General features: G+C 46.3%; 2 protein-coding genes and 2 non-coding genes across 4 annotated transcripts; 2 read left to right on the top strand and 2 right to left on the bottom strand.

Moving 5' to 3' along the window:
• Positions 1-30512: 30512 nt before the first annotated feature.
• Positions 30513-30594, bottom strand: TRNAS-AGA (transfer RNA serine (anticodon AGA)). Its single transcript has one exon. It is a non-coding gene; the product is annotated as a tRNA-Ser (tRNA).
• Positions 30595-32099: 1505 nt separating this feature from the next.
• LOC123068688 (LRR receptor-like serine/threonine-protein kinase RPK2) lies at positions 32100-35860 on the top strand. Its single transcript, XM_044491308.1, has 2 exons — positions 32100-35183; positions 35638-35860. Exon 1 carries the CDS (start codon positions 32211-32213, stop codon positions 35115-35117), a length of 2907 nt encoding a protein of 968 aa, XP_044347243.1. The 5' UTR covers positions 32100-32210; the 3' UTR covers positions 35118-35183; positions 35638-35860.
• A 31-nt stretch (positions 35861-35891) lies between these two features.
• LOC123068689 (protein NRT1/ PTR FAMILY 6.1) lies at positions 35892-38153 on the bottom strand. The gene has a single exon (XM_044491309.1). The coding sequence runs from the start codon at positions 37952-37954 to the stop codon at positions 36002-36004; it is 1953 nt and encodes a 650-aa protein (XP_044347244.1). The 5' UTR covers positions 37955-38153; the 3' UTR covers positions 35892-36001.
• Positions 38154-48649: 10496 nt separating this feature from the next.
• Positions 48650-48731, top strand: TRNAS-AGA (transfer RNA serine (anticodon AGA)). The gene has a single exon. It is a non-coding gene; the product is annotated as a tRNA-Ser (tRNA).
• The last annotated feature ends 23358 nt before the right edge of the window (positions 48732-72089 follow it).

The raw sequence follows: 72089 nt of genomic DNA, 5'->3' as shown, positions 1-72089 counted from the left end.
GGGCCGGCGAGGGCAGGCCGCGCGCCCCCTCCCCCTAGTCCGAATAGGACAAGAAAGGGGGGGCGGCGCCCCCCTTTCCTCTTTCCCCTCCCCCCTTTCCTTCTCCACCAAGGCAAGAAGGGGGAGTCCTACTCCCGGTGAGAGTAGGACTCCTCCAGGCGCACCCCTAGGGGCCGGCCGCACCTCCCCTCCCTCCTTTTATACGGGGGCGGGGGGCACCCCATAGACACACAAGTTGATCTACGGATCGTTCCTTAGCCGTGTGCGGTGCCCCCCTCCACCATATTCCACCTCGATCATATCGTCGCGGAGTTTAGGCGAAGCCCTGTGCCGGTAGAACATCATCATCGTCACCACGCCGTCGTGCTGACAGAACTCATCTCCGGAGCTCGGCTGGATCGGAGGCCGGAGATCGTCATCGAGCTGAACGTGTGCTGAACTCGGAGGCCCCGTACGTTCGGTGCTTGGATCGGTTGGATCGTGAAGACGTACGACTACATCAACCGCATTGTGCTAACGCTTCCGCTTACGGTCTACGAGGGTACGTGGACGAACACTCTCCCCTCTCGTTGCTATACCATCACCATGATCTTGCGTGTGCGTAGGAAATTTTTTGAAATTACTACGTTCCCCAACAGTGGCATCCGAGCCTAGGTTTTATGCGTTGATGTTATATGCACGAGTAGAAAACAAGTGAGTTGTGGGCGATACAAGTCATACTGCTTACCAGCATGTCATACTTTGGTTCGGCGGTATTGTGAGATGAAGCGGCCCGGACCGACATTACGCGTACGCTTACGCGAGACTGGTTTCACCGTTACGAGCACTCGTGCTTAAAGGTGGCTGGCGGGTGTCTATCTCTCTCACTTTAGCTGAATCGAGTGTGGCTACACCCGGTCCTTGAGAAGGTTAAAACAGCACTAACTTGATGAACTATCGTTGTGGTTTTGATGCGTAGGTAAGAACGGTTCTTGCTCAGCCCGTAGCAGCCACGTAAAACTTGCAACAACAAAGTAGAGGATGTCTAACTTGTTTTTGCAGGGCATGTTGTGATGTGATATGGTCAAGACGTGATGCTATATTTTATTGTATGAGATGATCATGTTTTGTAACCAAGTTATCGGCAATTGGAAGGAGCCATATGGTTGTCGCTTTATTGTATGAAATGCAAACGCCCTGTAATTGCTTTACTTTATCACTAAGCACTAGCGATAGTCGTAGAAGAAATAGATGGCGTAACGACAACGATGCTACGATGGAGATCAAGGTGTCGCGCCGGTGACGATGGTGATCACCACGGTGCTTCGGAGATGAAGATCACAAGCACAAGATGATGATGGCCATATCATATCACTTATATTGATTGCATGTGATGTTTATCCTTTATGCATCTTATCTTGCTTTGATTGATGGTAGCATTTTAAGATGATCTCTCACTAAAATTATCAACAAGTGTTCTCCCTGAGTATGCACCGTTGCCAAAGTTCGTCGTGCCCAGACACCACGTGATGATCGGGTGTGATAAGCTCTACGTCCATCTACAACGGGTGCAAGCCAGTTTTGCACACGCGGAATACTCAAGTTAAACTTGACGAGCCTAGCATATGCAGATATGGCCTCGGAACACAGAGACCGAAAGGTCGAGTGTGAATCATATAGTAGATATGATCAACATATTGATGTTCAACATTGAAAACTACTCCATCTCACGTGATGATCGGTTATGGTTTAGTTGATTTGGATCACGTGATCACTTAGATGACTAGAGAGATGTCTGTCTAAGTGGGAGTTCTTAAGTAATATGATTAATTGAACTTAAATTTATCATGAACTTAGTACCTGATAGTATTTTGCTTGTCTATGTTTGTTTGTAGATAGATGGCTCGTGCTGTTGTTCCGTTGAATTTTAATGCGTTCCTTGAGAAAGCAAAGTTGAAAGATGATGGTAGCAATTACACGGACTAGGTCTGTAACCTGAGGATTATCCTCATTGCTGCACAGAAAAGTTACGTCCTGGAAGCACCGTTGGGTGCCAGGCCTGCTGCTGATGCAACTGACGACGTTAAGAACGTTTGGCAGAGCTAAGCTAATGACTACTCTATAGTTCAGTGTGCCATGCTTTACGGCTTAGAACCGGCTCTTCAACGACGTTTTGAACGTCATGGAGCATATGAGATGTTCCAGGAGTTGAAGTTAATATTTCAAGCAAATGCACGGATTGAGAGATATGAAGTCTCCAATAAGTTCTATAGCTGCAAGATGGAGGAGAATAGTTCTGTCAGTGAACACATACTCAAAATGTCTGGGTATAATAATCACTTGATTCAACTGGGAGTTAATCTTCCTAATGATAGTGTCATTGATAGAATTCTCCAATCACTGCCACCAAGCTACAAGAGCTTTGTGATGAACTATAATATGCAAGGGATGAACAAGACTATTCCCGAGCTCTTCGCAATGCTAAAAGCTGCGGAGGTAGAAATCAAGAAGGAGCATCAAGTGTTGATGTTCAACAAGACCACTAGTTTCAAGAAAAAGGGCAAAGGGAAGAAGAAGGGGAACTTCAAAAAGAACGGCAAGCAAGTTGCTGCTCAAGAGAAGAAACCCAAGTCTGGACCTAAGCCTGAAACTGAGTGCTTCTACTGCAAGCAGACTGGTCACTGGAAGCGGAACTGCCCCAAGTATTTGGCGGATAAGAAGGATGGCAAAGTGAACAAAGGTATATGTGATATACATGTTATTGATGTGTACCTAACTAGAGCTCGTAGTAGCACCTGGGTATTTGATACTGGTTCTGTTGCTAATATTTGCAACTCGAAACAGGGACTACGGAATAAGCGAGCACTGGCCAAGGACGAGGTGACGATGCGCGTGGGAAACGGTTCCAAAGTCGATGTGATCGTAGTTGGCACGCTACCTCTACATCTACCTTCGGGATTAGTTTTAGACCTGTATAATTGTTATTTGGTGCCAGCGTTGAGCATGAACTTTATATATGGATCTTGTTTAATGCGAGACGGTTATTCATTTAAATCAGAGAATAATGGTTGTTCTATTTATATGAGTAATATCTTTTATGGTCATGCACCCTTGAAGAGTGGTCTATTTTTATTGAATCTCGATAGTAGTGATACACATATTCATAATGTTGAAGCCAAAAGATGCAGAATTGATAATGATAGTGCAACTTATTTGTGGCACTGCCGTTTAGGTCATATCGGTGTAAAACGCATGAAGAAACTCCATACTGATGGACTTCTGGAATCACTTGATTATGAATCACTTGGTACTTGCGAACCGTGCCTCATGGGCAAGATGACTAAAACACAGTTCTCCGGTACTATGGAGAGAGCAACAGATTTGTTGGAAATCATACATACAGATGTATGTGGTCCAATGAATGTTGAGGCTCGTGGCGGATATCGTTATTTTCTCACCTTCACAGATGATTTGAGCAGATATGGGTATATCTACTTAATGAAGCACAAGTCTGAAACATTTGAAAAGTTCAAAGAATTTCAGAGTGAAGTGGAAAATCATCGTAACAAGAAAATAAAGTTTCTACGATCTGATCATGGAGGAGAATATTTGAGTTACGAGTTTGGTTTACATTTGAAACAATGCAGAATAGTTTCGCAACTCACGCCACCCGGAACACCACAACGAAATGGTGTGTCCGAACGTCATAATCGTACTTTACTTGATATGGTGCGATCTATGATGTCTCTTACCCATTTACCGCTATCGTTTTGGGGTTATGCTTTAGAGACGGCCGCATTCACGTTAAATAGGGCACCATCAAAATCCGTTGAGACGACGCCTTATGAACTGTGGTTTGGCAAGAAACCAAAGTTGTTGTTTCTTAAAGTTTGGGGTTGCGATGCTTATGTGAAGAAACTTCAACCAGATAAGCTCGAACCCAAATCGGAGAAATGTTTCTTCATAGGATACCCAAAAGAGACTGTTGGGTACACCTTCTATTACAGATCCGAAGGCAAGACATTCGTTGCTAAGAATGGATCCTTTCTAGAGAAGGAGTTTCTCTCGAAAGAAGTGAGTGGGAGGAAAGTAGAACTTGATGAGATAACTGTATATACTCCCTTATTGGAAAGTAGTTCATCATGAGAACCGGTTCCTGTGACGACTACACCAATTAGTGAGGAAGCTAATGATATTGATCATGAAACTTCAGATCAAGTTTCTACTGAACCTGTAGGTCTACCAGAGTAAGATCCGCACTAGAGTGGTACTGTAATCCTATTCTAGAAGTCATGTTACTTGACCATGATGAACCTACGAACTATGAGGAAGCGATGATGAGCCCAAATTCCGCAAAATGGCTAGAGGCCATGAAATCTGAGATGGGATCCATGTATGAAAACAAAGTATGGACTTTGGTTGACTTGCCCGATGATCGGCAAGCCATTGAGAATAAATGGATCTTTAAGAAGAAGACTGACGCTGCTGGTAATGTAACTGTCTATAAAGCTCAACTTGTTGCAAAAGGTTTTCGACAAGTTCAAGGGGTTGACTACGACGAGACTTTCTCACCCATAGCGATGCTTAAGTCTGTCCGAATCATGTTAGCTATTGCTGCATTTCATGATTATGAAATTTGGCAAATGGATGTCAAGACTGCATTCTTGAATGGATTTCTAGAAGAAGAGTTGTATATGATGCAGCCAGAAGGTTTTGTTGATCCAAAAGGTGCTAACAAAGTGTGCAAGCTCCAGCGTTCCATTTATGGACTGTTGCAAGCATCTCGGAGTTGGAATAAACGCTTTGATAGTGTGATCAAAGCATATGGTTTTATACAGACTTTTGGAGAAGCCTTTATTTACAAGAAAGTGAGTGGGAGCTCTGTAGCATTTCTAGTTTTATATGTAGATGACATATTATTAATTGGAAATGATATAGAATTTCTGGATAGCATAAAGGGATACATGAATAAAAGTTTTTCAATGAAAGACCTCGGTGAAGCTGCTTACATATTGGGCATCAAGATCTATAGAGATAGATCAAGACGCTTAATAGGACTTTCACAAAGCACATACCTTGACAAAATTTTGAAAAAGTTCAAAATGGATCAGGCAAAGAAAGGATTCTTGCCTGTGCTACAAGGTGAGAAGTTGAGTCAAACTCAATGCCCGGCCACAGCAGAAGATAGAGATAAAATGAAAAATGTTCCCTATGCTTCAGCCATAGGCTCTATCATGTATGCAATGCTGTGTACCAGACCTGACGTATGCTTAGCAATAAGCTTGGCAGGAAGGTACCAAAGTAATCCAGGAGTGGATCACTGGACAGCGGTCAAGAACATCCTAAAATACCTGAAAAGGACTAACGATATGTTTCTCGTATATGAAGGTGACAAAGAGCTAGTCGTAAATGGTTACGTCGATGCAAGCTTTGACACTGATCCGGACGATTCTAAATAGAAAACCGGATACGTGTTTTTAAACGGTGGAGCTGTAAGTTGGTGCAGTTCTAAACAAAGCGTCGTGGCGGGATCTACATGTGAAGCGGAGTACATAGCTGCTTCAGAAGCAGCTAATGAAGGAGTCTGGATGAAGGAGTTCATTTCCGATCTAGGTGTCATACCTAGTGCATCGGGACCAATGAAAATCTTCTGTGACAATACTGGTGCAATTGCCTTGGCAAAGGAATCCACATTTCACAAGAGGACCAAGCACATCAAGAGACGCTTCAATTCCATTCGGGACCAAGTCCAAGTGGGAGACATAGAGATTTGCAAGATACATACGGATCTGAATGTTGCAGACCCGTTGACTAAGCCTCTCTCACGAGCAAAACATGATCAACACCAAGACTCCATGGGTGTTAGAATCATCACTATGTAATCTAGATTACTGACTCTAGTGCAAGTGGGAGACTGAAGGAAATATGCCCTAGAGGCAATAATAAAGTTATTGTTTATTTCCTCATATCATGATAAATGTTTATTATTCATGCTAGAATTGTATTAACCGGAAACATGATACATGTGTGAATACATAAACAAACATATAGTCACTAGTATGCCTCTACTTGACTAGCTCATTAATCAAAGATGGTTATGTTTCCTAACCATAGACATGTGTTGTCATTTGATTAATGGGATCACATCATTAGGAGAATGATGTGATTGACATGACCCATTCCGTTAGCCTAGCACTTGATCGTTTAGTATACTGCTATTGCTTTCTTCATGACTTATACAAAGTTCCTACAACTATGAGATTATGCAACTCCCGTTTACCGGAGGAACACTTTGTGTGCTACCAAACGTCACAACGTAACTGGGTGATTATAAAGGTGCTCTACAGGTGTCTCCGAAGGTACATGTTGGGTTGGCATAATTCGAGATTAGGTTTTGTCACTCCGATTGTCGAAGAGGTATCTCTGGGCCCTCTCGGTAATACTCATCACCTAAGCCTTGCAAGCATTGTAACTAATGAGTTAGTTATAAGATGATATATTATAGAACGAGTAAAGAGACTTGCCGGTAACGAGATTGAACTAGGTATTGGATACCGACGATCAAATCTCGGGCAAGTAACATACCGATGACAAAGGGAACAACGTATGTTGTTATGCGGTTTGACCGATAAAGATCTTCGTAGAATATGTAGGAACGAATATGGGCATCCAGGTCCCGCTATTTGTTATTGACCGAGAATGGTTCTAGGTCATGTCTACATAGTTCTCGAACCCGTAGGGTCCGCACGCTTAACGTTACGATGATAGTTTTATTATGAGTTTATAAGTTTTGATGTACCGAAGGTTGTTCGGAGTCCCGGATATGATCACGGACATGACGAGGAGTCTCGAAATAGTCGAGACATAAAGATTGATATATTGGAAGCCTATGTCTGGACATCGGAATGGTTCCGGGTGAAATCGGGATTTTACCGGAACACCGGGGGGTTACCGGAACTCTCCCGGGGGATAAAGGGCCTTAGTGGGCCAAGAGGGGGAAAAGCAGGGCCGGCCAGGGCAGGCCGCGCGCCCCCTCCCCCCTAGTCCGAATAGGACAAGAAAGGGGGGGCGGCGCCCCCCTTTCCTCTTTCCCCTCCCCCCTTTCCTTCTCCACCAAGGCAAGAAGGGGGAGTCCTACTCCCGGTGAGAGTAGGACTCCTCCAGGTGCACCCCTAGGGGCCGGCCGCACCTCCCCCCTCCCTCCTTTATATACAGGGGCGGGGGGGGCCCCATAGACACACAAGTTGATCTACGGATCATTCCTTAGCCGTGTGCGGTGCCCCCCTCCACCATATTCCACCTCGTTCATATCGTCGCGGAGTTTAGGCGAAGCCCTGCGCCGGTAGAACATCATCATCGTCACCACGCCGTCGTGCTGACGGAACTCATCTCCGGAGCTCGGCTGGATCGGAGGCCGGAGATCGTCATCAAGCTGAACGTGTGCTGAACTCGGAGGCCCCGTACGTTCGGTGCTTGGATCGGTCGGATCGTGAAGATGTACGACTACATCAACCGCGTTGTGCTAACGCTTCCGCTTACGGTCTACGAGGGTACGTGGACGAACACTCTCCCCTCTCGTTGCTATACCATCACCATGATCTTGCGTGTGCGTAGGAAATTTTTTGAAATTACTACGTTCCCCAACAGCTCCACACTCGGGGTGAGTAATTCCTTCGTAGGCTCGCTGGTCGGTGAGGAGTTGGATGAGATTCATCATGTAATCAAGCTAGTTTTGTTAGGGTCTGATCCCTAGTATCCACTATGTTCTGAGATTGATGTTGATATGACTTTGCCATGCTTAATGCTTGTCACTTTGGGCACGGGTGCCATGATTTCAGATCTGAACCGTTTATGTTATCACCATTATATCTGTGTTCTAAATCCGATCTTGCAAGGTATATGCACCTGCTATGTGTTGTGATCCGTAAGGCCCGGAGTGACAGTATTCGGCATACTATCCGGTGATGACCGTAGTTTGAGGAGTTCATGTATTCACTATGTGTTAATGCTTTTTTTGGTTCTCTATTAAAAGGAGGCCTTGATATCCTTTAGTTTCCTTATGGACCCCACTGCCATGGGACGGTAGGACAAAAGATGTCATGCAAGTTCTTTTCATAAGCACGTATGACTATTTACGGAATACATTCCTACATTATATTTATGAACCAGTGCTAGTTTGTATCGCCCTAGGTTATGGCTGTTATATGATTAATATCATCCAATGAATCACTTGATCCAATGCCTACGAGTTTTCCACATATTGCTCTTGCTAAGTTACTATTACTATTGCTACTGTCATACATGCCTCCTATTCTTCATTGGGAGGCCGGATCTGGAGTCCGTTTGGGGCTCCGGATAGGGGAATCTTCGATCTTCGTCATCACCAACCCTCCTTCATCGCCAATTCCATGATGCTCCACACTCGGGGTGAGTAATTCCTTCGTAGGCTCGCTGGTCGGTGGGGAGTTGGATGAGATTCATCATGTAATCGAGCTAGTTTTGTTAGGGCTTGATCCCTAGTATCCACTATGTTCTGAGATTGATGTTGATATGACTTTGCCATGCTTAATGCTTGTCACTTTGGGCACGGGTGCCATGATTTCAAATCTGAACCGTTTATGTTATCACCATTATATCTATGTTCTAAATCCGATCTTGCAAGGTATATGCACCTGCTATGTGTTGTGATCCGTAAGCCCCGGAGTGACAGTATTCGGCATACTTTCTGGTGATGACCGTAGTTTGAGGAGTTCATGTATTCACTATGTGTTAATGCTTTTTTTGGTTCTCTATTAAAAGGAGGCCTTGATATCCTTTAGTTTCCTTATGGACCCTGCTGCCATGGGACGGTAGGACAAAAGATGTCATGCAAGTTCTTTTCATAAGCACGTATGACTATTTAAAAAATACATGCCTACATTATATTTATGAACTACTGCTAGTTTTGTATCGCCCTAGGTTATGGATGTTATATGATTAATATCATCCAATGAATCACTTGATACAATGCCTACGAGTTTTCCACATATTGCTCTTGTTAAGTTACTATTACTATTGCTACTATCATACATGCCTCCTATTCTTCATTGGGAGGCCGGATCTGGAGTCCGTTTGGGGCTCCGGAGAGGGGAATCTTCGATCTTCGTCATCACCACCCCTCCTTCATCGCCAATTCCATGATGCTCCACACTCGGGGTGAGTAATTCCTTCGTAGGCTCGCTGGTCGGTGAGGAGTTGGATGAGATTCATCATGTAATCGAGCTAGTTTTGTTAGGGCTTGATCCCTAGTATCCACTATGTTCTGAGATTGATGTTGATATGACTTTGCCATGCTTAATGCTTGTCACTTTGGGCACGGGTGCCATGATTTCAGATCTGAACCGTTTATGTTATCACCATTATATCTATGTTCTAAATCCGATCTTGCAAGGTATATGCACCTGCTATGTTTTGTGATCCGTAAGCCCCGGAGTGACAGTATTCGGCATAATTTCCGGTGATGACCGTAGTTTGAGGAGTTCATGTATTCACTATGTGTTAATGCTTTTTTGGTTCTCTATTAAAAGGAGGCCTTGATATCCTTTTGAAGGAAGTATGCCCTAGAGGCAATAATAAAGTTATTATTTATTTCCTCATGTCATGATAAATGTTTATTATTCATGCTAGAATTGTATTAACCGGAAACATGATACATGTGTGAATACATAGACAAAACTATAGTCACTAGTATGCCTCTACTTGACTAGCTCATTAATCAAAGATGGTTATGTTTCCTAACCATAGACATGTGTTGTCATTTGATTAGTGGGATCACATCATTAGAATAATGATGTGATTGACATGACCCATCCCGTTAGCCTAGCACTTGATCGTTTAGTATTCTACTATTGCTTTCTTCATGACTTATACATGTTCCTGTAACTATGAGAATTATGCAACTCCCGTTTACCGGAGAACACTTTGGGTACTACCAAACGTCACAACGTAACTGGGTGATTATAAAGGAGTACTATAGGTGTCTCCGAAGGTACATGTTGAGTTGGCGTATTTCGAGATTAGGTTTTGTCACTCCGATTGTCGGAGAGGTATCTCTGGGCCCTCTCGGTAATGCACATCACTATAAACCTTGCAAGCAATGTAGCTAATGAGTTAGTTACGGAATGATGTATTACGTAACGAGTAAAGAGACTTGCCGGTAACGAGATTGAACTAGGTATTGGATACCGACGATCGAATCTCGGGCAAGTAACATACTGATGACAAAGGGAACAATGTATGTTGTTATGCGGTTTGACAGATAAAGATCTTCGTAGAATATGTAGGAACCAATATGGGCATCCAGGTCCCGCTATTGGTTATTGACCGAGAATGGTTCTAGGTCATGTCTACATAGTTCTCGAACCCGTAGGGTCCGCACGCTTAACGTTTCGATGACAGTTTTATTATGAGTTTATAAGTTTTGATGTACCGAAGTTTGTTCGGAGTCCCGGATGTGATCACGGACATGACGAGGAGTCTCGAAATGGTCGAGACATAAAGATTGATATATTGGATGACTATATTTGGACACCGGAAGTGTTCTGGGAGTTTTCGGAGAAAACCGGAGAACCGGAGGGTTACCGGAACCCCCCCGGGAAGTAATGGGCCTTGATGGGCCCTATTGGAGAAAGAGAGGGGCCGGCTAGGGCAAGTGGCGCGCCCCCTCCCCTTGAGTCCGAATAGGACAAGGAAGGGGGGGCGGCGCCCCCCTTGCCTTCCCCCTCTCCCACTCCTTCCTTCCCCCTCCTTCTTGGATTAGGAAAGGGAGGGGGGAAACCTACTTGGAGTAGGTTTCCCCCTCCTAGGGCGCGCCTCCCCTTAGGCCGGCCCCCTCCTCCTCTCCCCCTTTATATACGGGGGCGGGGGGCACCCCATAGACACACAAGTTGATCTACGGATCGTTCCTTAGCCGTGTGCGGTGCCCCCTTCCACCATATTCCACATCGGTCATATCGTCGCGGAGTTTAGGCGAAGCCCTGCGCCGGTAGAACATCATCATCGTCACCACGCCGTTGTGCTGACGGAACTCATCTCCGGAGCTCGGCTGGATCGAAGGCCGGAGATCGTCATCGAGCTGAACGTGTGCTGAACTCGGAGGCCCCATACGTTCGGTGCTTGGATCGGTCGGATCGTGAAGACGTACGACTACATCAACCGCGTTGTGCTAACGCTTTCGCTTACGGTCTATGAGGGTACGTGGACGAACACTCTCCCCTCTCGTTGCTATATCATCACCATGATCTTGCGTGTGCATAGGAATTTTTTTGAAATTACTACGTTCCCCAACAGTGGCATCCGAGCCTAGGTTTTATGCGTTGATGTTATTTGCACGAGTAGAACACAAGTGAGTTGTGGGCGATACAAGTCATACTGCTTACCAGCATGTCATACTTTGGTTCGGCGGTATTGTGAGATGAAGCGGCCCGGACCGACATTACGCGTACGCTTACGCGAGACTGGTTTCACCGTTACGAGCACTCGTGCTTAAAGGTGGCTGGAGGGTGTCTGTCTCTCTCACTTTAGCTGAATCGAGTGTGGCTACGCCCGGTCCTTGCGAAGGTTAAAACAGCACCAACTTGACGAACTATCATTGTGGTTTTTGATGCGTAGGTAAGAACGGTTCTTGCTAAGCCCGTAGCAGCCACGTAAAAATTTGCAACAACAAAGTAGAGGACGTCTAACTTGTTTTTGCATGGCATGTTGTGATGTGATATGGTCAAGACGTGATGCTATATTTTATTGTATGAGATGATCATGTTTTGTAACCAAAGTTATCGGCAACTGGCAGGAGCCATATGGTTGTCGCTTTATTGTATGAAATGCAAACGCCCTGTAATTGCTTTACTTTATCACTAAGCGGTAGCGATAGTTGTAGAAGCAATAGATGGCGTAAACGACAACGATGCTACGATGGAGATCAAGGTGTCGCGCCGGTGACGATGGTGATCATGACGGTGCTTCGAAGATGGAGATCACAAGCACAAGATGATGATGGCCATATCATATCACTTATATTGATTGCATGTGATGTTTATCCTTTATGCATCTTATCTTGCTTTGATTGACGGTAGCATTTTAAGATGATCTCTCACTAATTATCAAGAAGTGTTCTCCCTGAGTATGCACCGTTGCGAAAGTTCTTCATGCTGAGACACCACATGATGATCGGGTGTGATAGGCTCTACGTTCAAATACAACGGGTGCAAAACAGTTGCACACGCGGAATACTCAGGTTATACTTGACGAGCCTAGCATATACAGATATGGCCTCGGAACACGGAGACCGAAAGGTCGAGCGTGAATCATATAGTAGATATGATCAACATAACGATGTTCACCATTGAAACTACTCCATCTCACGTGATGATCGGACATGGTTTAGTTGATTTGGATCACGTGATCACTTAGATGACTAGAGAGATGTCTGTCTAAGTGGGAGTTCTTAAGTAATATGATTAATTGAACTTAAATTTATCATGAACTTAGTACCTGATAGTATTTTGCTTGTCTATGTTTGTTTGTAGATAGATGGCTCGTGCTGTTGTTCCGTTGAATTTTAATGCGTTCCTTGAGAAAGCAAAGTTGAAAGATGATGGTAGCAATTACACGGACTGGGTCCGTAACCTGAGGATTATCCTCATTGCTGCACAGAAAAGTTACGTCCTGGAAGCACCGCTGGGTGCCAGGCCTGCTGCTGATGCAACTGACGATGTTAAGAACGTCTGGCAGAGCAAAGCTGATGACTACTCGATAGTTCAGTGTGCCATGCTTTACGGCTTAGAACCGGGTCTTCAACGACGTTTTGAACGTCATGGAGCATATGAGATGTTCCAGGAGTTGAAGTTAATATTTCAAGCAAATGCCCGGATTGAGAGATATGAAGTCTCCAATAAGTTCTATAGCTGCAAGATGGAGGAGAATAGTTCTGTCAGTGAACACATACTCAAAATGTCTGGGTATAATAATCACTTGATTCAACTGGGAGTTAATCTTCCTGATGATAGTGTCATTGACAGAATTCTCCAATCACTGCCACCAAGCTACAAGAGCTTCGTGATGAACTATAATATGCAAGGGATGAACAAGACTATTCCCGAGCTCTTCGCAATGCTGAAAGCTGCGGAGGTAGAAATCAAGAAGGAGCATCAAGTGTTGATGGTTAACAAAACCACCAGTTTCAAGAAGAAGGGCAAAGGGAAGAAAAGGGAACTTCAAAAAGAACGACAAGCAAGTTGCTGCTCAAGAGAAGAAACCCAAGTCTGGACCTAAGCCTGAAACTGAGTGCTTCTACTGCAAGCAGACTGGACACTGGAAGCGGAACTGCCCCAAGTATTTGGCGGATAAGAAGGATGGCAAAGTGAACAAAGGTATATGTGATATACATGTTATTGATGTGTACCTTACTAATGCTCGCAGTAGCACCTGGGTATTTGATACTGGTTCTGTTGCTAATATTTGCAACTCGAAACAGGGACTACGGATTAAGCGAAGATTAGCTAAGGACGAGGTGACGATGCGCGTGGGAAATGGTTCCAAAGTCGATGTGATCGCGGTCGGCACGCTACCTCTACATCTACCATCGGGATTAGTATTAGACCAAAATAATTGTTATTTGGTGCCAGCGTTGAGCATGAACATTATATCTGGATCTTGTTTGATGCGAGATGGTTATTCATTTAAATCAGAGAATAATGGTTGTTCTATTTATATGAGTAATATCTTTTATGGTCATGCACCCTTGAAGAATGGTCTGTTTTTATTGAATCTCGATAGTAGTGATACACATATTCATAGTGTTGAAACCAAAAGATGCAGAGTTGATAACGATAGTGCAACTTATTTGTGGCACTGCCGTTTAGGTCATATCGGTGTAAAGTGCATGAAGAAACTCCATACTGATGGGCTTTTGGAATCACTTGATTATGAATCACTTGGTACTTGCGAACCATGCCTTATGGGCAAGATGACTAAAATGCCGTTCTCCGGTACTATGGAGAGAGCAACAGATTTGTTGGAAATCATACATACAGATGTATGTGGTCCGATGAATATTGAGTCTCGTGGCGGATATCGTTATTTTCTCACCTTCACCGATGATTTGAGCAGATATGGGTATATCTACTTAATGAAACACAAGTCTGAAACATTTGAAAAGTTCAAAGAATTTCAGAGTGAAGTGCAAAATCATCGTAACAAGAAAATAAAGTTTCTACGATCTGATCGTGGAGGAGAATATTTGAGTTACGAGTTTGGTCTGCACTTGAAACAATGCGGGATAGTCTCGCAACTCACGCCACCTGGAACACCACAACGAAATGGTGTGTCCGAACGTCGTAATCGTACTTTACTTGACATGGTGCGATCTATGATGTCTCTTACCGATTTACCGCTATCATTTTGGGGTTATGCTTTAGAGACGGTCGCATTCACGTTAAATAGGGCACCATCAAAATCCGTTGAAACGACGCCTTATGAACTGTGGTTTGGCAAGAAACCAAAGTTGTATGTTTCTTAAAGTTTGGGGCTGCGATGCTTATGTGAAGAAACTTCAACCATATAAGCTCGAACCAAAATCGGAGAAATGTGTCTTCATAGGATACCCAAAGGAGACTATTGGGTACACCTTCTATCACAGATCTGAGGGCAAAATTTTCATTGCTAAATTTGGATCCTTTCTAGAGAAGGAGTTTCTCTCGAAAGAAGTGAGTGGGAGGAAAGTAGAACTTGATGAGATAACTGTATCTACTCCCTTGTTGGAAAGTAGTTCATCACAAGAACCGGTTCCTGTGACAACTACACCAATCAGTGAGGAAGCTAATGATATTGATCATGAAACTTCAGATCAAGTTTCTACTGAACCTCGTAGGTCTACCAGAGTAAGATCCGCACCAGAGTGGTACGGTAATCCTATTCTGGAAGTCATGTTACTTGACCATGATGAACCTACGAACTATGAGGAAGCGATGATGAGCCCAGATTCCGCAAAATGGCTAGAGGCCATGAAATCTGAGATGGGATCCATGTATGAAAACAAAGTATGGACTTTGGTTGACTTGCCCGATGATCGGCAAGCCATTGAGAATAAATGGATCTTTAATAAGAAGACTGACGCTGATGGTAATATAACTGTCTATAAAGCTCGACTTGTTGCGAAAGGTTTTCGACAAGTTCAAGGGGTTGACTACGATGAGACTTTCTCACCCGTAGCGATGCTTAAGTCTGTCCGAATCATGTTAGCTATTGCTGCATTTCATGATTATGAAATTTGGCAAATGGATGTCAAAACTGCATTCTTGAATGGATTTCTAGAAGAAGAGTTGTATATGATGCAGCCAGAAGGTTTTGTTGATCCAAAAGGTGCTAATAAAGTATGCAAGCTCCAGCGATCCATTTATGGACTGCTGCAAGTATCTCGGAGTTGGAATAAATGTTTTGATAGTGTGATCAAAGCATATGGTTTTATACAGACTTTTGGAGAAGCCTGTATTTACAAGAAAGTGAGTGGGAGCTCTGTAGCATTTCTAGTTTTATATGTAGATGACATATTATTAATTGGAAATGATATAGAATTTCTGGATAGCATAAAGGGATACTTGAATAAAAGTTTTTCAATGAAAGACCTCGGTGAAGCTGCTTACATATTGGGCATCAAGATCTATAGAGATAGATCAAGACGCCTAATAGGACTTTCACAAAGCACATACCTTGACAATTTTTTTGAAAAAGTTCAAAATGGATCAGGCAAAGAAAGGATTCTTGCCTGTGCTACAAGGTGTGAAGTTGAGTCAAACTCAATGCCCGACCACAGCAGAAGATAGAGAGAAAATGAAAGATGTTCCCTATGCTTCAGCCATAGGCTCTATCATGTATGCAATGCTGTGTACCAGACCTGACGTATGCTTAGCAATAAGCTTGGCAGGAAGGTACCAAAGTAATCCAGGAGTGGATCACTGGACAGCGGTCAAGAACATCCTGAAATACCTGAAAAGGACTAAGGATATGTTTCTCGTATATGGAGGTGACAAAGAGCTAGTCGTAAATGGTTTCGTCGATGCAAGCTTTGACACTGATCTGGACGATTCTAAATCGCAAACCGGATACGTGTTTATATTAAACGGTGGAGCTGTAAGTTGGTGCAGTTCTAAACAAAGCGTCGTAGCGGGATCTACATGTGAAGCGGAGTACATAGCTGCTTCTGAAGCAGCAAATGAAGGAGTCTGGATGAAGGAGTTCATTTCCGATCTAGGTGTCATACCTAGTGCATCGGGACCAATGAAAATCTTCTGTGACAATACTGGTGCAATTGCCTTGGCAAAGGAATCTAGATTTCACAAGAGGACCAAGCACATCAAGAGACGCTTCAATTCCATTCGGGACCAAGTCCAAGTGGGAGACATAGAGATTTGCAAGATACATACGGATCTGAATGTTGCAGACCCGTTGACTAAGCCTCTCTCACGAGCAAAGCATGATCAGCACCAAGACTCCATGGGTGTTAGAATCATTACTATGTAATCTAGATTATTGACTCTAGTGCAAGTGGGAGACTGAAGGAAATATGCCCTAGAGGCAATAATAAAGTTATTATTTATTTCCTCATGTCATGATAAATGTTTATTATTCATGCTAGAATTGTATTAACCGGAAACATGATACATGTGTGAATACATAGACAAAACTATAGTCACTAGTATGCCTCTACTTGACTAGCTCATTAATCAAAGATGGTTATGTTTCCTAACCATAGACCTGTGTTTTCATTTGATTAGTGGGATCACATCATTAGAAGAATGATGTGATTGACATGACCCATCCCGTTAGCCTAGCACTTGATCGTTTAGTATTCTGCTATTGCTTTCTTCATGACTTATACATGTTCCTGTAACTATGAGAATTATGCAACTCCCGTTTATCGGAGGAACACTTTGGGTACTACCAAACGTCACAACGTAACTGGGTGATTATAAAGGAGTACTACAGGTGTCTCCGAAGGTACATGTTGAGTTGGCGTATTTCGAGATTAGGTTTTGTCACTCCGATTGTCGGAGAGGTATCTCTGGGCCCTCTCGGTAATGCACATCACTATAAGCCTTGCAAGCAATGTAGCTAATGAGTTAGTTACGGAATGATGTATTACGTAACGAGTAAAGAGACTTGCCGGTAACGAGATTGAACTAGGTATTGGATACCGACGATCGAATCTCGGGCAAGTAACATACCGATGACAAAGGGAACAACGTATGTTGTTATGCGGTTTGACCGGTAAAGATCTTCGTAGAATATGTAGGAACCAATATGGGCATGCAAGTCCCGCTATTGGTTATTGACCGAGAATGGTTCTAGGTCATGTCTACATAGTTCTCGAACCCGTAGGGTCCGCACGCTTAACGTTTCGATGACAGTTTTATTATGAGTTTATAAGTTTTGATGTACCGAAGTTTGTTCGGAGTCCCGGATGTGATCACGAACATGACTAGGAGTCTCGAAATGGTCGAGACATAAAGATTGATATATTGGACGACTATATTCGGACACCGGAAGTGTTCCGGGAGTTTTCGGAGAAAACCGGAGTACCGGAGGGTTACCGGAACCCCTCCCCAGCCCCCCGGGAAGTAATGGGCCTTGATGGGCCCTATTGGAGAAAGAGAGGGGCCGGCCAGGGCAAGTGGCGCGCCCCCTCCCCTTGAGTCCGTATAGGACAAGGAAGGGGGGGGTGGCGCCCCCCTTGCCTTCCCCCTCTCCCACTCCTTCCTTCCCCCTCCTTCTTGGATTAGGAAAGGGAGGGGGAAACCTACTTGGAGTAGGTTTCCCCCTCCTAGGGCGGGCTTCCCCTTAGGCCGGCCCCCTCCTCCTCTCCCCCTTTATATACGGGGGCGGGGGGCACCCCATAGACACACAAGTTGATCTATGGATCGTTCCTTAGCCGTGTGCGGTGCCCCCTTCCACCATATTCCACCTCGGTCATATCGTCGCGGAGTTTAGGCGAAGCCCTGTGCCGGTAGAACGTCATCATCGTCACCACGCCATCGTGCTGACGGAACTCATCTCCGGAGCTCGGCTGGATCGGAGGCCGGAGATCGTCATCGAGCTGAACGTGTGCTGAACTCGGAGGCCCCGTACTTTCGGTGCTTGGATCGGTCGGGTTGTGAAGACGTACGACTACATCAACCGCGCTGTGCTAACGCTTCCGCTTACGGTCTACGAGGGTACGTGGACGAACACTCTCCCCTCTCGTTGCTATATCATCACCATGATCTTGCGTGTGCGTAGGAAATTTTTTGAAATTACTATGTTCCCCAACACCTTTAGTTTCCTTATGGACCCCGCTGCCATGGGACGGTAGGACAAAAGATGTCATGCAAGTTCTTTTCATAAGCACGTATGACTATTTACGAAATACATGCCTACATTATATTTATGAACTGGTGCTAGTTTTGTATCGCCCTAGGTTATGGCTGTTATATGATTAATATCATCCAATGAATCACTTGATCCAATGCCTACGAGTTTTCCACATATTGCTCTTGCTAAGTTAATATTACTATTGCTACTGTCATACATGCCTCCTATTCTACATTGCGAGGCCGGATCTGGAGTCCGTTTGGGGCTCCGGAGAGGGGAATCTTCGATCTTCGTCATCACCAACCCTCCTTCATTGCCAATTCCATGATGCTCCACACTCGGGGTGAGTAATTCCTTTGTAGGCTCGCTGGTCGGTGAGGAGTCGAATGAGATTCATCATGTAATCGAGCTAGTTTTGTTAGGGCTTGATCCCTAGTATCCACTATGTTCTGAGATTGATGTTGATATGACTTTGCCATGCTTAATGCTTGTCACTTTTGGCACGGGTGCCATGATTTCAGATCTGAACCATTTATGTTATCACCATTATATCTATGTTCTAAATCCGATCTTGCAAGGTATATGCACCTGCTATGTGTTGTGATCCGTAAGCCCCGGAGTGACAGTATTCGGCATACTTTCCGGTGGTGACCGTAGTTTGAGGAGTTCATGTATTCAATATGTGTTAATGCTTTTTTTGGTTCTCTATTAAAAGGAGGCCTTGATATCCTTTAGTTTCCTTATGGACCCCGCTGCCATGGGACGGTAGGACAAAAGATGTCATGCAAGTTCTTTTCATAAGCACGTATGACTATTTACGAAATACATGCCTACATTATATTTATGAACTGGTGCTAGTTTTATATCGCCCTAGGTTATGGTTGTTATATGATTAATATCATCCAATGAATCACTTCATCCAGTGCCTACGAGTTTTCCACATATTGCTCTTGCTAAGTTACTATTACTATTGCTACTGTCACACTTGCTACAAAACCATTGCTATCACTGTTACCATTACTGCTATTGTTACCACTGCTATCAAAACTATCATATTACTGTGCTACTGATCACTTTGATGCAGATATTTAATCTCCATGTGTGGTTGAATTGACAACTCAACTTCTAGTAGTTGCAAATATTCTTTGGCTCCCCTTGTGTCGAATCTATAAATTTGGGTTTAATATTCTACCCTCGAAAACTGTTGCGATCCCCTATACTTATGTGTTATCACATCACCACTCCCTGTTCCTCTCTGCTGCCGTAGATCAGGCAACTTGTCGCCTCCGCGGTCGCTCGCCAAGGTTAAAGATGAGCTGTCGTGTCAAAACCGGCGGATCTCGGGTAGGGGGTCCCGAACTGTGCGTCTAGGTGGATGGTAACAGGAGACAAGGGACACGATGTTTTTACCCAGGTTCGGGCCCTCTCGATGGAGGTAAAACCCTACTCCTACTTGATTAATATTGATGATATGGGTAGTACAAGAGTAGATCTACCACAAGATCAAGGAGGCTAAACCCTAGAAGCTAGCCTATGGTATGATTGTTGTAATGGTTGTTCGCCCTACGGACAAAAACCCTCCGGTTTATATAGACACCGGAGAGGGCTAGGGTTACACAGAGTCGGTTACAATGGTAGGAGATCTACATATCCGTATTGCCAAGCTTGCCTTCCATGCCAAGGAAAGTCCCATCCGGACACGGGACGAAGTCTTCAATCTTGTATCTTCATAGTCTTGGAGTCCAGCCGATGATGATAGTCCGGCTATCCGGACACCCCCTAGTCCAGGACTCCCTCAGTAGCCCCCGAACCAGGCTTCAATGACGACGAGTCCGGCGCACATGTTGACTTCGGCATTGCAAGGCGGGTTCTCCCCCAAATTCCATGTGCTTGCCGAATAGTGTCCGGCTTCCTTACAAATGTTGCGCTCCTTGGCTTCCGCGCCAAATAATGGCCCTCTTCCACGTGTCGCATGAATGCGAAAGGCCAGGGTATTTTTATGTTTTACCCCTTAGCTGCGCAAATAATCTGCCTATAAGAGAGGCAAGAATCCAGATCCAAATCACACCATCTTCCTTCCGCGAGTACTCATCGGAGTGCTTCTGACCAAAAATCCATTCCATCATGGACTGTCGACGCAGCCCCTCCTCTCGCGCCCCCAGCCCTCAGCCAGGAGATTGGAGGAGATGTTCATTTCCGCACAAAGAGCTGGCGACGCTCCAAGCGGAGGGATACCTTCCTCCGGCCTTTATGGTCCCGATTCGAGCCGGGCTGGCCACCTACAAAGGTGGAAAGCAAGCAGAGGCCACCCCTAGTCCCTCCAAAGGAGAGCGGGTGTGCTTCGTCCCTTATCTAATAAGGGGGCACGGGTTTCCCATACATCCGTTTCTCCAGGGGCTTCTGGAGTTCTACGGACTCCAGCTTCATCACCTCATGCCCGCCTCTATTCTGCACATCGCGGGTTTCGTGGCTCTTTGCGAGCTGTTCCTGGGCATCGAGCCCCATTTTGCGCTGTGGAAGAGACTATTTTGCCTCGTACCCCATTCTTACAAGGGGTCAATATATCAAGTGGGCGGAGCCGAAATATGGCGCATCGCCGGGACCGGATATCTATCCGGAACCCCAAAGAAGGTGTCCGAAGACTGGCCTTCGGAATGGTTTTATGTAGAAGATGCTCCACTGCCGGACCCAGTTCGGATCGGCCTCCCGGAGTTCAGCAAGGCTCCTCTGAAGAAACGCGTAAGTTGGCGCCCGCAGAGCCCTCAATAGGAGGAAGACAGGAGTGTCCATTATTTGATGGGCCGGATAAGGTTGCTGGCCCATTCCGGATTGACCATGATTGGAGTCATGGCCACGTGCATTATGCGAGGGGTGCAGCCTCTCCAATATAGGGGCCACCCCATGTGGGATTTCAACGGGGAGAATGATGCCACCCATCATGGCCGCAAGGGGCCGGGGTCAGCCGCAGATCTAGTGAAGATTCTGTCCGGCCTGTACAAGGGGGAGAAGGAGGACTTCCTCCAGACGAGCCCATTGAATGGGTTCTCCATGAATAACCCTCGGACCTGGGTAAGCGGACGTTTATTTATCCGACCCGTGCTTTCAAAGTTAAGTACCTTACTTTATGGTTTTGACGCAGGAACTGCGCCGGGATGTGGGGAGCATACATAGTCCGGCTCCACAACCCGAGGATCCGGGAAGATCCCTTGATCCGGCCTCCGAAGAGGATCCGGACATAAAGGTGGAGCTAATCGACGGGGTGTTCCACCAACTCAGCATGGACAATGCTCTAGTCGCCATTACGGCTGACTACCCCAGCTTATCTCCGGCTTCCCAGGTAATTATGACCGAAGTCCTGACACCATTATTTCGTCCTTGTGCATTTCTGACCACCGTATACAATGGTGTCCCGCAGGAGGTGCCTTCAAGGCGGGAAGCCGAACCCGCGGCGGCTGACCAACAAGGGTCAGTTCGGCCCAGCAGGCGGAAGAGGGGTGCGGTGCGAATCGATACGTCGCCGCAACGGTATAGCTTGCGACTGTTATTTAGGGAAAAGACTTCTAGGAGGTGTATTAATGCTCATGACTTTTCCAGGAGGAAGAGCGCTTGCCGGACTGTGCCCGGTGAGGTTGCCAACCAAGCCTCCGCCAGCCAGGCTCCACCACCTGGTCCGGAGGGGGAGGCGAGCGCAAGGCGCGAGCCGGGTACTCCTCCAACGGAGGATGCCGACAGGCTGTCCGCCACCAGGTCTGAGGTAGAGAGCGCCATGAATCATAGGCGCCGCCGGACAGTACTGCGTGACGCGTGTTTCTCCCCAGAGGCTTTGAATGCCTTTAACGCGGGAGATGCGCACCTACGTGCCGCTCAAGATGGTTTAACCAGAGCCACGGAGCAGTATGTAAAAGACATACGGGTAAGAGATTTTAATAGTTGTATATGCCAGTAGCCCCCGAGACTTAAAGTAGTTAAAGTAACTGATTTAAGGATCATTTGATATGTAGGATCTTGCAGAGAAGAATACCCAATTGTCCCAGGAGCTACAAGAGTGCAAGGCCCAACTTGAGGCCGCACTAGCTGCCGCAGAAGGAGGCACAGAGACCCCCTCTGGTAACACATTATTTCAAAAAGATAAGCGGTGTGTGGCGTGCGTATAAGTCTGACAATGATATTGCAGATGTTGCCGGACTTGATCCGGACAAGCAACAGCTACTGCGCCAGCTGAAGGCCGGCGAGAGGGTGCTTATGAAGGTGCAGCAGGAGAGGAACAAACTCCAGGATGCCCACGCCCAGCTTGGAGAAGAGCTGAAAGGTGTTTGGGCCGAGCTGTCTGGCTCCGTGAAGGAGAATCAGCGGCTTCGTCGCGGCATCTATAGTAAGTGCTTGAGCGAACTGTTTTGAAAAGAAGAGTTCGGCGAGGAAGTCCATTGACAGAAATATGTCTGTAGGTGTGCTCACAGGTCGTCCTCCGGAGGAAATGCCCGGTTCAACGAGTGAACAACTTCCCAAGCTGGTGCAACTGCTCGAACGTGTTCGGCAGGCGATGGGTGGCGTCGTCCAGGCCTTATGGCCATCCGTCTCCCTACTCGAGGGCCTTGGAGAGCTTGCGGAGAAGCTTCAGGGAGCACGGCAGCGCTTCCGTTTATGAAAGATATCGGCCTGCCGTCAAGGTGCCAGAGAGGCCTGGGCCATGGTGAAGACGCGGTACAAGAAGGCGGATCCAAACCACATGGCCGAGGTCGGACCTGTGGGGCCCGATGGGAAGGAGATCCCTATGAGCTTAGTGTACGGCCAAGTAGAGTTGGCCGCTAAGTATTCCCAATGGGACTGTAAATTAGACAGCCTGTTAGACGGGATTGAGGAGGAGTACAGTCAGTCGATTTGACGATGTATTTAAAATGACATGTAAAATGCCTTCTAGCCGGATTGTAAATCGTTTGTCTTTGCCGACCTTTTCGCTTCAACCTCGGGACCCTAGAGTCCGGAGTGTGTCCGAATACCCTCTTGGTTATGAAAAAACCGGGGCATGCATGGAGACCAGGCGTAGGGCTCATTAGTGCTTTATCAGACAAGTGCCCAACTAGTTATGTTATATTACATGGTTAGTAAGAAACATCTTCCAGGGAGAATAGTTCCGTTAAGGATTCCTTTCCCTGGGAGGCATGCCCTAAAGTGCATGTCCGGACTGCGAAAAGAGCAGGAAAACATCTGGGGGCAGATAAATAAATATGTAAAAAATCATCTTTCAAGTCACCGGCCGAATATTCCCTTAAGAACGCTAGCTTTCGGCTTCACCCAGTCTGAGGTACACATTCGGCTGACCCGGCATTAGCAATCACAGAGGTGCTCCCTTTACCTCCTAGCCGAACAATCGGGAACGTAGGGGTAAGCACAGGAGCCAGGCAACCCAGCTTGGCCAAAACTTAAGTCATATTGATGCATATAATGGTGAGTAAAAGGTACATGCGGAAGTTTGACACATGTGTTGGGCATAAAGCCCGTATAAGTAAGCTTCTATTAAAGAAGCCCCCAGGTATAATGAGTGCGGGTAGCACATCAAGTGTGTGCGAACAATGCGCAAATAGGCCCTCAAGGGCTTTTATGAAAAAGGTGGGAGAAAAGAGAGAAACAAAAGACAGCTGAAGTGTAAAAATGTGGACGGAGGAAGGAGACGAACTTTGAGTCCGGCGCTAGGCATAGAATCTTCGGAGGCGGGCTGCATTCCATGGGTTCGGCTCGAGTCGGTTGTCCGATGCATTTCGCAGACGGTATGCTCCGCCGGTCAGGACTTGGTCGATGATGAAGGGACCTTCCCATTTGGGCTTGAGTTTGTCCTTTTTCTTGTCCGGCAGGCGTAGAACTAGTTCGCCAACATTGTAAGTTTTAGCCCGTACTTCTCTGCTTTGATATCTTCGAGCCTGCTGCTGATAGAATGCGGAACGAGCCTTTGCCACATCGCATTCCTCCTCTAATGCGTCCAAGCTGTCCTGCCGATCCAACTCGGCTTCTCTTTCTTCGTACATGCGCACTCGAGGTGAGTCATGAATTATGTCGCAGGGCAAAACTACCTCTGCGCCGTATACCATAAAAAATGGTGTGAACCCGGTAGTACGGTTTGGCGTGGTCTGCAGCCCCCAGAGTACGGAGTCGAGCTCCTCTACCCAGTGCGTGTTAGATTCCGTAAGGGACCGCACTAATCTGGGTTTGATGCCGCTCATGATTAGACCATTTGCTCGTTCAACTTGACCGTTGGTTTGAGGGTGATAGACTGAAGCGTAGTCAAGCTTAATGCCCATATTTTTGCACCAGAGTTTAACCTCGTCGGCCGTGAAGTTCGTGCCGTTATCGGTGATGATTCTGTGGGGGACACCGTAACGGTGTACTACCCCGGATATGAAGTCTATCACAGGTCCGGATTCGACCGTTTTAACTGGCTTGGCCTCTATTCATTTGGTGAATTTGTCTACCATGACCAATAGGTATTTTTGCTTTTGGGTTCCCCCTTTAAGGGGTCCAACCATGTCAAGCCCCCAGACCGCAAACGGCCAGGTGATGGGTATAGTTTTGAGGACGGTGGGTGGCATGTGGCTCTAATTAGCAAAGAGCTGACAACCGACGCATCGTTGGACTAAGTCCTGAGCATCTGCCCGGGCCGTCGGCCAATAAAATCCTGTACGGAAGGCCTTACCTACAAGGGCCCGGGCTGCAGCGTGGAGTCCGCCTAGTCCGGCGTGAATTTCAGCCAGAAGATTTCGCCCTTCCTCTTCGGAGATACACCTTTGAAGGACTCTGGTTGTGCTTTTCTTATAAAGTTCCCCCTCATGGACCTTGTAGGCTTTAGATCGCTGAACTATGCAGCGGGCCTCGTTTTGGTCTTCAGGAGTTCCTGCCTAATTAAGTAGGCTAGGAATGGTTCCGTCCACGGGGCCATGACTGCCATTATTTCGTGGGCAGAAGGTGTTATGTCATTGGCTGAGCCACCGGTTGTGTCAGAATGTTCGGTGTTGGGCGGTGCTGTTGGTTCCGGATTGTTGTTTCCGGACTCCCCTTCCCATACAACGGATGGCTTAAAGAGCCGCTCCAGGAAGATGTTTGGAGGGACGGCGTCGCGCTTTGTGCCGATGCGTGCAACACGTCAGCCGCCTGGTTATTATCCCGGGCTACATGGTGGAATTCGAGTCCTTCGAACCGAGCTGACAGTTTTAAGACAGCGTTACGGTAGGCTGCCATTTTCGGATCTTTGGCATCGAAGTCTCCGTTTACTTGTGATATTGCGAGGTTTGAATCCCCGCTTACCTCGAGGCGTTGAATGCCCATGGAGATTGCCATCCGGAGACCGTGTAGAAGGGCCTCGTATTCGGCTGCGTTGTTGGAGTCTGTGTACATTATTTGAAGTACGTATTGGACTGTGTCTCCGGTTGGGGACGTCAAAATGACGCCAGCGCCCAAGCCGGCCAACATTTTAGAGCCGTCGAAATGCATGATCCAATTGGAGTATGCGCCATACTCTTTAGGGAGTTTGGCTTCGGTCCATTCAGCGACGAAGTCAGCTAGGACTTGCGACTTTATAGCTCGCCGTGGTTTGTAGGTTATGTCAAATGGTAAGAGCTCAATGGCCCATTTTGCGATCCTGCCCGTCGCGTCGCGGTTGTTTATGATGTCGTTGAGGGGTACTTCGGAGGCCACTGTTATCGAACACTCTTGAAAGTAGTGTCACAGCTTCAGGGATGCCATGAACACCGCGTATGCTATCTTTTGATAATGCAGGTACCGGGACTTGCAGGGAGTTAAGACAGTGGATACGTAGTACACTGGTTTTTGAAGAGGGAATTTATGCCCTTCTGTTTCTCGTTCGACGACGAGTACCGCGCTTACAACTTGATGTGTTGCCACGATATATAACAACATTGGTTCGCCCAGGTTAGGCGCGGCCAGGACCGGATTTGTTGCCAATATGGCCTTTATTTCTTCGAGTCCGGCAGTGGTAGCATCCGTCCACTCGAAGTGTTCGGTGCGCTTGAGGAGGCGATAGAGGGGCAGTGCCTTTTCTCCCAAACGGGAGATGAAGCGGCTTAGAGCCACCATGCATCCAGTCAATTTTTGTATTTGTTTGAGGTCTTTTGGAATATCCAGCTGTGACAGAGCTCGGATCTTGGCTGGGTTTGCTTCAATTCTTCTACCGGATACAATGAAGCCCAGGAGCTTTCTGGCTGGTACGCCAAAAACGCATTTTTCCGGGTTCAGCTTAATGTCATATGCTCGAAGGTTGTCGAATGTGAGCCTCAAATCGTCTACTAGAGTTTCGACGTGTTTGGTTTTGACGACCATGTCGTCTATGTATGCCTCTACTATTTTGCCGATCTGGGTAGCCAGACATGTCTGAATCATGCACTGATATGTTGCGCCAGCGTTTTTGAGTCCGAAGGGCATCGTGTTGAAGCAGAACGGTCCATATGGAGTAATGAATGCCGTTGCGGCTTGGTCCGCCTCCGCCATCTTGATTTGATGGTAGCCGGAGTATGCGTCAAGGAAGCACAATGAATCGTGCCCTGCAGTAGCATCGATTATTTGGGCGATGCGGGGAAGGGGGAAAGGATCCTTTGGGCAGGCCTTGTTGAGGTCTTTAAAATCAACACGTAGGCGCCAGGATTTGTCCTTCTTTGGTACCATTACCAGGTTTGCTAGCCAGTCCGGATGTTTGATGTCTCTGATGAATCCGGCTTCCAATAGTTTGGCTAGCTCCTCTCCCATTGCCTGTCTTTTGGGTTCGGAAAATCGCCGAAGAGCCTGTTTGACTGGCTTGAATCCTTTTAGGATGTTTAGGCTGTGTTCTACCAATCTGCGTATGATTCCTGGCATATGTGAAGGGTGCCAGGCAAAGATGTTCCAATTTTCCCGAAGGAATTCTCGTAGTGCGGCGTCTACATCAGGGTTCAACTGTGCCCCGATGGAGGCCGTCTTTGTTGGGTCCGTTGGATGGACCTGGAATTTAACTATTTCGTCCGCTGGTTCAAAAAAGGTGGACTTGGATCTCTTATCGAGTATCACATCATCCCTGTTCACCGTAGAGCGCAGCGCAGTGAGTTCCTCCGCCGCTAGGGCTTCGGATAGTGCCTCTAGGGCTAATGCGGCTGTCTTGTTTTCGTCGCGGAGTGCTATGTCCGGATCACTGGCAGGGGTGATGGTTCCATTGGGCCCGGGCATTTTAAGCTTCATGTACCCGTAATGGGGTATAGCTTGGAAAATTGTGAATGCCTCTCGTCCTAATAAAGCGTGATATCCGCTGCTGAACAGGGCCACTTGGAACGTGACCTCCTCGGACCTGTAATTGTCCGGCGAGCCGAACACCACATCAAGTGTGATTTTTCCTGTGCAGCGTGCTTCCCGGCTAGGGATTATCCCTCTAAAGGTTGTGCTGCTTCGCTCAATACGGCTCCAGTCTATTTCCATTTTTCGAAGGGTTTCCTCGTAGATGAGGTTTAATCCGCTGCCGCCGTCCATGAGCACTTTCGTAAGACGAAAGCCATCCACTATTGGGATGAGGACCAATGCGGCTGGTGCTCGGGTAGTTCAGAATTTAGGTTCGTCGCTGGCGTTGAAGGTGATAGCCGTGTCGCTCCATGGATTTGTTATTGCTACTTGGTAGACTTCGGCGAGGCTGTGGATCGTTCGTTTCCGCATATTATTTGATGCGAAAGTCTCGAAGACTGTTGATCCCGTACTGGTACTATTGGAGTGGTTCTCCGGGGCTAGAAGCTCTTCGCCACTTTTGGCCACCTGGCGCAGTATCCAACATGCTCGAAGGCTATGTGTTGGAGTGGCGCCCTCTATACTGTGAATTTTACAGGGTCCGCTGAACCATCCCTCCAGTACGGTTCTTTGCCTTTTATGGGGTTTTTGCTTTTTGGTTTTTGTACCGGGTGCCTGAGCATGATGCACCCTTTTGTTTCGGACTAGGGTTGTATTCGGAGCCGGATTGTCCCAAAACTTAGTTTCGGTTTTCCGGAAACTCTCCATCGCACAGTACTTTCGTACTATGGACGCCAGGTCGGCGAAGCGTGTGATTTCACGACGACTTATGGCATTCAAGATTCCCTTGTCCGTGCAGTTACTGCAGAAAATCGAAATTGCGTTTTCCTCACGGCAGTCTTTTATCCTGTCCATAACCAGGAGGAATCTGGCCCAGTAATGATGTACTGTTTCAGCGGGCTCTTGCCGGATTTGAGATAGATCGCATATGTTTGGGTGGGTGGGCGGAATTGAGTCCGGAACCCTGCCCATCTTGAGGCTCAAAGGCCGAATTTTTTTCCGAATTTGGAAGCTTGGATTGCTGGACGTTATCCAACGAGTCTGGTCCGATGCCTGACTTTAGGTTCAGTGCTTGATCGACGTTCGTCCCTCCGCGGGAATCCGGCATGGAGGGTTCGGGAGTCCGGACATAACTAGTTTTCAATACAGAAGAAGAGTCGCCGCGTTGTTCCTCTACCACCGCAACGTGGTGGGTAACCTGGGGAGAGTTAATCTCTCTCAGATCGGTTTTAATCCCAATCTGATTGTAATCTGTAGCGACTCCCAGGGCGGCGACGCGATCCAAGAGCTCGTTTACGGACGAGAGCTCTATTGGATCCAACTGCTCGGCGAATTCCGAGTTGACGTGAAGATTGCTTTTGATGACCCGAGAGGTCATCATCGAAGCGGTGGCCGAACAGGCGGTCATGAGAAAACCACCTAGCCGGATAGTTTGGCCGGCGGCCAAGGCTCCTTTGGCGATGATACCGTCTTTAAAGACGGGAAGAGGCATCCTTCCTGATCGCGACGGCACAGAGGAACTCTTAATGAAAGCACCAATGTCAGTGTCAAAACTGGCGGATCTCGGGTAGGAGGTCCCGAACTGTGCGTCTAGGCGGATGGTAACAGGAGACAAGGGACACGATGTTTTTACCTAGGTTCCGGCCCTCTCGATGGAGGTAAAACCCTACTCCTGCTTGATTAATATTGATGATATGGGTAGTACAAGAGTAGATCTACCACGAGATCAAGGAGGCTAAACCCTAGAAGCTAGCCTATGGTATGATTGTTGTAATGGTTGTTCGCCCTACGGACTAAAACCCTCCGGTTTATATAGACACCGGAGAGGGCTAGGGTTACACAGAGTCGGTTACAATGGTAGGAGATCTACATATCCGTATTGCCAAGCTTGCCTTCCACGCCAAGGAAAGTCCCATCCGGACACGGGACGAAGTCTTCAATCTTGTATCTTCATAGTCTTGGAGTCCGGCCGATGATGATAGTCCGGCTATCTGGACACCCCCTAGTCCAGGACTCCCTCATGAGCCATATCCGCAGGCAGATGTTCATCTATGGTGGTGGCATGTTTTATAAACCCTGGCCAGGGGGAGGAGGAGGAATTGCTGGCGGCGACGATGTAGGTGACCTGCTTGAACGAGTTACTCGTGCGAACGGGATGGTACCCGCTCCGGCGGTAGTACTCCGTGCCTCGTCGTCCGACGTGTAGTCGATGTTGCGCCCGTCCCCTCCTCCACCTCTATGTACTTCTTTGTACACCGCCGTCTCCTCCTCCCTACGGCTCACCGCCGGTGCCTTGGGCATTGCGGGGCGACATTGGGGGGGGGGGCGTGTGGAGAGGCTGGGAGGAGGGCACGGTTGGTGAGGGCGAGATTGGTTTCTTTAAAATTGGTTTTTTGTTTTCTTAAAATCTGTTATTTTGTTTTCTAAAGTAAATTGCACTGGCGTGGTCACAGACGCCTCCTCTTTTGGAAGCCAAATCAAGGCTCATCCTTATTTTTCGAAGCCTAATCAAGGCAACTCTTTATTTTTGATAGTCAAATATAGATGATTCCCTTTTTTGGCAGCCAAATCAACGCCCCTCCATTTTTTGGGAGGAAATATTGAAAAAGTGGCGGCCTGCGTTTTTTAGTTGGGTTTCGTTTTTTAATGTGAGGCAAAAAAATCAAGTTGGAGGGTGAAAGGTGAGGCGAAAAAAACTGCGTAGAGATTTTTTTGAACCGAAATAGAAAACACAGGAAATCATTTAACTGGCGGTACAAGCGAAGGAGGTAAAAAACCTGATTGATTTACGAGCAAAATAGTGTAGAGCAACAATGAAACACAAAAAAAACACAAAAAAGAAAAGGCGTGGTCGGCAGGATTCGAACCTGCGCGGGCAAAGCCCACATGATTTCTAGTCATGCCCGATAACCACTCCGGCACGACCACTGTTTGTGCATACTTCATTTCCAGTTCGAATTAGTTGGCAAGCCCAACCAAAAATGGGATAATGCTGTTCTATCAAAATTAGTTACAGACAGAGCGTCCAGAGATACTCCATGTGCATCAAAATGGAGTGCTGATGAGTAGCGTCGGGTGCGTGAAGTACAGCGTATCCCATGTTTAGCGCGTGAAGTATATCTAGCTAGCCAAAATGCCTGTCAAATTTTGAATCTGGGTCGGATTTGAATACTGCGCCTGACGCCTGTCCTTTTCTCTTCTTGAAGCGAGGACCTTGATGCCTGCCACTGCAGCGGCATCGGCGGCATGCGTGCGCGCGGGAGGGAGGGAGGAGACCGCCGTGTTGACCGTAGCCGCCCATGCCCTTGGCCGCGTCTGGGTGCGCATGGCCATGGCGACTAAATTATTCCGCGAGGACAGACATCGGTCACGGGCTCGCCCCGTCGCACCAACCGTAGGCGCGGCACGTGCCGTGCGCCCCATTGTGTAACCAGCTAGTAGTACTAGCAGGCCTACGCCACTTGCTTCAAAAAAAAAAAACGTTTTACCGTTTTACCCCTATATGGATGTACACTGCGTATACTCTCTTTTTAACATTTTATAAGACGTTTTTAGAGTCCATGGCAATGTCAAAAAAGGAAAAAAAAACTTATATAAATTACAGGAGTGCCTTTTGTACCGTGGAGGATTTCGACTAAAACCTTGAATCTTTGATTTACTTTGAGGTATTTTTCCAACCGACAAGACGGGTTGTTTTCTTTCACCGACGAAGCACCGTCATCCCGTTTCGCATGATAATTGTCAAGCACACTTGTCACACTAACAAGAACATCTAAAAGAAAATCAGAATTTTTACCAAGAGCACATGCTCCCAAGAGCCGAATAAGATTTCCAAAAAAAGCCAGTCTACTTTCCAAGTTTATGTTTCCCTCGAGTTCCTTATGTAAACCATTCATGCCGTGTTGGACCCTTAGAGGCCCTTCTACCATTCAAAATAAAAAGAGTAAAACCCCTAAAAAAAGAGTAAAAGGAGTAAAAGAATTGCGGAGGTTGGTACAATTTTTCAAGCTTCGACTATTACCTGTTGTTTTGTCATCGTCCGTCCGTCGACAGTGAAACTCAGCCGCCATCGACCAGGGTAATGAAAAACATCTCATCGCATACGGACAAAAAAATACGGCTAAGGTATTTCAAATCGAGATTGCGAAAAAGAACGAGTACATTTCCTTTTGCGAACAAAAAAAGGAAGAAAAGCATTTCAAAAGGAATATTTGGGAAAGGGGGCACTTCAAATGAATCAAAAAGAATGAAAGAGTATTTCTAAAGGAACATTTGAACAAAAAATGGGCACTTCAAATGGAGGACGAGTACAAAACTTTGCATAGAGTTTTAGGGTAGCAACTGCCACTCATAGGCGGAGCGTTGCGGATGAAGACGAGGAGCGGTTTGAGTAAAATCCGGCCGCCCCAAAAAGCAAAACAAAACAAAACAAATTTCAAAATCCAAAATCCACACCGCCCATCTCTCACCGGTCTCCACACACAGTTTCAGTCAGTCTCCCCCCTTTCGCTTCCGCTCCCCACCTCGCCGCCGCCGCCGCCGCCATGGCGGTTTCGTACCATCTCCTCCTCCTCCCGGCCGTCCTTCTCCTCCTCGTCCTCCCGCTCGCCTCCTCCTCCTCCGCCGCCGGCGACCACGCGGCCCTCCTCGCGCTCAAGGGCGCCGTCACCGGCGACCCCGCCTCCGTCCTCTCCGCCTGGTCCTCCTCCGACCCCGACCACTGCCATTGGCGCGGGGTCACCTGCCACCCCGCCTCCTCGGCCGTCGCCGCCATCGACCTCCCCGCGGCCTCGCTCTCCGGCGCCCTCCCCGCGCTCCTCCCCCCGCGCCTCCTCCGCCTCGACCTCTCCGGCAACAACTTCTCCGGCCCCATCCCCGCCGCCTTCCTCGCGTCCCCGACCCTCCGCGCCCTCAATCTCACCTCCAACCGCCTCTCGGGGCCCATACCCTTCCCGCCCTCCTCCAACTCCTCCTCCTCCTCGCCGCCCTGCCCCGCCCTCGCCCACCTCCGCCTCGCCGGCAACTTCCTCGTCGGCGAAATCCCCTCCGCGGTGGCCCAATGCCGCAGCCTCCGCGTCATCGACGTCTCCCGCAACGTCCTCGAGGGCGCCGTCCCGCGCGCCCTCGGCCGCCTCGCCGCCCTCCGCGTCCTCGACGTCTCCCGCAACAGCCTCACCGACAGGATCCCCCCGGAGCTCGGCAACTGCCGGGACCTCGCCGTGCTCGTGCTCACCAACCTCACTTCGTCGCCTGGGGACCAGCCGGAGTTCAACGCCTTCCTCGGCGGGCTGCCTCCGGAGGTGGTCACCAACCCAGCGCTGGAGATTCTCTGGGCACCAAGGGCCAACTTCGACGGCCGGCTGCCGAGGTACAGGAACGGTTCCTGCCGCCTCCGGGCGGTCAACCTTGGGCAGAACTATATTGGTGGTCCAGTGCCGAAATGGCTTGGGGAGTGTGGGGACTTGGCATTTCTTGATCTGAGCTCCAACAGCTTGGAGGGTTCCATGCCTGCTGAGTTGAGGATAGGATGCATGAGATACCTCAATGTCAGCCAGAACTTACTGTCAGGGCCGCTCCTTTCGCCAGTGGAGGGCAAATGCTCAAGCCCTTTGATCGATGATGATGATGTAATTCAGTACTATGAGGGATTGGTTGGGATTGCGTTGATCAGTAACCCTTTTGGGTCTGTGCTTGGGGACATTGGCAATGCCGCTCTCCATGATTTCAGTAACAATGGCTTTAGCGGGGTGTTGCCATCTCTTAACTTGCATCTGGTTGGAAATTACTCTTATGGCTTGCTGCTCAACGGCAATATGTTCAACAGCACGCTTTCTGGTGGGTTTTTCAGATTTTGCAAGGCCGCAAGTGGGGTAGCAGTCAATTTGAGTGGCAATCAGTTGTCAGGCAGTCTTGATATGCTGTCAAGCTGTACATCTCTTCAAAGTTTCGAGGCTGGCTACAACAAGTTCAATGGGTCAATATCTCCTGGAATTGGTGACCTGCATTTGCTGCGTGTCCTGGTCTTGAGGGCAAACAATTTATCAGGCGAGATCCCTGTGCGGTTTGGTGATTTGGCTGCTCTGGAGGTTCTGGATTTATCAAAAAATTCTGTGGCAGGTATCCTGCCGTCACATTTAGCTGATGCATCGCGCCTTAAAGTAGTGATGCTGGACCACAACAGGCTCTCAGGAAGCATCCCTCCCAGTTTCAGTGAACTGGCTCAACTGTCGGTTTTTGATGTCTCGTTCAACAACCTATCAGGTGACATTCCCTATCTAAGGCACTCTGCTGATTGCGGTTTCTTTGTTGGCAATCCCCTGCTGTCCCGGTGTCTGGGTCCAAATGCATCTGCACCACCATCAGTATCAACCGATCACCAGAAATGGACTCAAAGATTGGGTGGCCACATGACCAAATCCAAGTATCTGGTGGTGATTATAGCTGCGTCTGCAACTGCTCTAGTGTCTTTTGTTGTTGCAGTCCTCATCTTCTTTGTGTGTGAGAGAAGGAAAAGAGCAAAAATTGAAAATTTTAAGAAGAAAATGGTAGTAACATTTGCTGATGCCCCTGCTGAGATTAATTATGACAGCATTATCCAAGCAACAAGTAACTTCAGTATCCAGAACCTGATTGGTACCGGTGGTTTTGGTGCTACCTACAAGGCTGAGCTGGCTCCTGGTTATCTTGTAGCAGTGAAGAGGCTAGCCATGGGGCGTTTCCAAGGCCTCCAGCAGTTTGATGCAGAAATCGCAACTCTAGGAAGAATTCGGCACAAGAATCTCGTTACACTTATTGGGTACCACATTGGAGAATCAGACACTTTCCTGATCTACAACTATCTCCCCGGTGGCAACCTTGAGAGCTTTATACATGAGATGGGTAGCAGACAGGTTTCGTGGGCTGAGGTTTACACCATAGCCATGGATGTTGCACAGGCCCTGGCTTTCCTTCATGGCTCCTGCACACCACGAATCATTCATCGAGACATCAAACCTAGCAATATTCTGCTGGATGAGGATCTGAATGCGTACTTGTCAGATTTTGGTTTGGCGAGATTAATGGAAGTTACACAAACTCATGCCACAACTGATGTTGCTGGGACCTTTGGCTATGTCGCACCTGAATATGCGACCACCTGCAGAGTCTCTGACAAGTCTGACGTCTACAGTTTTGGTGTTGTCCTTCTAGAGTTGATGTCAGGCAAGAGGTCTTTGGATCCCTCGTTCTCACAGTTTGGCGATGGTTTTATGATCGTATCATGGGGAAGGATGCTGATGCAGGAAGAGCGCACCAGTGAATTCTTCTCTCCGGGACTATGGGATACATCGCCAAAGGACAGATTGACTGAGATGCTAAAGATCGCTATATCGTGCACCTCAGAGTCACTAGCCGTTCGGCTGTCAATGAGGCAGGTTGCAGCAAGGTTGAAGCAACTGAGGAATGAACACTGAACGGTCAGCAGTTTGAAGATGATTCTTCTTGTGTCATTCAGTGGTCTCTTTGGGTTCACCGTTGAGGTATGGATTTTCTTCTTTGTTTCGTGTCCTTTTTAGTGTTCCTTCTAGTCATCTTATTCCCCCCATGTGCATATTTTTACCAAATATTAAAAGGAGGATCAGTTTCAATAACTGGAATGACTGAACATACCTTCTTCATACTGAACAGCTGTTATTTAAATAAAAAATGTTATCTGTAAACTTATTATCCAATAGTCAAGTTTAGATTGGTACTTCCTGGTCATTGAAACTGGTGGCATGCCTGCTGGAATCAGAACATCTAGTGCTGTTTGGTTGAAATTATCGTGTTTTGGAAACAAAACAAAACAAAACTCATCCACCTACCAGATTGACTCCTTGCTTGTATCGTGCATGCTATTGATGCTAGTTTGGCCGCAGATATTCAGCTGAGCAGAATTTGTTTGCCTTGAGTTGCATCACCAAACACTAATCTTTGTTTTCCTTTCCATTTCAGTTTTGGCTGCGAATATTCATCTTTGAGAAGACAAATCAAAGTTGAGGTGATATCGGATTTCAATCAAGAGCGGTTAATTAATTCTAGATCAATTGTCAAGATCTGTAGCATCTTTTTGTTGTTGGTGAGATCTTTATCTTAACTGTATATAGTTGCAAGTAGTTCTAGCAGAGATAACTTGTGTTGGCTCTAAACCGAACGGCGTTATAATGATTTTTCACTAGCGTGGGCTGCTGCGGCGCTGTGCTCCGTCATTTGAAAATGATGATCAAATTGCTTCCGCGTTGAAATTAGTCCACAATTTAATCCAATTGAAATTTGGTTGCGAAAAAACTAGGTTCTGTTCAAGTAGTATTTCATTCATTCACTTGTGGTCGGACACCACCGAGACCTCCACCTTGCTGCTGTTGCCGCCGGCGGTGGTCGGCGGCGGCGTTCTGTACTTGTAAATGCTGGCGAAGTAGAGGAAGACGGCGAAGTTGACCGTGCTGAGCACGGCCAGCAGCCAGTAGAGGTAGTCGAACCTCCCCACGTTGATGTTCTGCGCCACCCACGACGGCCTCCCGCTCCGGATGTCGCCGGTGGCCGCGTCGACGGCGTTGTTGAGCGCCGTGGCCATGAAGCAGCCCATCCCGCCGGCGACGGCCGCGTACGCCGACCCCACGCTGCGCATGGCGTCGGGCGCCTCCTGGTAGAGGAACTCGATGAGGCCCACGAGGCAGAACACCTCGGCGATCCCGATGAGGCAGTACTGGATGAGCAGCCAGTAGGCGCTCAGCCCCGGCATCGGCGACAGGAACAGGCCCAGGTACCCGTGCTCCACCGCGTACCGCCGCCGGTACCGCTCAAAGGCGCCGGCCCAGGCCACGGAGAGGATGGAGAAGACGAGGCCCAGGCCGACCCGCTGCAGCTGCGACGCGCCGTGCGGGTGGCCGGTGATGCGCCGGGCCAGCGGCGCGAAGGTCTGGTAGTAGAGCGCCAGCACCAGGAAGATGGCCAGGCAGGGGAACACCGGCATGCAGGTCACCGGGAGGTGCACAGCGCCGGCGAGGAGCCCGGTGTTGAGCGTGTACGCCTGCTGCACCGACAGCGTCAGGAACTCGGTGAGCACCACGCTCAGCATCACCGTGCACGCCGGCACCGGCAGCAGCCGCACCAGGATCTTCACCTCCTCCACCTGCGTCACCGTGCACAGCCGCCACGGGTCCTCCTCCTCTCCCTCCAGGTCGTCGAGCCGGAGCGCTGCCTTGTCGAGCCACCGGAAGTCGTCGGTGTGCTCGATCTTGCCGCTGCCGCGGATGGCCGACTTGGCCCCGGCCACCTCGTAGAGCCCCACGTACCCGCCGTCGCCGAAGTCGGCGCCCCGCTTCCGGAAGGCGGCGACCAGCACCTGCGCCACCCTGGTCAGCGGGCTGCCCCCGGGCGCCTTGTGCCGGTACAGCGGCGTCCCCGCGAAGAAGAGCGCGTTGGAGGCGCCCATGGCGAGCGCCAGCGCGCCGAACGCGGCGGCCCAGCCGCGGTGCATCTGGATGTACACCACGAGCGTGAAGGCGGCGATGGCGCCCACCGTGACGGCGAGGTAGAAGAGGTTGAAGAAGCGGTCGAGCCGGCGCTTGTAGCCCGCGCTCCGGTCGTCGAACTGGTCGGCCCCGAACGAGGACACGCAGGGCCGGATCCCCGCGGCGCCGAAGGCCGTGACGTAGAGGGCCGTGTAGAGGTACGCCATCTGCCACCGCTGGGCCGACGCGCAGCCGCCGAGCAGCATGGCGAGCTTGTCGCACCCCTCCTGCCCCGGCACGAGCGCCGGGAGCGTGGCGCAGAGCGTGAGCGCGATGAGGCCGAGCAGGTAGAGCGTGGTGAAGGCGGCGATGGTCCAGTAGCGGCCGAGGTAGGCGTCGGCGAGGAAGCCGCCGAGCACGGAGGAGGCCTGGGAGATGCCGAGGAAGTTGTTGACGGCGTTGGCGGAGGCGGCGAAGGGGAGGTGCATGACCTTGAACATGAAGACCACCATGTTGACGCTGAGGCCGTAGTAGGCCATCCGCTCCGCCGTCTCGTTGCCGAAGATGAAGAAGGCCGCCACCCAGCCGCCCGTGCGCGGCAGGTCGCGCTCCGGGATCGGCAAGCCCCGGATGTCCAGCGGCGTCGTGCCCACCGCGGCGGCGGAGGAGGTCGCGCCGTAGAAGCGGCGGCGCTCGTCGCTCTCCAGGAAGTGGGAGCCGAGCTTCTTGCGCTGCAGCGAGAGCGAGCTCGCGAGCGGCGCCGGGGACTTGATCTCCTTGGCCTTGTTGCGCGGCGGTGTAAGTGTTGGCTCCTCCATCACGGCGGCTACAATTCAGTCGATTCGGTGGAGAGGTCTCTGCCATGGAGACGGGAGCGGGGATTTATGGCGGAGGGAGGAGGGTGGCAACGAGAAAAGAAGGAGGTAGTTAATGGCAGCATTAGAGCATCTCCAATAGCCGCGCTATAGCGCCGCGCGCAAAAAACCTGTTAGCGCGCGCGCTGCGGCTGGTTTTGCGCGCCCGCCTGCGCCGGCTCCAGCAGCCGCGCTGAAACGCAGCGCGCGCGCGCTGCTCCAGAGCAGCGCGCTAAAATGCAGCGCGCGCGCCGGGCATTTTGCATATATGGGCATATGGATATTTTGGACAAAAATGAACATGTAAAAATTTGACACAAACAAGTTGATGAATAAAAGTTCATGCCCACAAGTTCATTAAAATCATGCCAACAAGTTCATCCAACCAAGTTCAAATGCAAACTAAAAGTTCAAGACATGAAGACACATCAATCTTCATCTTCCTCTTCTTCGTCTTCGTCCTCATCTTCCGAAGACGACTCTTCCGCCTCCGAAGATGAACCTTCCTCCCTATCCTCATCACGCACCGCATCACGCATCGCATCATGTGAATCTTCGACGGTGGTGGCCGGAGGTGCACCCATACCTCCCATGAGAGAAGCAAAACTCATGCCTCCCATGGCGGCCATAGCGTCGGAGGGCGCTCCAAAGCCACCCATGCCTCCCATGGCGGTCGGAGGTGTACCCATGCCTCCCATGGCGGCCATAGCGTCGGAAGGTGCTCCAAAGCCACCCATGCCTCCCATGGCGGTCGGAGGTGCACCCATGCCTCCCATGCCTCCAAAGCCACCAATGCCTCCCATGGCGGCCGGAGGTGCACCCATGCCTCCCATGCCTCCAAAGCCACCCATGCCTCCCATGGCGGCCGGAGGTGCACCCATGCCTCCCATGCGTCCAAAGCCACCCATGCCTCCCATGGCGGCGAGGCCATCGCCACCCATTGCACGAACCAAGGCTCTTTTTCGGATCAAGACTTCTTGTTGGGCAAGATTGACATACTCCTTTTGCGCCGCATTGAGGTTAGATGTGTCCATGAAGAACAAGTGCTTCTCCCATTCCAACAACTTAGCTCGCTCCTCGTTGCTCACTTTCCTCTCCTCCAAAGTCACCTTTCTCTCCTCGGCCGCCATCCTTCTCTCCTCGGTCGCCAACCTCCTCTCCTCGGCCACGGCATCTTGGGTCCTTGCCATTTTCCTCACCTCATTCGCTTCGACACTTGCCTTCACAATAGCTTTCATAGCATTTTTGAGCTCATCATCTCCTTTCTTCTTCTTCTTGTCGGTTTTGTCTTTCTTGCACCCATCCGGTCGTTTTGGCTTCGAGTATGAAACCGAGTTGGGTGTGGGGCTTCTCTTGCCGTCATCACTTGATGCATCCTCCTCCTCCTCCTCATCATTCATCTCAATTGCTCGCTTCCGTTTGTTGCTCAAATGCAAATCCTTCAAACCATCACGCTTCTTCCATTTCTCATCATCCTTTAACACTTCATAGCAATGAGGCAAGGTAAATATCCGGCCTTTCTTGATCTTCCCCTTCTTGGTTGTCCTTGTCTCATTTTTGAACAAGTTTTGTGCAATGTTGAACTACAAGAAAAACAAAACAAGTTAGCACTTCGGTCACCAAAAACAAGTATGATGAACATATATGAGATGCCACTTACTCGATCATCCTCATTTGTGCCACTTGGGTTAATCTTGTCCACCGACTTTTGCGCGGCCGCCCACTTTTGACAATCCGAGTTGATTGTCGACCATCGGGACCGAAGTGATCTCTCGGAGCGGTAAATTCCACTCTTGTTGTGAGCATTATAGCGTTCTGTCATTCGCCCCCAATACGCATCTCTACTTTGATCACCTTCAATGGATGGATCCTTGGAGACATGCAAATAAGTGTTGCATAGTAACTTGTCATCGGTGGTGGAGTAATTGCCCGCTCTTCCTCTCGGCGCCTCGACAATTCCCTCACCCTCCTCGTCCACCTCAAACTCATGGTCTTCGAAATGGATGTCATTGGTTTGAGACCAATGCGAATTGTTGGACCCAACACCCATAGTGGACATGTATGCATCATCGTTGAGACTACAATTTTTTTGAACAATGTAAATAAGCTATCTATATGTAAAATGATGATGCATTGAAAAAATAAGAAGAAAAAAATACTTGGAAATTTTTTCACCTTGGGGGCATTTCGTCGAACACTTGGTGCGCGTCGGCGGCCGGCTCAACGAGTGAGCTCGCCGGCGCTTCGGGCGCCGCCGCGGCCGTCGAACGCCCTGCAAGCTTTTTCCCCCTCGCCATGCCGGAGCCATCCGCCGCCTTGTTCTTCTTCGCGGATGTTTTGCCCTTCTTCGTCCGCGCCGCATTGGGTACTTTCTTCGACGGTGCGGCGGCGGCACGGGATGGCGCCGGCACCGTAGTCATCCGCGGCGGCAAGAAGAGGCTGCGCGCGAGGCCGACGCTCGGCGGAGCACCGGCGGCGGCGACGCCCGCGCTCGCCGCGCTAGGGTTTCCGGCGGCGGCGGCGGCGGCGGCGGGGGGGTCGCGGATGTACAACGGGGTGAGCGGGGTGCCGGTGTGCGCGTTCATGGCGGGGGGCAGGGCGCCGGCGCCGGCGCGTGCGGGGCGTAGGACGAGGAGAGGGCGAGAGTGCGGGCGCGAGCGCTCGAGTGTGCCGCGCGCTGTAGCTGGCGCTCCAAATACACCGCGCGCATAAGCGGTTTTGACCGCGCGCCCAACCCGGTATCGCGCGCGCGCGGTTTTTGCGCGCCCGCTGGAGCGAGCCGCCGCGTAGCGCGCGTGCTAAAATGGCATTTTTTGCAGCACGGTGCTCGTTTAGCGCGGCTGTTGGAGATGCTCTTAAGCCTGCTTGACAAGGACGATGCATGGTGTTGGTGGCACGCCACGCTTCTTCAAGTTGAAGTTGAAGGGGACCTCGCCTCGCCTCGCCTCGCCCGTTGGAAGTTAGAGGTGGAACGAGGGAAGTGCCGTCAGTCCATGAAGCGGCTGTGCAGTAACTAAACTTGAGGGTTCACTCACACCATGGCCATGAGCCAGCCCATGAAATGAATGAATGAATGGAAGCTGCCTCAGGAGCAGGAAGCTCACATGAGGCCGTACCTACGTGGTCGTTTACTATGAAGCCGGTTAAACAAATCAGTAGAAATACACGTACTAGTAGCAGCGCGCACACGGACAGAGAGGTGCAGGACCGAGCTGACAGAGTAGATTACTAGAGATAGCATGCACGCGTGCTCCAACCACCGCACCGCACTCACCACGGCGAGGCTAACAACGACACCTGGCCACTACAATCTACGTAAACAACGATATCCAACCTCACCACGATCGACAGCACGGCAGCACGCACGTAGGTACGTAGCTTGTTCATGATCCATGCTAGTACCACTGCTAATTCAAAAGCAGCATCCACCACTGAAATCAAATGAAAATCACACGCAGTACGTAATAGCAGGAGTACGTACACTATAGCTGCAGTGAAGTGATAATGGATCGGTGGATGACTCAGACTGGATGGTACCAGTAGTAAGTAGTACGTGGTACTGCTATTAAACAACCGGTACGTAGCGTGGTACACTCATCAGTTATGTGTTACTGCCAATTGGGATGGATGGATCCAACTGAATCCGCGACATGAATGGATGAATGGTGGGAATGGTGGGAATGGTGGGCAGAGGCAGGGGAGATCGTTCGCGGACAGCCTCAACCTTGAATGCCCTGCCTGTCTTTGCCAGCGCTCCATCTTCCAGAGCGCGACGCCGTCGGCGGGAGCTTTGGATTGAATTCGGCGCGTCGTCTGCCACCGGTGTACCAACGGCCAACGGTCCTTTCATGTAGCCAACAACTGTAGTACGTACACAAGTTATTTCTCAAGGAGGAATATTCAATGAAGCCTCACACCAACCATATCTACATATCTTTCAGCTGAAACTCTGCTTGCATGCATACCCTGCTTCATACCTCTGCCTCTGCCTCACAGCAAACGAGAGATTCTGCTGGTGGCTGACCCTGTCAGCCAATGCGTAGGAGTAGTTAGTAGTATGAATGTACTATACAATATCATCTCCTTTTATCCATTTTAATGACAAGTATTTTCGGACGGAGGGCGTAATAGATAACAAAGAAACACAGTGCGAGGAGGAGGATGATAGCTTGAACTTGCTGATTGATCCTGACTGACAGTGACAAACACGAACTTAGTCGTGTTCGCAACTGCATGCAAACACTGGAGTGGAGCACTTGAAAGCAAAACGCACAACAAACTCTGTTAATTAATGATCGTTTTTGTGGACAGGCCACGAGCATCGTCTCCTCTCCATTGTCTTGATCCATCACGCGGATACTACACTATATATATTCTTCTCTATTGTTCTTGTTGAATGTCTTCTTAAACTACTCGTGGGCCACATAGTGTTGCCTTTCTTTCTTGTCGGTACGGCCTAGCCATTTACCTCAATCATACAAAGATTACATATTATGTATGAATAAGTGGGGGCAGGGCAGAGATATATGAAAATAACACCACTGACGACTCAAATCACATTGACAAGTGAGTCCTGATTATTCCGACAGCAGCGAGTGAACTAATATAATACTAGTGGATTCGATCTCCCTTGGTAACACATAATAATTGTACTAAGTGCGTACTGCTGAATTTGCAACATGAACCAGTGAATGCGAGGGAGATTATTTGAGGACAGCCCTTCAATGCCCTCCCTCTATTGGCAATGCTCCATTTCCGATCGGATCCGGACAGGACCGGCGGGAAATTTGAATTGAATCCTGCGCGGCGTCTCGTCTACTGTTTTACTTCCTCTGCTCGGGTTACTGAACTCTCTCGTATTATTATTTTTGTGTCAACATTTGACAATAGATTTGACTGGAAGACAGAAATTGTATACCACAAAAAAAAACTCCCTTCGTCCCTAATATAAGGCTAACTTGCAAAAACGTCTTATATTATACTCCCTCCGTCCAAAAAATATGTAACTAAAGATTAGAAAAAGTTGAGTCACTTATTTTGAAACGGAGGAAAAACTTACGAAATATTGGACACGAATTTGGTGAACATGGGTGCGCGCACACCCTTTATGAATAGTAAAATCAAAAAAGTGCTAGAAAAAAATAAAAAAATCTGAACTTATTTTTGTAATATACATAGTCAACCGGTATACTCGCATATGAAGTTTCACGAAGAAATCACATCCGTGGTAATCTGGGCAAAAATGACAAAATCAAAGCTATATAAAAAACACTGTTTAATGAATAGTATGGTTGCATTTGTATCTTCTTCACTAAGAATACCATGGGTGTCGATACATCGTGAAACTTCACACGCGAGTAGAATGATCGACTAAGCTAGTTAACACCACCTATGTTTGCAAATTAATAGTGCAGTAGAGGGAGTGCTTGGAAGCAAAATGCACAACAAACTCCACTTATTACGCTTGGCTTACTGAAAAAAAAAGCGGCTGGTTTTCTGCACATGCCGGACTCTATCAGGCGCCGATGCACAGTGCGAGAGGATTGCTCTGGAGATTCCTCCATGATTAAGACAGGTAGTTAATCATGCACGTACGATCTGCAAACAGTCCAGAAGTGTGAGTACTCCTACGTGAAATGAAAGCAATACTATCTCGCAGAGACAAACTTTTTCTCTAGAAAGTCTCTCAACAAACTATAATGGCTGGTTACTCCTGCTGTCCTGCATATGTTTAGCATTCGTACGAGTAGTAGCCACCAGTCCCATTTTTTGCGGACAAGTCACGAGCAAGCATAGGTTGGCATCATTTTCGTTGTCTTCACTCATCACTCAGATGACAAACAAAAAACATTCATACACGGCACGACCTTAACAAATAATCTACTATGAAAATGCGGGCATATTCCACTACTGTGCATGCATGATTTGTTACGCAAACTAGGGACTTGTCGTTGCGCTCTTTTTTCCCTAAAGAATACAACTCTGATAGGATCGCCAGCAAATGACTCCGGCAGGTTTCCGCTAATTGCTGGCTCTGTCCGGCAATGCGTGCCATAATTTGTTTCCTTCTCTGCGGTTGTTAGGGCATCTCCAACTACGACCCGCAAATATCAATTTTGGGCCGCCGAAGCCGGAGCGGATTTTCAGCACACCCGAACCCAATAGAGGTATTTTGCCAATAAATTGCACTCATAGCGGGAAAAAAAAAATCTCACGTACGTGTTAGAAAATGGATACAAATATGAGTGTAATTTTAGAACTTACAACATGACTGTATAACTGTAACTTACACTGTCCATGGTCACTTTCTGACTTTTGCATACGTTACATAAAGTCATGTTTAAGTTTCAAATAATGGATCCGCATACATATGCCGATTTTTTCATAATTTGTCAAACTTGGGAATTTCTGTTTTATTTTTTGGGAAATTTCAGAATAGGGACCATAAATAGATGAGCATTTTTCATGTCAACATATGCCTTTAGAAGCTCTTAATTCACATTGTAAAAAACACACTATAAACAGGAATGCAAGCATATGGCTATTCATTTGTACCCATGGAATAAAGCTCAAATATCAGTAGGAGGAAAAAGCCAAGACGTGGTCCCTGGACCCTCCTCTGCCACCATCGCCTTGAACGGCAAGGGCGAGACGGTCCCCTGGCGCACATTGTACATGCCCGAGCACAGGCTCCAACTATGATCACACTGGTGACGCTCGCACAGAAAGTAGACGCAGTCTTCTCGAGCTCCGACGTATGGGCCACCGGCTGGAAGCGACTCGGAGCAGCCTTGGCTGAGGAAGAGAGCACGTCCCGTCAATGTATCGACTTTTCTCCAGCGTCCACCGCCGCTGCACAGGTCCGCAGCCTCGGATACATCGAAAATAGGCTGCTTGAACAAGCTTGGGAGCTTAGGACTGCGGTCTCTCCTTTCCTTCACCATCAACAGCCGATCGCCCGATGCGACCAGGTAGCGGTGCACGATGCCGGTGTAGCCTTGGTCGTCGTCGTCCACTGGCGTGCGGAGGACGCGTTGTAGGGCGACATGCTTGTCGTCGATGATGTCCAGGACGTAAAGATGGATGGTGCCCGCAGGTGTTCCGACGAGGGCGTAGAGCTTGTCTTGGAAGAGCGCGACGTCCGCCATGGCACGTGAAACGCTGGGCATGGAGGGCACCCACCGGATGTCCACGGTCGCCGTGGAGCGGCGCCTGCGGATACAGACCATGTTGTTGCATTGGGTCTCGGGATAGTATGCTCTTTTGACGGTGATAATGTGATCAGGCATCATAACCACCTTGCGGACGTTGTAGTCCCAGGGAATCCGGATGGGTTGAGGACTGAGGCACGCGGGGTGGATGTGTTGAGCGCCGGTCGTCTCCCGGGAGAAGGGGTTCAGCAGGGAGCACGTGTAGTTGCTATGCACGAGGAAGAGCATGCCGCCGGTGGACATGCGGCGGCAGACGTCGTCGGGGACGGGGATGCGGTGGACGGCGCCGTCGGGGAGGCTGAGCAAGGTGCCGTCGGGTTGTAGGATCCAAGGGAGCAGCGGTGGCAGCGGAGGTTGTAGGTGCGCGGCGGCGCGCCACAGGCGGCAGACTGCGCGGAGGCGCACACGGTCGGCGTGGGATGGCATGCGCTGGAGCACGAGGGCCAGTAGCTCCGGTTGGAGGTCCTGCCATGGTGGACGGCGCTCACTGATGGTGGAGGTGGAGGTGGACGCGGATGCCTTCACCATCGAGTTCTAATTTCTATCCCCCTGGACCCTGGTCTTGCCGTCTTGGCTTGATTATCTATGGAGCCGGGAGTTTGATCCGAGCACGGATGCAAAGATTTCCTTTGGACTCCTACCAAAACATCTACTCTAATTAGTAGTAACTAGCACATATGTCCGTGCGTTGTAACGGGAGAGACATATTTTTGTGAGAAGCAACAGGAAAGATAATTGATGTGTTGTCCAAAAAAAGGGTCTCCACAATAGTATGCGACAGAGAAGGAGTTATGGTCTTCTCGATGTACATGTATGACACGGGAAATCTCAATAGTGGTGGCGTTTGTTGGATTGGTGGCGAGCACCCAACTCATACGTTTTTTCCTCCGGGTCTGCCTCTATCTTTGGGTTGTGCCTGCCTCCTCATTTGGTGGCTGCGCGGCAACCTTTGGGACACGGTTCCTTCGACCACTCTATCCCACGACGGCGTAACCTGATGGATAATTAATTGCAACGCATCAATCCCATTTCATTAGCATGATTAGGCATGAATATCCCTTCTTTTTGAGGGTTCATTCTCTTTGATTATTTTAGTGCTCAAGTGCCTATCATTTTGCTCTAATTAAACCAAACAACATATTCTCTTTTATTGGCATGTGCCCACAATTTCTTTCATTTGTAGTCAACCAACATAGAATGACCATGCAGCGCCAACCAATGGCCAGTACGAATATTTAAGAAAATACTATAGCATAATATTAGAAATATTTTTTAACTTGTTTTAAACATTCAATATAAATATGAATTGGCGAATATCTTGGAAACGTGAACAATTTTTTAAATGCCAAAAGATGCGACAATTGTTTTTAGGAAAATCCAATATTTTTGGAAAAACACAAAAAAAGAAACATTAATATTTTTTAAATTCAAAAACAAAAGATGCGACAATTGTTTTTAGGAAAATCCAATATTTTTGAAAAAACACAAAAAAATAAACATTAATATTTTTGAAATTCAAAAACAATATTTTGAAAACATGGTAATTTTATAAAAAACAAATATTTGTGAATTTTTTTATCTTTTTAAAAGGGGAACATTCAAAAAACATTAGAAAATATTTTCTTAGACAAAAATATTACTTTAGATTTGTGAACATGTCACCAAAACAGGAATAGTTTTATATATGGAACAATTTGTAAAATGCAGTTTATTAAAAAATATCTAAGAATTTTTTTAAAACACAATAAAAAATAAAAATGAGAAAATTTCAACACATTATTTTTTTTAAGTTTCGAACATTTTTCAAATCCGAAACAAAATTTTGAACTCTAACCATTTTTTGAATATTTGAACATAAAAAATCTGAATATTTTTGTAAATTTTTACTTGACAGGAAAAATAAAAATTAAGATGGAAAAAGCAAGAGGAAATATAAAAGAGAAATAAAAAGGAACAGAAAAAAAGAAATAGAACATCTAAAAAGGGGAAACGGGCCGACCCAGTTTTAGGGGTCCTATGGGCAGCTTCAACTATTTATCGTTCAATACAACAAATAAGGTCTCCCCAACTACGTGGGCTATAATAAGTGCACTGGCTTCATTGGGCCGGAGCGTGTGCGGCCCAAATATGGAATTCTGGACAATTCTTTTTTCTTTTCTAGCGGATAGACGCATAAAAGTTTAGTACCACCTCGGATAGAGAGAAAAAATAATTTCAAAGGTGAACGGATGAAAAAATTGGAGAAATGCACCTTGCTTTATTAGTGGGTATAGGCATAGATATTTTGTGTTGTCATCTGTCCTTAAGCTAGGCACTTCAAACTATATACCACTTTGTAAATTTGAAGGTTACACCAAGCCAAATCGAAAATTCAAGATTTTAGTCTAAACCCTAACTACAAACAAAGTACAGTATCTCTACTCCTAAAATCTTAGTACGTACGTTGTCGTTCGCTTGTTTCGTTCGTTTCCCACCCTTCCATCGATTGAGCCCCACAGTCCCCACATTTTCCCATCGCCCTCATCGATTTTTCTCCGTTCAGACCGATACCCCACCCCCGGTAGGCAGTATGACCAAATAATGACTATTTTTTTAATAATACAATTTTTTATTAATTTTCAGAAATATTACGCCAATTTTATTTTTTTTTCAAAAATAATACATAGTCAGTCATCTGGTGGCCGACTGGATCCAGTCGGCCCGATTAGTACCCTGTCGGCCCTTGAGATGAAATCGGACGGCGATGACCCAAACTTTAAAGATGTTGATGTCAACACTTTGAAACTTTTTCATGCAGAGCACTTCTTCATTTGAAACCATCTTAACAATGTTTTCTTCTGTGCCAAAATCAGGTGTCAACCGTTACATTGAGCCAATTCGAAAATTCAAGATTTTAGTCTAAACCCTAATTACAATCAAAGTACTAGGAGTGAAAGGGTAAAACGGATTCCTTTGAAGGGAGTGACGGAGGTGTACAGTAGCTCGTTACAATGGGGTGCACAGCTAAAGCACGTGCCGCGCGTATGGTTGGTGCGACGGAGCGAGCCCTTGACCGGTGTCTGCCTGTCTGTCCCGTTCCCGCAGAATAATTTAGTCAGGGATGGGCGGCTGCGGACCTGCGGTGAACACGGCAGCCTCTTCCTCCTTCCTTTGGGCATGCATGCCACGGTGTGCATTGATAGGCGTCGGGTTCTCTGCTTGTAAAAGGAAAAGACATCAGGTACAATATTTCAAGTGCGATTCAGATTCAGAAATGAGGAGCCGGTCAGCTTAGCTTTAGCCAGGTAGTGGTACTCGATGCTACCTGTAGTATTTGTTACATGTAAATTGTAGCCTTGCCCTTGCCGCCATCCTAGAGCGAGTTTAGCGAGGTCATGTGCCTCAAGATTTCTCATCTAGCTTGTGGTATTTTGCTTCTAATAAGCGATTATAAAGTATATCATATGGAGTGGTCGTGCCGGAGTGGTTATCGGGCATGACTAGAAATCATGTGGGCTTTGCCCGCGCAGGTTCGAATCCTGCCGACCACGCCTTTTATTTTTTATGCTTCAGCTTCGAATCCTCCATATTACACCCTTTTTGTGTGTGCGTATTCACTAGACACTCTTGTGTAATCAATAACATTAGGTTATTTTTTACCTCTTTTGCTTGTAGCCACAAAGTAATAGAGCATCAACAATCCGGCGCCTCAAACACCTTTCAATGTGCGGGCAGACAGCCCCATCATTGACCGGTAAAGAAAAACATTTAGACGGACACCTCAAACCGGCATCAAACGTCCGGATTGATCGGCATCCACTACTAGGCAAAGTCGCGCTACTGCTAGAATGCTACAGCTAACTTTTAGCTACAGTTAAACTACCTATAGCGCGGGTCCTGACCCACCGCAACTATTAATTTTCTGTAGCAACAATGCCTTCCCCTTGCTGCTTCTATGCTCCTAGGCCGGCGCTGCTACAACTTTTTTTGAGAACATCGCTGCTACTACTTAGGGAAGGGGGGAGGTTGTACATCCATACAAACACGGGCCATGTGCTATGGTTGGTGTTCTGGTTGCCAAACAGTTTCATGCCATCGGTACTCGAGCCAAACACGATGTTCCTTGGATCATCTGCGAAATATCGATATTCAATGCTGAATGTTCTCCACTGGCTAGCATCTCTGAGGTGTCTCAACTTTGGATCATCTCCATGATCAGTGCCAAAACGGTGATGGACTGGATTAGCTTGAACCGATGATGACAACGGCGCCAACATCACAATGCGTTGTAGCTTCTCGGCTTGAATGGCCAGATCATAGATTCGATGATGGCAAGACCATTGCGCTGGCTACGACTCTCGGAGGAAGCGGAGCAAGGTGAGTTGGGGTGGAGGTGGGAGTTGGGGACAACCAGAAGAGGAGTAGAACTATGAAGAGCCCTTGATTTCCATGTGGTAGTGTGATGAAGCCAACCTTAATAGATCGAATGCGAGAGGTCCAGGGATCGGTTTAGTGGAGTGCTGGTGAATTTTGCCATGGTGCTTCTGAGCGGGATCGACCATAGCGATGGATCACGTAAGGGTATTCAAGTTGAGGAAATTGCCAAAGAACAAAGAGGTTTTTAGGGTAATAAAGAACGACGAGTTGGTAATTTTCTATGGTGGGGAGAGGGGAGGACATGCGTTGCAAATAAGGAGAGGTCTGTCCTTGGTCGATTATGTACGGGGGTAACCGAACACACTTAGACAACCCATCGCGGGGAGTAACTTAGACTAGTAACATGCATATATTATTAGTCTATATTACTACCTAAAGTGAGGAGTAACATATGTATGGTGTCATGCAACACTTCATTTATTAGGTTGTAGACTTATTTTATCTCGGTATGTTCCCCATGCTTGGATTGTCTTGTAGCCTGTGACACCAATGTGTTTGCTTACCTAGTGTAACATTTCACTCATTTGAAAAATGGCATCAAAGATTGCCATTTCATTGCATCTTCTGAATCACATGACGTCCCTTAAAACATTTATTTGAATGTGGTGCATGATTTTGCCGACTTACTTGATATGACATTGTCGGGCATGAAAAATTTCGCTCAAATCCAACATAAATTCGGGCGGCCATATTGGGCAACGGATGTTCAAAGCCCATTAAGGTCTATCGGTGAGGAACAAGTCGAACACCATCAGCCATCCTAATGCAGATATTTGTTGTTCCGGTGTACCATGTGAGATGTGCTTGTTTATCTCGTGTAACATTTACTCGTTTGGCAAGGTTGCAGGAAGTGGTACAAGGTTTCGGTGCCTTACTTGGCGTATGATATTTTTAGACATGGCAAATAACACTCAGGTATGACACCAACTTCTCCGGGACGGTACATGGTTCTTGTGCCTTATTCGGCGTGACATTGTTGGGAATGACAAGTAACACTCAAGTATGACACGAATTCATGTTCGATAACACAAGATGGTCATATTCGGCCGCTCAAGTAGGAAACCCGTCGAGGTGTATTGTCGAGGAACAAGTTGAACACCATTGGCCATCATAGTCCCAGCGCTTGCCGTTCCGGTGTACCTTGCAATACCGATGTGCTTGCTTACCTAGTGTAGCATTTTACTTGATTGGCAGAATAGCATCAACGTTTGACATTTTTTTGTATCTTACGAAGCACATGATAGTTGGTCAAACATTTACCAAACATGTTACATGATTGTGCCGCCTTATGCCTTATTCATCATGATATTGTTGGACATGGCATAAATAACACCCAAATCTCACACGGATTTGGGTTGTCATATTTGGCAACCAACATTGGAACCATGTCGAGGTCTGTAGCTCAGAAACAACTTGAACATCCTCGACCATCCTAATCAATCACCATTTCTATGTCTTACAACGTGTTTTCCTACTCTAACATTTACTCAGACATGGTACATGAGTCAACAATCGAAGTTTATATCATCGATGAGGAATAGGTTGAACATTGTTGGGCAGACTAGATCTAGTGCTCGCTCTTTCGTTATACCTCGTGACACCAATATGCTCGCTTAAAAGTCAACACTTGCCAAGGCATGGTAGAGGATCTTGATGGTATTGTTGCACATGTAAAAAACACTCAAATCCGACATGGATTCGGGGTGTCATACACGACAACCAAAGCTAGACACCTTAGAGGCCTATCATCGAGGATCAAGTCTAATGTCGTCGGCCTTGTAGTTCCGGCTCGACATTCTATGCATAACTATGTGCTCACTTACCTTGTGTAAGACATTGAATCAAACACATTATTGGATTTTGGTGTCTCAATTGGTATCTATTGTAGAACATTAAACAACACTAAAATCCAACATGGATTGGGGGGGGGGGGTGTGACCAGCAACTGAAGTTTGGCAAAGATGTCCGAGTAAAGCTAGAGATGTTTGTTGTACGGTAGTATTGTGATTGTTTGGTGCACCAAGGATGTCATATCATGCATACTTTACTTTGCGAAGAGTACATGCTCCCTTAGCCAGTCTAAAATTTACTTGCATGTGGTATCGAATGGTGCCCGATTTTGGCATGATATCTTTTTGGCACGACAAATAGCATTGGAATCTATGCGGATTCAGAGTGTCAGACTCGGCGATCGAAGTTGACATGCATGTCCAAGCAACACTAGAAATGCACATTTCCAGCATAGATATCAGCAGCCCTGCCACGACCTTCACGCAGCTACTTTGGCTGGATCGATCCATCGCCTCCCACGTCGAGACAGATCACATATCGAAATAGTCGATGGCGCCTTCTCCTCCCACCCACTCCGTTGTTAGCTATGTGTGGCTCTCCCGCTGGCGACGCTCATGGCGGCGGGTTACCTGCGCGCGCGCGCTGGAGTGTGTGTGTGTGTGTGTGCTCGGGTGAACTGTAAAATAAAAAAATCGAAAAATTTCAATTTTTTTGGGAGAAATATTGACAAAAGTTCTAAGGGCTTGCAAAAAGTCGTCATGAAATCACATTCCTGTAAGGCGTGGAAAAATAAACAAATTCAATGCTTCAAAATGCTTTTGAAAGTAGTATTTTAGAGTATCGATTTTTTTTTTGCCTTCTAGGAATGTGATTTCAAGACGAATTTTTGCAAGCACTTAAAACTTTTATCAATGTTTCTCCAAAAAAATTTAATTTTTTTGCATTTTTTTTATTTTGTTTAGATTTTACTGTTCACCCGAGCTCATTTGAGCTCGGGTGAAGAAACTCTGTCCAGCAACGTCAGTAAACATTCTCTATCTGAGGGAGGTACTATCCAGCAACGTTTTTTCTCTCCCTCGACACAGTAAAAAACATCGACCTGGCTAGCGCGAGCGGCCGCCCCTTCCTAGAGCCTTATTTATTGATATCATGCATATCTTTACACAACATTAATCACACTAAATAATTAGCATTAAACAGTACAGAAGCTTCGGTTCTAAGATAACTCATTCTCCGTCGCCATATATGTGCGTGTGAATCTTCAGACGACTTCAACTAAGCCAACATAGAACCATTTTCTCTGTAAAAGAATAGTAGCTTGAGAGACTTCAAGTAGCATCAGACAAGCAGAGAGATGGCAACAACATTTTCTTCCATCTTGTGCAAGATCCTTCTCGTTATTGTAGCCACGCTTGCCCTCCTTTGCTCTGCCTGTAAGTCCCTTTATTTTCTCGAGATTCCTGCATAACTTGAACCTTTTTCTTGAGAAATCCCTGTGCCACAGACATGGCTAAGTGTTTCCAGTTAAATTGGGGACCTTTCAAGATTATCGAGCTGATAGCGTGAATGCTCACCAAATAAATCTCGCTTGTAGATGCAAGAGACGCATCAGAATATGGGCAGTGTTTTTCCCGGCCTGAATGCAGCAACTACTGCAAGCAGCAAGGGTACCTCAGGGGAGGGGAGGTCATGCCGCCGAACTTCATGGACTGTTGCTGTTTCATATGAGCATTACCGTGTAATGTTGTTCCATTTTATGTCTAAATAAAATTAAATGCTATAATTAAAATGAAATCTTTGGATTGCATGCAAATCTGCCGAGAATTTTGCGGGCATTCTGGAATATATTCACATGAACCTCTGATATGGGCATCTCCAACGCCGACCCTCAAACTGCCCGCATCCATCCGGACAACGTTGTCCGGACCGCGGAAGCCATCCAATGTGGGTTTGTATTGATCCGCATGGTCCGCACGCGTTTTCCACCGCAAATTGAAGAAAAACGTGCGAGAGATTTGCAGGAGTCCGGACAACAGACACGGGAGTACGACACCCCGGCCCACCCAGTCTCCCCTCCCGGTCTCATTTCCTTCCACTGCGCCCCATCTCCCCCTTGGATTGCATCTGCACCCTGCACCTCCGCCGCCGCTGATGTACCTCTCCGACCGCCGCAGAGACACTAGCGGATGTCCGCAACCAGCACCGACGTGCCCGCTCGCCTTTACGATGGACTTGTCCACCCTAAAGTCATTTGTACCCAAGTACACTCCGCCCCCATGTCGACGACCTTCATGGCAGACACCACGCCCGGCAGGTGTTCGGTCAAATTCCATTGAGCTTATTTGACATGCTATGTCGTCTTTTAGAGTACGAAGGATGATGAGCTACTCGAGCATGGAGGATGAGTTGTTATGCGGCGCGTTATTGGTTTAATTAATTACATATATAATTAATTAAGACTATAGATAATTAGCAAACAATTAATTAAGCCTACAATTAATTAATTAGGAAGGTAGTTAATAACGCCAAATCAATTTGAAAGAGCTCGCGGGTGAGGACGGCCAACAGGCTCTCGCTGACGTTGGTGACTGCTAGCGGGCTCTTCGCGACATGGCCCACCATCGCTTGACTACATGGACAACGGTCACCACGCACTCATGATATGTGCGACTAAGCGTTACAAAGATGGATGATGACCATTCTCTGCAGGACGTCCACATGCTGATAGTTGCTGAAATGTTCACGGGCAAGCACAACAGGGGCTCGGACCATGCCTTCAAGGACGATAGCGATGACCTAGGTAGGTTAGACGCCACCACTTTTTCAAATATTGTTTCATCTCGTACCAATGCACGATATTTAGTTAGTAACAGTAAATTCACGGTCGCAAATTGTTCTTATTGTAAAACTTGATACTGGTCAAACATCTTTGGTCACCCCAAAAATAGTAATAAATTCATATTCAGTCAAATACAAATTGTTTGTAGTTAAAAAGTCTGGGACCGGCCTGGCATCTTTGGTATCTCAATAAATAGCAATAAATTCATGGCCCATATAAACAACTCCCTCCGTCCGAGCTTTTTGGGCCGGAGACCACCTCTCTTGGACTAAGGCTGGTCACAGTGGGGAGGAACTTAGGAGTAACATCACACACTCCAATATAACTTTGCTTATGTGGCACGTATTTAATGAAGAGAGAGGTGCTTGTGGTAACTAGCTAAGTTACCGGAACATCACACACTTCAAGAAACAATGAGTCTATAACCTAATAAATACATCGTTGCATGACACTACATAGATGTTCCTACCCACTATGAAGGTAGTAACATAGTCTAGGGAAGTGTGAAGTTACTAGCTTATGTTCTTGCCCATTGTGACCAGCCTAAGACACATACTCCCTCCTTTTCGATTTATAGGGCTTATCTTCAAATTTTAGTTTCCCATTTTATAAGTCTCAATTTGATTGTTCCCCATCACATGTTCAAATTTCAAGGTGCATTAAGAGAAAATTGACCAATGCATGTACTTTATGAATGCATGCATGTCATTTAATGTATTGGTAAACACAATTTTTTGAGAAAAACGGGCGCATTAATTGAGTGCTTTTGCAAACAACAAAAATTATTCCACCACTCACCATCTACCTTGGTTGGCGAAATTTTGGAATTGAGCCCTATAAACCAGAAAGGAGGTAGTAGTAATTTGGTCACATTAATATTTCCATCTCGCTCCCAATGCACTTTCACATGCCAACTCTCATATGCTGCCAATAGAAAAGCATGCATGCAACATATTATTTAGCCATGAGACTAGCAACAATGCCTCTTGCTACAGCCAATCAGATGGTTGCATGCATGTAAATTTCGAAAGCAAGTCCATATAAAAAACTTTGTGTTAGATAAAATTTTGAATAAGCTTCCCTCTTACAAGGCTAACATGCTTTCTCATGCTGCTCGTCTTGAACTTATTCGCCTTGTCTTCTCAGCTATCTTGGTTTACTACATGGCTAATATTTTGTTCTCCAAGAACTTCATTGCCAAACTTACTTCTATCATTAGGAATTTCTGGTGGACAGGTGTGCGAGAAACAAATTCTAGGAGGAGTCTTTGTCTCAGAGCTTGGAAAGATATCACCAGTTCTAAGGCAGAAGGTGGACTAGGCATCAGAAACTTAAAAGCAATAAATGAAAGCCTAATTCTTGTTGCGACTTGGAGGTTAGCTAAAGAGCCTTCTTCTCATTTATATCGTGTTCGTCATGCTAAATACTTTCCTACTACTACTATTTGGAAGGCCACTGTTGCCCCTCCTAAGTCAGCTTTTTGGGCTTCCATTTTAAAAATGCTTCCCAAACTAAAAGATCATGCTTTCTATCAGCTCACAAAAGGAAACATCTCTTTATGGAGTATGCCTTGGTGTCCTCTTTGGAATTCCATTCATGACTTTCTTATTCCTCAGCAAGCAGGTTTTATTTATCCTTCTTTGGTTAGAGATCTTTGGCTGCCTGGGCAAAAAAAATTGGAACAGACAACCTATTTTCTCTTTATTTCAACAACCCCTTGCTTCTCAAATCATTAACACTGATATTATTGAGGATGACAATGAAGATTTGCTCTGTTGGCCTTTGGCACCTAATGGGACTTGTTCCTCTAAAGCTGCCTACAATCTTTATTTGCAAACCATTCACTCTCATCCTAGAACTGCTCCTCTTGAGGTTTCTCTTGAGCTAATTTTTTTCTCAAAGCCATTTGGAAGCAGAAAAATTTGTTGCCTAAAGTCCAAACTTTTGCTTGAAGGCTTCTTAGTAAAGCTTTGATGACAGGTATGAGAGCAGGGCGTTTTTCCATTCATATTTCTCAAACTTGTTGTAGGTGTGCTCAGCAAGAGGATGAATTTCATCTTTTCTTTCTTTGTGATTTTGCTAGAGCTGCCTGGTTTTCTGCTCCTTGGTTTCTCGGATCTGACTCTCTTGTTCAGGGCCATAATTCAATGCACTCTATTCTCATTCACCTGGTTTCTATGGGGCATCCTTATGCTTCCTTGCAAAATGTTTTGAATTTTTTTATGGTGTATCTGGAAAGCTAGAAATGATTTCTTGTTTGACAGGAAAAGATGTCTTCCTTACAAAGTGCATATTGCTGCTGCTAATATAGACTTTGCATTGCATGAGGAATTTTTCCTCCCTTCTAATAATCAGATTTGTGCTAACAACCATCTTGAGGAACAGGTTGTTCCTAAACAAGGGCAGACTCTTAAATCTGATATGTTGATTAATGGTACTAAAATCTTTTCTGATGCAGCCTTTAGATCTTCAAAAATTCCAGGTCTTGGTCAAGGGGAAGTAAAGACAGGAGTAGGAGTTTATTTTTGCATACCTTCTCCTCAGAGAGAAATTAACATTCAGGTTCAAGCTTCAGCGCCTCCCAGTTCTACTCCTATTCAAGCAGAAGCGATTGCTCTTGCATATGCAGCTCATTTGGCAGCCATTCTTAGTGTGCAACAACCCACTTTTTTAACTGATTGTCTCTCTCTAGCTTTGGTTGTGGCATATAGAAACATAACTCACTCGGCTGCCCCTTGGAACTGATAGCCCACAAGTGTAGGGGATCGCAACAATTTTCGAGGGTAAAGTATTCAACCAAAATTTATTGATTCGACACAAGGGGAGCCAAAGAATATTCTTGAGTATTAGCAGTTGAGTTGTCAATTCAACCACACCTGGATAACTTAGTATCTGCAGCAAAGTATTTAGTAGCAAAGTAGTATGATAATAAAGGTAACGATAGCAAAAGTAATGTTTTTGGGTTTTGTAGTAATTGTAACAGTAGCAACGGAAAAGTAAATAAGCAAAGCACAAGATGTGAAAAGCTCGTAGGCAATGGATCAGTGATGGATAATTATGTCGGATGCGATTCCTCATGTAATAGCTATAACATAGGGTGACACAGAACTAGCTCCAGTTCATCAATGTAATGTGGGCATGTATTCCGTATATAGTCACACGTGCTTATGGAAAAGAACTTGCATGACATCTTTTGTCCTACCCTCCCGTGGCAGTGTTGGAAATATGCCCTAGAGGCAATAATAAAAGTATTATTATATTTCCTTGTTCATGATAATTGTCTTTTATTCATGCTATAACTGTATTATCCGGAAATCGTAATACACGTGTGAATACATAGACCACAATATGTCCCTAGTGATCCTCTAGTTAACTAGCTCGTTGTGATCAACAGATAGTCATGGTTTCCTGGCTATGGACATTGGATGTCGTTGATAACGGGATCACATCATTAGGAGAATGATGTGATGGACAAGACCCAATCCTAAGCCTAGCACAAAGATCGTGTAGTTCGTTTGCTAGAGCTTTGCCAATGTCAAGTATCTCTTCCTTTGACCATGAGAGCGTGTAACTCCTGGATACCGTAGGAGTGCTTTGGGTGTATCAAACGTCACAACGTAACTGGGTGACTATAAAGGTGCACTACAGGTATCTCCGAAAGTATCTATTGTTTTATGCGGATCGAGACTGGGATTTGTCACTCCGTGTAAACGGAGAGGTATCTCTGGGCCCACTCGGTAGGACATCATCATATGCGCAATGTGACCAAGGAGTTGATCACGGGATGATGTGTTACGGAACGAGTAAAGTGACTTGCCGGTAACGAGATTGAACAAGGTATTGGATACCGACGATCGAATCTCGGGCAAGTAACATACCGATAGACAAAGGGAATTGAATACGGGATTGATTAAGTCCTTGACATCGTGGTTCATCCGATGAGATCATCGTGGAACATGTGGGAGCCATCATGGGTATCCAGATCCCGCTGTTGGTTATTGACCGGAGAACGTCTCGGTCATGTCTACATGTCTCCCGAACCCGTAGGGTCTACACACTTAAGGTTCGATGACGCTAGGGTTATAAAGGAAGTTTGTATGTGGTTACCGAATGTTGTTCGGAGTCCCGGATGAGATCCCGGACGTCACGAGGAGTTCCGGAATGGTCCGGAGGTAAAGATTTATATATGGGAAGTCCTATTTTGGCCACCGGAAAATGTTCGGGATTTTTCGGTATTGTACTGGGAAGGTTCTAGAAGGTTCCGGAGTGGGGCCCACCTGCATGGGGGGACCCACATGGAAGTGGGTAGTGGGGGCAAGGCCCCACACCCCTGGTCAAGGCGCACCAAGATCCCCCCTTAGAAGGAATAAGATCATATCCCGAAGGGATAAGATCAAGATCCCTAAAAAGGGGGGATAACAATCGGTGGGGAAGGAAATAATGAGATTTCTTTCCTCCCACCTTGGCCAACGCCCCAATGGACTTGGAGGGCAAGAAACCAGCCCCTCCACCCCTATATATAGTGGGGAGGTGCATGGGAGCTATAGACGAAGTTCTGGTGTAGCCCTCCCCCTCTCACAAGTACTCCTCCTCTCCCGCGGTGCTTGGCGAAGCCCTGCAGGATTGCCACGCTCCGCCACCACCACCACGCTGTTGTGCTGCTGTTGGATGGAGTCTTCCTCATCCTCTCCCTCTCTCCTTGCTGGATCAAGGCGTGGGAGACGTCACCGGGCTGTACGTGTGTTGAACGCGGAGGTGTCGTGTGTTCGGCACTTGATCATCGGTGATTTGAATCATGACGAGTACGACTTCATCAACCCCGTTCACTTGAACGCTTCCGCTTAGCGATCTACAAGGGTATGTAGATGCACTCTCCTTCCCTCATTGCTAGTTTCTCCATAGATAGATCTTGGTGACACGTAGGAAAATTTTGAATTTCTGCTACGTTACCCAACAGTGGCATCATGAGCTAGGTCTATTGCGTAGATTCTTTGCACGAGTAGAACACAAAGTAGTTGTGGGCGTTGATGTTGTTCAATATGCTTACCGTTACTAGTCCAATCTTGTTTCGACGGTATTGTGGGATGAAGCGGCCCGGACCGACCTTACACGTACTCTTACGTGAGACAGGTTCCACCGATTGACATGCACTTGGTGCATAAGGTGGCTAGCGGGTGCCAGTCTCTCCCACTTTAGTCGGAATGGATTCGATGAAAAGGGTACTTATGAATGGTAAATAGAAATTGGCATATCACGTTGTGGTCTTGCGTAGGTAAGAAACGTTCTTGCTAGAAACCCATAGCGGCCACGTAAAACATGCAACAACAATTAGAGGACGTCTAACTTGTTTTTGCAGGGTATGCTATGTGATGTGATATGGCCAAGAAGAATGTGATGAATGATATGTGATGTATGAGATTGATCATGTTCTTGTAATAGGATTCACGACTTGCATGTCGATGAGTATGACAACCGGCAGGAGCCACAGGAGTTGTCTTTATTTATTGTATGACCTGCGTGTCATTGAAGAACGCCATGTAAACTACTTTACTTTATTGCTAAACGCGTTAGTCATAGAAGTAGAAGTAGTCGTTGGCGTGACAACTTCATGAAGACACGATGATGGAGATCATGATGATGGAGATCATGGTGTCGTGCCGGTGACGATGATGATCATGGAGCCCCGAAGATGAAGATCAAAAGGAGCAAAATGATATTGGCCATATCATGTCACTATTTGATTGCATGTGATGTTTATCATGTTTATGCATCTTGTTTGCTTAGGACGACGGTAGTAAATAAGATGATCCCTTACAAAATTTCAAGAAGTGTTCTTCCCTAACTGTGCACCGTTGCTACAGTTCGTCGCTTCTAAGCACCACGTGATGATCGGGTGTGATGGATTCTTACGTTCACATACAACGGGTGTAAGACAGTTTTACACAGCGAAAACACTTAGGGTTAACTTGACGAGCCTAGCATGTGCAGACATGGCCTCGGAACACGGAGACCGAAAGGTCGAGCATGAGTCGTATAGTAGATACGATCAACATGAAGATGTTCACCGATGATGACTAGTCCGTCTCACGTGATGATCGGATACGGCCTAGTTGACTCGGATCATGTAATCACTTAGATGACCAGAGGGATGTCTATCTGAGTGGGAGTTCATAAGATGAACTTAATTATCCTGAACATAGTCAAAAGACCTTTGCAAATTATGTCGTAAGCTCGCGCTTTAGTTCCACTGTTTTAGACATGTTCCTAGAGAAAATATAGTTGAAAGTTGATAGTAGCAATTATGCGGACAGTAGAAAGCTTATGTCCTTAATGCACTGCTCAGTGTGCTGAACCCCAAACGTCGTTTGTGGATGTTGCGAACATCGGACATACACGTTTTGATAACTACGTGATAGTTCAGTTAAACGGTTTAGAGTTGAGGCACTAAAGACGTTTTCGAAACGTCACGGAACATATGAGATGTTTCGAGGGCTGAAATTGGGATTTCAGGCTCGTGCCCACGTCAAGAGGTATGAGACCTCTGACGATTTTCTTAGCCTGCAAACTAAGGGAGAAAAGCTCAATCGTTGAGCTTGTGCTCAGATTGTCTGAGTGCAACAATCACTTGAATCGAGTGGGAGTTGATCTTCCAGATAAGATAGTGATGTTTCCCCAAAGTCATTGCCACCAAGCTGCTAGAGCTTCGTGATGAACTATAACATATCAGGGATAGATGATGATCCTTGAAATATTCGTGATGTTTGACACCGCGAAAGTAGAAATCAAGAAGGAGCATCAATTGTTGATGGTTGGTGAAACCACTAGTTTCAAGAAGGGCAAGGGCAAGAAGGGATACTTCATGAAACGGCAATTCAACTGCTGCTCTAGTGAAGAAACCCAAGGTTGAACCCAAACCCGAGACTAAGTGCTTCTGTAATAAAGGGAACAGCCACTGGAGCAGAATTACCCTAGATACTTGGTAGATGAGAAGGCTGGCAAGGTCGATAGAAGTATATTGGATATACATTGTGTTGATGTGTACTTTACTAGTACTCCTAGTAGCACCAGGGTATTAGATACCGGTTCGGTTGCTAAGTGTTAGTAACTCGAAATAAAAGCTACGGAATAAACGGAGACTAGCTAAAGGTGAGCTGACGATATGTGTTGGAAATGTTTCCAATGTTGATATGATGAAGCATCGCACGCTCCCTCTACCATCGAGATTGGTGTTAAAACCTGAATAATTGTTATTTGGTGTTTGCGTAGAGCATAGACATGATTGGATTATGACTATTGCAATACGGTTATTCATTTAAGGAGAATAATAGTTACTCTATTTATGTGAATAATACCTTCAGTGGTCTTGCACCTAAAAATGGTTTATTGAATCTCGATCGTGGTGATACACATTTTCATGCCAAAAGATAGTAATGATAGTACCACTTACTGGTGGCACTGCCATGTAAGTCATATTGGTTTAAAACGCATGAAGAAGCTCCATGTTGATGGATCTTTGGACTCACTCGTTTTTGAAAAGTTTGAGACATGCGAACCATGTCTATTGGTGTATACGCATGAAGAAACTCCATGCAGATGGATCGTTTGGACTCACTTGATTTTGAATCACTTGAGATATGCAAATCATACCACATGGGCAAGATGACTGAAAAGCCTCGTTTTTGTAAAATGGAACAAGATAGAAACTTGTTGGAAGTAACACATTTTGATGTGTGCAATCCAATAAGTGCTGAGGCATGTAGTGGATATCGTTATGTTCTTACTTCACAGATGATTCGAGTAGTTGTTGAGAATATTTACTTGATGAAACACAAGTCTGAATTATTGAATGGTTCAAGTAATTTCAGAGTGAAGTAGAAGATCATTGTGACAGGAGGATAAAATGTCTATGATATGATCATAGAGATGAATATCCGAGTTACAAGTTTTGGCACACAATTAAGACATTGTGGAAATTGTTTCGCAATTAATACCGCCTGGAACACCATAGTGTGATGGTGTGTCCGAACATCATAACTGCACCCTATTGGATATGATGCATACCATGATGTCTCTTATCGAGTTACCACTATCGTTCATGGGTTAGGCATTAGAGACAACCACATTCACTTTAAATAGGGCACCACGTAATTCCGTTGAGATGACACTGTATGAATTATGGTTTAGAGAAACCTAAGTTGTCGTTTCTTAAAGGTTTGGGGCTGCGATGCTTATGTGAAAAAAAATTCAGGATTGATAAGCTCGAACCCAAAGCGGATAAAATGCATCTTCATAGGACACCCAAAATAGTTGGGTATACCTCCTAATTCAGATCCGAAAGCAATATGGACTGTTTCTTGAATCAGGTCCTTTCTCGAGAAAAGGTTTGTCTCGAAAAGTTGAGTGGGAGGATGGTGGAGACTTGATATGGTTATTGAACCATCACTTCAACCAGTGTGTATCAGGGCACAGGAAGTTGTTCCCGTGGCACCTACACCAATTGAAGTAGAAGCTTATGATAGTGATCATGAAGTTTTGGATCAAGTCACTGCCGTACCTCGTAGGGTGACAAGGATACGTACTACTTCAGAGTGGTACAGTAATCCTGTCTTGAAGGTCATGTTGCTAGACAACAATGAACCTATGAGCTATGGAGAAGTGATGGTGGGCCCAAATTCCGACAAATGGTTAGAAGCCATGAAATCCGAGATAGGATCCATGTATCAGAACAAAGCATGGACTTTGGTGGACTTGCCCAAAGATCGGCAAGCCATTGAGATAAATGGATCTTTAAGAAGAAGATGGACGTGGATGGTAATGTCACCATCTATGAAGCTCGACTTGTGGCGAAGAGTTTTTCACAAGTTCAAGGAGTTGACTGCGATGAGATTTTGTCATCCGTAGCGATGCTTAAGTCCGTCGGATTCATGTTAGCATTAGCTGCATTTATGAAATCTGGCAGATGGATGACAAAACGAGTTTCCTTACCAGTCTTCGTATGGAAAGGTTGTATGTGATACAAATCAGAAAGTTTTTGTCGATCCTAAGGATGCTAAAAGGTATGCTAGCTCCAGCGATCCTTCCATGGACTGGAGTAAGCATCTCGGAGTTGGAATGTGCGCTTTGATGATCAAAGATTTTGAGTTTATACAAAGTTTATGAGAAACTTGTATTTCCAAAGAAGTGAGTGGGAGCACTATAGAATTTCTGATGAGTATATGTTGTTGACATATTGATGATCAGAAATGATGTAGAATTTCTAGAAAGCATATAGGGTTATTTGAAAACTATTTTTCAATGGAAAACCTGGATTAGGCTACTTGAACAATAAGCATCAAGATCTATAAGATAGATCAAAATGCTTAATAGTACTTTCAAATGAGCACGTACCTTGACATGATCTTGAAGGTGTTCAAGATGGATCAGTCAAAGAAGGAATTCTTGCCTGAGATGTAAGGTATGAAGTTAAGACTTAAAATCTCGACCACGGCAGAATAGAGAGAAAGGACGAAGGTTGTCCCCTATGCTTTTATCATAGGCTCTCTACAGTATGCTATGCTGTGTACCGCACCTGTAGTGTGCCTTGCCATGAGTCAGTCAAGGGGTACAAGAGTGATCCAAGAATGGATCACAGGACAGCGGTCAAAGTTATCCTTAGTAACTAGTGGACTAAGGAATTTTCTCGATTATGGAGGTGATAAAGAGTTCGACGTAAAGAGTTATGTCGATGCAAGCTTAACACCTATCCGGATAGCTCTGAGTAGAAATACCGGATACGTATAATGGAGCAACTTTTAGTATAGCTCCAAGTAGAACAGTTATTTGGAATAGCTCCAAATAGAGCGTCGTAGCTACATCTAGGAGATGACATAGAGATTTGTAAAGCAGACACGGATCTAAAAGGTTCAGACCCGTTGACTATAACCTCTCTCACAAGCATAACATGATCAAACCCAGAACTCATCGAGTGTTAATCACATGGTAAATGTGAACTAGATTATTGACTCTAGTAAACTCTTTGGGTGTAAGTCACATGGGGATGTGACCTTGAGTGTTAATCACATATCGATGTGAACTAGATTATTGACTCTAGTGCAAGTGGGAGACTGTTGGAAATATTCCCTAGAGGCAATAATAAAAGTATTATTATATTTCCTTGTTCATGATAATTGTCTTTTATTCATGCTATAACTGTATTATCCGGAAATCGTAATACACGTGTGAATACATAGACCACAATATGTCCCTAGTGAGCCTCTAGTTGACTAGCTCGTTGTGATCAACCGATAGTCATGGTTTCCTGGCTATGGACATTGGATGTCGTTGATAACGGGATCACATCATTAGGAGAATGATGTGATGGACAAGACCCAATCCTAAGCCTAGCACAAAGATCGTGTAGTTCGTTTGCTAGAGCTTTGCCAATGTCAAGTATCTCTTCCTTTGACCATGAGAGCGTGTAACTCCTGGATACCGTAGGAGTGCTTTGGGTGTATGAAACGTCACAACGTAACTGGGTGACTATAAAGGTGCACTACAGGTATCTCCGAAAGTATCTATTGTTTTATGCGGATCGAGACTGGGATTTGTCACTCCGTGTAAACGGAGAGGTATCTCTGGGCCCACTCGGTAGGACATCATCATATGCGCAATGTGACCAAGGAGTTGATCACGGGATGATGTGTTACGGAACGAGTAAAGTGACTTGCCGGTAACGAGATTGAACAAGGTATTGGATACCGATGATCGAATCTCGGGCAAGTAACATACCGATAGACAAGGGGAATTGAATACGGGATTGATTAAGTCCTTGACATCGTGGTTCATCCGATGAGATCATCGTGGAACATGTGGGAGCCATCATGGGTATCCAGATCCCGCTGTTGGTTATTGACCGGAGAACGTCTCGGTCATGTCTACATGTCCCCCGAACCCGTAGGGTCTACACACTTAAGGTTCGATGACGCTAGGGTTATAAAGGAAGTTTGTATGTGGTTACCGAATGTTGTTCGGAGTCCCGGATGAGATCCTGGACGTCACGAGGAGTTCCGGAATGGTCCGGAGGTAAAGATTTATATATGGGAAGTCCTATTTTGGCCACCGGAAAATGTTCGGGATTTTTCGGTATTGTACCGGGAAGGTTCTAGAAGGTTCCGGAGTGGGGCCCACCTGCATGGGGGGACCCACATGGAAGTGGGTAGTGGGGGCAAGGCCCCACACCCCTGGTCAAGGCGCACCAAGATCCCCCCTTAGAAGGAATAAGATCATATCCCGAAGGGATAAGATCAAGATCCCTAAAAAGGGGGGATAACAATCGGTGGGGAAGGAAATAATGAGATTTCTTTCCTCCCACCTTGGCCAATGCCCCAATGGACTTGGAGGGCAAGAAACCAGCCCCTCCACCCCTATATATAGTGGGGAGGCGCATGGGAGCTATAGACGAAGTTCTGGTGCAGCCCTCCCCCTCTCACAAGTACTCCTCCTCTCCCGCGGTGCTTGGCGAAGCCCTGCAGGATTGCCACGCTCCTCCACCACCACCACGCCGTTGTGCTGCTGTTGGATGGAGTCTTCCTCATCCTCTCCCTCTCTCCTTGCTGGATCAAGGCGTGGGAGACGTCACCGGGCTGTACGTGTGTTGAACGCGGAGGTGCCGTGCGTTCGGCACTTGATCATCGGTGATTTGAATCACGACGAGTACGACTTCATCAACCCCGTTCACTTGAATGCTTCCGCTTAGCGATCTACAAGGGTATGTAGATGCACTCTCCTTCCCTCGTTGCTAGTTTCTCCATAGATAGATCTTGGTGACACGTAGGAAAATTTTGAATTTCTGCTACGTTACCCAACAGGCAGCGGGGTCCTAGCGGAAACTAAGGGATATTAAGGCCTCCTTTTAATAGAGAACCGGAGCAAAGCATTAACACATAGTGAATACATGAACTCCTCAAACTACGGTCATCATCGAGAAGTATCCCAATTATTGTCAGTTAGGGGTTGTCGGATCATAACACATAATAGGTGACTATAGACTTGCAAGATAGGATCAAGAACACACATATATTCATGAAAACATAATAGGTTCAGTATCTGAAATCACGGCACTCGGGCCCTAGTGACAGCATTAAGCATACCAAAGTCATAGCAACATCAATCTTAGAACATAGTGGATACTAGGGATCAAACCCTAACAAAACTAACTTGATTACATGGTAAATCTCATTCAACCCATCACCGTCCAGCAAGCCTGTGATGGAATTACTCACGCACGGCGGTGAGCATCATGAAATTCGTGATGGAGGATGGTTGATGATGACGAAGACGACGAATCCCCCTCTACGGAGCCCCGAACGGACTCCAGATCGGCCCTCCCGAGAGAGATTAGGGCTTAGCGGGGGCTTCGTGTCGTAAAACGGGATGAAACTTTCTCTCTAATTTTTTTTCTCCGCGAGACAGAATATATGGAGTTGGAGTTCAGGTCGGCGGAGCCTTAGGGGGCCCATGAGATAGGGGGCGCGCCACCCACCCTCGTGGACAGGCTATGGGCCCCCTGGTCTTGATTCTTTCGCCAGTATTTTTTATATTTTCCAAAAAGTGCCTCCGTGGATTTTCAGGACATTCCGAGAACTTTTGTTTTCTACACATAAAACAACATCATGGCAGTTCTGCTGAAAACAGCGTCAGTCCAGGTTAGTTTCATTCAAATCATGCAAGTTAGAGTCCAGAACAAGGGCAAAAGTGTTTGGAAAAGTAGATACGTTGGAGACGTATCAACTCCCCCAAGCTTAAACCCTTGCTTGTCCTCAAGCAATTCAGTTGACAAACTGAAAGAGATAAAGAAAAACTTTTACAAACTCCGTTTGCTCTTGTTGTTGTAAACATGTAAAGCCAGCATTCATGTTTCAGCAAATACTATGAACTAACCATATTGCAATAACGCATAGGTCTCACAATTACTAATATCAATAGCATAATCAGCTAGCGAGCCATAATAATAAAACTCAGATAACAACACTTTCTCAAAATAATTATAACATGATATAACAAATATGGTATCTCGCTAGCCCTTTCTGAGACCGCAAAACATAAATGCAGAGCACCTTTAAAGATCAAGGACTCACTAAACATTGTAATTCATGGTAAAAGAGATCCAAGTCAAGTCATACCCAATATAAACCAATAATAATGAATGCAAACGACAGTGTGCTCTCCAGCGGGTGCTTTTTAATAAGAGGGTGATGACTCAACATAAAAGTAAATAGATAGGCCTTCGCAGAGGGAAGCAGGGATTTGTAGAGGTGCCAGAGCTCGGTCTTGAAACAGAGGTGAATAATATTTTGAGCGGTATACTTTCATTGTCAACATAACAACCAAGAGATGGCGATATCTTCCATGCTACACACATTATAGGCGGTTCCCAAACAGAATGGTAAAGTTTATACTCCCCCCTTCCACCAACAAGCATCAATCCATGGCTTGCTCGAAACAATGAGTGCCTCCAACTAACAAGAGTCCCAGGGGGAGTTTTGTTTGCAATTATTTTGATTTAGTTTGCATAAAGCATGGACTGGGCATCCCGGTGACCAGCCATTTATCTCGTGAGTGAGGAGCGGAGTCCACTCCTCTTGAGAATAACCCACCTCACATGGAAGATACAGACAGCCCTAGTTGATACATGAGCTATTCGAGCATACAAACATGATATTTATTTGAAGGTTTAGAGTTTGGCACATAGAAATTTACTTGGGAACAGCAGGTAGATACCGTATATAGGTAGGTATAGTGGACTCATGTGGAATAACTTTGGGGTTTAAGGGATTGGATGCACAAGCAGTATTCCCACTTAGTACAAGTGAAGGCTAGCAAAAGACTGGGAAGAGACCAGCTAGAGAGCGACAACAGTCATGAACATGCATTAAAATTAATCAACACCGAGTGCAAGCATGAGTAGGATATAATCCACCATGAACATAAATATCGTGAAGGCTATGTTGATTTTGTTTCAACTACATGCCTGAACATGCGCCAAGTCAAGTCACTTAAATTCATTCAGAGGAGGATACCACCCTATCATACCACATCACAACCATTTTAATAGCATGTTGGCACGCAAGGTAAACCATTATAACTCATAGCTAATTAAGCATGACACAAGAAACTATGATCTCTAATTGTCATTGCAAACATGTTTATTCATAATAGCTGAATCAGGAACGATGAAATAATCATATTTACAAAAACAAAGAGAGGTCGAGTTCATACCAGCTTTTCTCATCTTAGTCAGTCCATCATATATCGTCATAATTGCCTTTCACTTGCACGACCGAACAATGTGTATAATAATAATAGTGCACGCGCATTGGACTAATCTGAAATCTGCAAGCATTCAACTCAAGAGAGAAGACAAAGTAATATGGGCTCTAAGTTAAATAAACAATCATGCATATGAGAGCCACTAAGCATTTTCAATATGGTCTTCTCGACCCCCAAAGGAAAGAAAAGAAAAGAAAACTATTTACGCGGGAAAGCTCCCAACAAGTAAGAAGAAGAACGAGAAATCTTTTTGGGTTTTCATTTTAAATTCTACTACAAGCATGGAAATTAACCTAACTAATTTTTTTGGTTTTTTTTCTAAGGTTTATCAAACACACAAGAAGAAAGCGAGAAAAAGGAAATGAAACTAGCATGGATAATACAATGAAAGAGTATGAGCACCGACAACTAGTGTGTGAACATGAATGTAAAGTCGGTGAGAAATACGTACTCCCCCAAGCTTAGGCTTTTGGCCTAAGTTGGTCTAATACCAAGGACCGCCTGGCTGATATCCGTAGTTGTAGCTGGGGTCATACTGAGATGCAGTAGCAATTGCCTCCTGAGCTGCGGCATGTTGGCGAGTGATACATCTCCGTCGTATCTACTTTTCCAAACACTTTTGCCCTTGTTTTGGACTCTAACTTGTATGATTTGAATGGAACTAACCCGGACTGACGCTGTTTTCAGCAGAATTGCCATGGTGTTGTTTTATGTGCAGAAAACAAAAGTTCTCGGAATGACCTGAAACTCCACGGAATATCTTAGAAAAAATAATAAAAAATCCTTGCCAAAGATGAAGGCCAGGGGGCCCACACCCTGTTCACGAGGGTGGAGGGCGCGCCCCTCCCCCCTGGGCGCGCCCCCTACCTCGTGGGCCCCCTGTTGGCCGTCCTACGCCAACTCCAACTCCATATATTGGCTTTCTGGGAGAAAAAAATAAGAGAAAAAGTTTCATCGCGTTTTTACGATACGGAGCCGCCGCCAAGCCCTAATCTCTCTCGGGGGGGGGGGGGCTGATCTGGAGTCCGTTCGGGGCTCCGGAGAGGGGGATTCGTCGCCGTCGTCATCATGAACCATCCTCCATCACCATTTTCATGATGCTCACCGCCGTGCATGAGTAATTTCATCGTAGGCTTGCCGGACGGTGATGGGTTGGATGAGATTTATCATGTAATCGAGTTAGTTTTGTTAGGGTTTGATCCCTAGTATCCATTATGTTCTGAGATTGATGTTGCTATGACTTTGCTATGCTTAATGCTTGTCACTAGGGCCCGAGTGCCATGATTTCAGATCTGAACCTATTATGTTTTCATGAATATATGTGTGTTCTTAATCCTATCTTGCAAGTCTATAGTCACCTACTATGTGTTATGATCCGGCAACCCCGAAGTGACAATAATCGGGACCACTCCCGATGATGACCGTAGTTTGAGGAGTTCATGTATTCACTATGTGCTAATGCTTTGTTCCGGTTCTCTATTAAAAGGAGGCCTTAATATCCCTTAGTTTCCATTAGGACCCCGCTGCCACGGGAGGGTAGGACAAAAGATGTCATGCAAGTTCTTTTCCATAAGCACGTATGACTATATTCGGAATACATGCCTACATTACATTGATGAACTGGAGCTAGTTCTGTGTCACCCTATGTTATGACTGTTACATGATGAACCACATCCGGCATAATTATCCATCGCTAATCCGGTGCCTACGAGTTTTCCATATACTGGTTTACGCTTATTTACTTTTCTGTTGCTACTGTTACAATCACTACAAAAATACCAAAAACATTACTTTTGCTGTCTTTACTTTGTTACCGTTACCACCACTATCATATTACTTTGCTACTATACACTTTGCTACAGATATTAAGTTTCCAGGTGTGGTTGAATTGACAACTCAGCTGCTAACACTTGAGAATATTCTTTGGCTCCCCTTGTGTCAAATCAATAAATTTGGGTTGAATACTCTACCCTCGAACACTGTTGCGATCCCCTATACTTGTGGGTTATCAAGACCTTTTTCTGGCGCCGTTGCCGGGGAACATAGCTCTATTCTTTGAGTCAGTTGGGATTTATATCTGCTGGACACTATGAAGAACTTGAAAGACGCTAAGACAAAAATTTATCCCTCAACTACGAGGGGAGGTAAGGAACTGCCATCTAGCTCTGCACTAGATTCTCCTTCTGTTATGAATAAGTTTGCGACACCTAAACCTACTACTGCTATTGATTCCGATATGTCGCATGTTATTGATGATGCCACTTCTGCTATGCACGATACTTATGACGAAACTACTTCTATGCTTGATACTACTGTGCCACTCGGTGAATTTCTTGATGAGCAAATTGCTAGGTCTAGAGAAAGAGAAATTAGTGAACCTGAACACGATGATGTTAGTGATGATGGGCCTATGCCTTCTATTCCTGAGGATTAGCTTTTTAGTGCTGAATCTTTTGAAGCTATTGTTGCTTGCCAGGATAGTCTTTAACATAAGAGGTTGCTAACTAAGTGGAGTAAAGAATCTTTTAGAGTTAGGATGAGACCCGACCCTGCTTTTGCTACTTCACCTATCTGTGTTCCTGATTATGATTATTATGATATTCTTGTCGATCTAGATATAATTACTTTGGTTGAATCTGATCCTTTTTATGGCTATGAATCTGAAATTGTTGTGGCACATCTTGCTAAGTTAAATGATATAGCTTCCCTGTTTACTAATAATCTGAGATCGCACTACTTTTATATACTCAAAATATTTCCGTTCTCATTAAAGGGTGATGCTAAGAAATGGTTTAATTCTCTTGATCCTGCTTGTGTGCAAAGTCCCCAAGATATGGTTTATTACTTCTCTGCTAAATATTTCCTTGCTCATAAAAAACAAGCTGCTTTGAGGGAAATATACAATTTTGTGCAAATTGAAGAAGAGAGTCTCCCACAAGCTTGGGGGAGGCTTCTCAAGTTACTTAATGCTTTGCCTGATCATCCTCTTAAGAAACCTGAAATATTTGATATCTTTTATAATGGACTAACTGATGCTTCCAGAGATTACCTGGATAGTTGTGCTGGTTCTCTTTTCAGGGAAAGAACACCGGTTGACGCTGAACTTCTATTGAATAATATGTTGGCTAATGAAAATAATTGGGCACCTCCTGAGCCAACTCCTGAGCCTATTACTGAACCTATTCCTAAACCAACTCCGAAGAAGAGAGGTGTTCTATTTCTCAGTCTCGAAGATATGCAAGAGGCAAAGAAATCTATGAAAGAAAAAGGTATTAAAGCTGAAGATGTTAAGAATTTACCTCCTATTTAAGAAATACATGGTCTTAATTTACCGCCTGTTGAAGAAGTATATGATCTCAATTACTTATTTACTGAAGAACCTCCCGATATCCCGACACAGGTAGTAAAGGTAAATTCTCTCTATAGATATGATAAAGTTGAAGTTCCTCCTACTAAAATTGCTAGTCAGTGCTTGGATGAGTTTGATGACTTTATGTTTAAGCAAGATGACTTTAATGCATATTTTGGTAGACAA

The sequence above is a fragment of the Triticum aestivum genome, chromosome 3B (assembly GCF_018294505.1).
Source record: "Triticum aestivum cultivar Chinese Spring chromosome 3B, IWGSC CS RefSeq v2.1, whole genome shotgun sequence".
Lineage (NCBI taxonomy): Eukaryota > Viridiplantae > Streptophyta > Magnoliopsida > Poales > Poaceae > Triticum > Triticum aestivum.
This window is presented reverse-complemented; position numbering and strand designations above follow the sequence as displayed.

Bases quoted from the DNA above. Each gene is read 5' to 3' on its own strand.
- LOC123068688 (XM_044491308.1), top strand. From the start codon at position 32,211: ATGGCGGTTTCGTACCATCTCCTCCTCCTCCCGGCCGTCCTTCTCCTC.
- LOC123068689 (XM_044491309.1), bottom strand. From the start codon at position 37,954: ATGGAGGAGCCAACACTTACACCGCCGCGCAACAAGGCCAAGGAGATC.